Here is a 72,089-nt window from a genome sequence, read left to right on the forward strand (position 1 = left end):
CGACTACCTGGCCTTAAGTGTGGATGTAGACACCGTGAGCAGCGATGAACCCTTGGACTACTGGGTGCGCAGGCTTGACCTGTGGCCAGAGCTGTCCCAATTTGCCATCCAACTTCTGTCTTGCCCTGCCTCAAGTGTCCTGTCAGAAAGGACCTTCGGCGCAGCTGGAGGCATTGTCACTGAGAAGAGAAGTCACCTAAGTCACAAAAGTATTCAGTACCTGACCTTTATCAAAATGAATGAGGCCAGTATCCCGGAGGGCTACTGCCCGCCCGAAGACTAAGTCAGTCCCCACACACAGCATCTCTGCCTGCACGCCGTGTGACTGGCTGCCTGCCCCAAGACTAAGTCGCTCCCCACACAGCATCTCTACCTGCAGACCACTTGCCTTCTCCACCACCACCAACAGGGTCCAGGACTCCAGGTGGATTCCTGAATTTTTAAGGCCGCTGCTAGCAGCGGCCGCTATACTAATTTTTGTGTTGCGTGTACATGCTTGCCTAATTTTTCTGGCTGCACTGCAGCTGCAACAACAAAACAAAAGGCATGTACATGTGCCCATTCCCCTTCATGATCATTACCTTGCCGCGGTGAAGGGGCTTGCGTATCACAATGAAGCAATGATCGCCGGCTATATGGGTGTCTCTGGGGTGGCACACCAAAGATAATAAGGTCGTTGCTTCATTGTAGACAGACCAAATTTGATCAGGTGGACAGTCACTATTGTTCTATCATTGAGCTACCACAGCCCGGCGACCATATGGGCTTGAAAACCGCCACGGCTTGCACTCTCGCCATGGTGCGCACCAGTCCAGCACAGCCGTCACTACGCAAACAGCTGTTTGCGGTGCGTTACACAGTGAGTTTGGTGTGTCAGTGTAAAGCAGTACTCTAATTACACTCCCTGATTGATGTATACACATGCAAGATGTTTTAAAGCACTTTAGGCTTGCAATTTAGCATTCAATGTGATTTCTGCACTTAAAATGCTGCTTTGCGTCAAATCCAGATTTTTCCCCGGAACTTTTGGCATCTATCCCACTCATCTATGCAAAAACTCAGATGTTAGGCCCCTTGAAACATCTTTTCCATCAATTTTGTGGCCAGCATAATTTTTTTTAGTTTTCAAAGTTCGCCTCCCCATTGAAGTCTATTGCGGTTCGCGGAAGTTTGCGTCAACCAAACTTTTGCCGGAAGTTCGCGAACCCGGTTTGCGAACCGAAAATTGTAAGTTCGGGCCATCTCTAATTGGGAGCACTTGGGCTCCCGAAACCTTTAGAAGCCTCCGGTGGCTGTAGATTTGAATGTAGGCAGCAGTGCTGGGACAAGGGGACCGCGAGAGGGAAGCAGGAAAAAAGGGAGCATATGGCTAATGGACAAAAAGGGCGAACCATAGGCTGCAATGCAAAATATGAGCTATTGAGCGCTAAAGAAGTAATTAGGGCGCCTGACAAATAGCGGTTGCAGGGATCATGATAACAAAACTTTTTGTTTTTAGAATAAGTTTTATGACAAATATAAGTACATTTTTTGTTTTTACTTATTTTATCGTTTTAAAATTTGTTTTCATAAGAATAATGCTTAAATATCGTTTTCAAGCTTATTGTATTACAAATATATCATTTTTGGTATTCATTTTGTTTTCAGAATTATAATGCGTAAATGATAGCTTTCAGATATATCTTACTAATATATCTCTTTTAATATCACCATTATTTCAAGATTTGTAATGCGTACGTGCTTGTAAGGCTATTTACTCTATTATAAATATATAACTTTTTCTATGTATAATATTTTTAATGCGTATGTGTTTGTAAGGCTATTTATTCTATTATAAATATATACATTTTTCTATTTATAATATTTTTAATGCGTACGTAAATGTAAGCCTATTTATTCTATTTCAAATATATAACTTTTACTATTCATAATATTTTTAATCTGTACGTGATTGTAAGGCTATTAATTTTATTAAAAATATATAAATTATTCTATTCATGTTATTTGTAGTGAAGTATTTTACGGTATCAAATATATTATTGTTTCTATGAATGTAAGAGTGTTTGTGCAGTGGGGATGGTTAGGGTTAGGCACCACCAGGGGGATGGTAAGGTTTAAGCACCACCAGGTGGGTGGTTAGAGTTCGGTACCACCAGGGGGGTTTAGGGTTAAGCACCACCAGGGTTATTTTAGGGTTAGGAACCACCTGGGGTGTTTTAGGGTTAGGCACCACCAGGGGGGGGGGGGGTCTAGGGGTGAGGGATAGGTACAGGGAGGGTTCTGTGTGAGAGTAGGGTTAGGTGTAGTTTCAGTATAATATTTGTAATATATTCAATCAATTAAACTATGCTTACTGGGGGTGTTGAGATAGGTATAGGTAGAGTTCTGTGTGAGAGTACAGCTAGGTATAGTTGCAGCAAAATACCTGTAATACCTACAATTGTATTACTATGCTTAATGCAAGTGAAATGTTTTTTTTTTTTATTATAGACAGTATTTTTTCATTTCATTACCACTAATTCAACATATTTAGCACTTGATTTTCGTTTATAATATAGAATATTATAATATTGAAACGGAAAATATTGTTTTAGATAAAAACTTGTAATTTTGTCTATATCCGGCGCCCTTTTTTCCAGAAGCCCTTTTTGCATGTAAGCCCGTGAGAGGAAACTGGAAGGCTACCGGAGCCTTCCCTCTTCATAGGCGAGCACCATATTTTTTGGACTATAAGAAGCTCCTGACCATAAAGACGCACCTAAGTTTAGAGGACAAAAACCAGGGACAAATATATACTAAACCTGGTGCATCTCATGGTGAAGGGGCATCTTGTGGATTATGCCCCCTTTGGACTTCATGCCCTCTTGTACCTCTTTTGTCTCCCTGTGTCCTCCTCTGTCCCCCTTGTGTCTGGCATGTGTCTGCCTCTGTCCTTCTTGTGTTATCCTCTATGCCCCTTTGTGTCCCCCTTGTGTCCTACTCCATGCCCTTTTGTGTCTCCGTGTCCGCCTCTGCATGGGCACAGTAGAGGGAGTCCCCAACATTGCGGCAGGTTGGAGGTTAGTATTGGCAGTCGCTCACAAGTCAGGAACTCCCTGCATTTGGACTAAAAGACACAGTGTCTCTCCCCCCCCCCTCCCCCCAACACACACCCTTTTGGGGGGGGGAAAGTTAGTCTTATAGTCCAAAAAATACAGTATCTGTTTTTTCAATTTTACTTCTGATTCACTTTAAAAACTAACTAAATTACAAGTCATCAATGGACATGCACACAGCAGCAGGCCAAGCTTAGTGATGAGATTTAATGTCACTTGACAATACTTCCTATACAGAGCTGCTAATGCAAAACCAGAATTCTTTAAAGGGAACTTAAAGTGAGATGAATACGGTGGCTGCCATCTCTATTCTCCAGTTAACAATGCTAGTCGCCTGATTTCTGTGCTCATACTTTGCCTCTAATTCTTTAAGTCACTGGCCTAGAACAAGCATGCAGATCAGATGCTTTGACTCTACTGGCTGCATACTTGTTGCAGGTATGAGACTCAAAAACAACTAAAACCAAAAGCTCAGCATGACAGGCAGGCAACTGGCACTGGCAAGATGGCAGCCTCTATATTCCTCTAACTTCAATTTCCCTTTAAGTCAGGAAATTGCACAGGCATATGCTCCTCATCTCCCATGTGGCTTTACCTTGGTCTAGCTGTAGATATTCCACTGTAGGACCCTGCTCTGTATGTCTTCATACCGACAGAGGATATGATGTTGCAGAAGAAACACCAATAAAGTGGTGCCGGACCTGCTTTTTTCTTGATCAATCAACAATAAAGTAATGGAATAGCATTCTTTTCTCCAGATAAAGCTTTCTTCAACATAATGGAAGTTATGTTGGAGCTGCTAGAGGAATAATGCATCAGTCAATATCTGCTCCTTGAGTCATGCCACACTGCTATGTCGCAGGAGAAGTCATAAATTTAACAGGGCCTTGATGACCTACAACAGGAGCAGTCTTTGCTAATACCAACTAGACTTCAAATTCTAGTCTAGATTCCTCTCAAGCAACTTAAATAGAACCTAAGGCGAATTTTAGGTAAGATAACACATACTTACCTAAGAAGTTGGAAGCCTCTGAATACTGTAGAGGCTTCTCGTGTCCTCCAAGCCCCTGCCTGCCAGGACAATCTGGAACATGGGTGTCATGCTTCTCTTCTGTGACAAGCATGGAAAGAGAGGATCAGAGGAGGGTGTTCGAAGCCTCTAGAGATCTAGAGACTTCCCTCTTCTTAGGTAAGTATGTGTTTGTACCGGACATTTGCCTTGGATACACTTTAAAAATGAAAGAAAGAATCTTCCAGTCAATAAAGACATGTCCTCATTTATAAGCTTTGAAGAATTCTAATATATCTAAGAAAATATTTTTTTTTCCTACCAGGTATCATTTGAAAGAGAAGCTGGAAGGTGCTAAAACCAACTTTGATAAATTGGAAAAAGTCATTGAAGATTACGTTGATGAAGTCTGGAAGAAATATGACGAGAAGCTTACCCATAATTTCCCAGTTTTCAGGACAAAGGTTTATCCTCACTTTGATGAATTTGAAGATAAAGTGGAAGAAGAGATATCAAAAGCTTTCACTAGTGTAGTGCCAGTTACATCTGAACTTGCACACGGACTAAAAAAACAGTGGGATATATTTTGTGAGCATCTGAAAGAGATAGCAGAAAAAGCCCGAGACAAGCTCCGTGAAGATATGGATGACCTCCGTGGAAAGGTGCAGCCTCATGCTGAAGAGATGAAGGCAGAGTATAAAAAATATAAAGAAGGTATGAAGGAAGGGTTTGATGAAAAACTCCAGAAGTGGAAGCATGAGGTAGATAGGGAATACAAGAGAGTAAGGGGATTCTTGATGCCCTATGTAGAGAAAATTAGGTCTGAAGTGCTTGAACTTGAAAAAGACCTGTTCTAAAACCTTCAGAAACTTATGAAAGCTTATTTTGCAAAAGAAGAATCATAAATGTGATTATGTCATTTACCATTAATTTTGCTCTTTCTTTTCAATAAACTGTTTTTTTTATTAGTTTGATTGTTATTTTAAATTCTGCTTTGTTAAAAAATAAAATTGTTGCTTGAATTTTTTTTCTTTTTTCTTTTTTTCTATTTGCTATAACTGGTCACTTTTGAGGAAAAAGAACAAAAATTAAGTGTTGCAAAAGCATTTTTTCAAAGTTAATTTCTTAAAGAGGGACTTTACTGAAAATAAAATAATAATTGCCATTTTTACAATGTTACTTTATAAATGATTTGGTCAGCGTTTGCACATTAAAAATTTTTATCCTTCCTTGGTCTGCATCCATGGAACCCAGCAGTGTGTAGTGTCCATTGGATTGTCTGCCTTGAGACATTGCCACCATCAGAGCCCAGATTCGCCGGTAAGGCCTTGGTGGTGATCATTGGATTCTTTTTCACCTCTCTCACTATCCTACTGACCAGCACAGGTGTCACATTTGGCTTCCAACCACGTCCTCTGAGATTTTCCACAGTGCAGAACAGCTTGTATTTTTTAATAATACTTTGCATTGTAGCCACTGGAACTTGAAAACATTTAGAAATGGCCTTGAAGCTTATTCCTGACTTTTGAGCAGCCACAATGTGCAGCCGCAGGTCCTCACTCAGCTCCTTTGTCTTAGCCATGACTGTCCACAAACCAACTGCAGAGAACAGCTTTTCACCGGTTGAGTTGATTAAAACAGCTGTTTACAATTAATCAGGGTAATTAGAATGCTTTAGAACAGCTTGGATATTTGGATTTTCCCACAGACTGTGACAGTTTGTGAAGGGTATGAATAATTTTGGACTGGACACTTTTTGCTCAAATATAAATAAGAGCTGAGAAATGTTTTTTTCCCCACAATAATGCTTCTTGTACATCGTCGTATTATCTTTTGGGAGACAACTATGTTATTTCCCATCAAAAAAAAATTACTTGCTGGTTGAATAAAAGTTACAGGTAGTCCCCAGTAAACGAATGAGATAGGGATTGTAGGTTCGTTCTTAACTTGAATCTGTTCTTAAGTCGGAACATTGTGCTCTTCCCTGTACCTCCTCTGTGCCTCCAGTGTCCCCCTCTGTCCTCTCTGCCCTTTGTACCTGCTTGTACAAGTTTAAAAGCCATTTTTTCTTTGAATTTTTTTAAATCGATTTTCTCATAAACTACAAGTCCAATTTGAAAAAAATTGTTTTTGACTTGCTCCCATGAAAACAAAGAATACATGCCATTTGTATCGGCAGGTCGTTCGTAAGTCGGACGTTCGTAAGTCGGGGACTACCTGTGTAAGTCAAAATTTGCCATGAGTGTGAATAATTATGTATGGGTTTATGGTTGTTATCTTGTTGCATGACCAACTCTTGATATTCAGTTCATGGACAAATGTATTGACATTTTTCTTTAGAATTCTCTGGTATAGTTTAGAATACATTTTTTATCAGGTTATCATGCTGGAATGCAGTGGTTTTAGTTTTTATCCAACTATAACGCTCCACATTTAAGCCAAAATGTTCTACTTTTGCTTTATCCATCCATAAAACATTCTTTCAGTGTCTTTCAGGTTTGTTCACATGATTGTTAGCAAACTGTAGACAATAATATGTTCAGGGGGAGCAGCAGCGTTCTCCTTGCTATTGTTCAGTGTTCCATTGATGGTGGATCATTGAACATAAACTTATGCAAGTGTGAGACAGGCCTTCAGTTGCTTACAAGTCACTCCAGGTTCCTTTGTAACGTTTTGGTTTACTATATGCCTTGGAGTTGGAGGTAACTTTGATAGTTAACAACCTCTGGGTATGATATCAGCAGTGGAGTCCAAACTCTTTAGATACAGTGTTCCCCAACTCTGTCCTCAAGGCCCACCAACAGTGAATGTGTTGTGGAAATTCACAGAGGTGGTTAATCATCTCTGCTGGGACACTAATTACCACATCTTTGAACGTTTGTTGTTTTCTGATGAGCTGGAGCTGCTTGCCGCCCGTCTTCATTTCGTTTGCTCATGTGACCCGGCGCATCATATCATGTGCAAGATGCGCCGGGTCACACAGGAAGTGGAATGAAGACGTGTGGCAAGCAGCTCCAGCACAGCAATGGGGACAGTCAGGTTAAAATACAAATGCTGCTATCGTGCTGGAGCCCCGCTAGCAAGTATTGGTCTGACAGCACAGATCAATTGGGGGAAAGGTCAGGTTCTGGCAGCATGGGGGGCCCGGTGGCACAACCCCGCAACCACTCACTGTGATGTTGAGGTGGAGGTTGGCGGGCCCCAGCAGTGCTTGGGACTTTGGGGCAATTGCCCCCCTTGCCTTAATGCAAGCGCCAACCCTGCTGGCAGACATTTAAAAGAAAACAAAAAAAAACAAGCAGCACCAATATCTATTATCTATAACCACACCCCCTAACAATGTGATAGGCTAAAATGTTGTTTGTTTTTTTACAGATACATATGTATCCCAGTGGATTGCAAATGTTTACAATTTGTAATGATTCTATTGCATTGGTATGCAATGCAAGGGAATCGCAAGGAAGATTGTTCTGTCACTATGCAAGAAACACTGAAACTAAAGGAATGAATATAAAGATTTATTGTAAACAGTCTCAAGAGATAAACAGCATAAATGTTCTGCATTAAGCTCATGTACAGAGTCAAACAGCTTACACAAACAATCGGCATTAAGATCATGCATAGAATCATACAAACAGGACGCATAAACTTTTAGCATTAAGTTTATGCAGAGAATCATACAATCAGGACGCATAAACAATTAGCATTAAGTTTATGCAGAGAATCATACAATCAGGATGCATAAACAATTGACATTAGGTTTATGCAGAGAATCATACAATCAGGACGCATAAACAATTGACATTAAGTTTATGCATAGAATCACATAAACAATAGTACAACTGAAATACGCTAACATCGTAGCAGAGACTATCAGGGATTGCATATGCTATGGACCCCCTGCATATAGGAGAATATGCAAGGGAATCCTGAGCATAACAATAGTGTGCACACTGAGCCCCGAACCGGACTGATATATACACTTAGGAATTATATACACTATATACATAGGCAGAGCAACAGAATAATTGGCAGGCAACGGAACATCATACATGCAGGGTCAAACCAGAGGAACAATCAAGATACAATCGCTTAGGCAAAGGGTTAGTCTAAATACAGCAAACTGGTCAAACACGGTAAGAGCAGATACAAGGCTGAGCAAGACAGGAAGGCTAGAACTTAGGATCAGGAACTGACATTGATGAGCTAGCACAGAATGGCCTGTTAAAGCAGCTTATATAGTGTGCAAGAAAGTCAGATGACAAAGTTCAGGTGATCACAGACCTGCCCTCATTAAATCTGCAATAACAGTTTCTGTGAGTGAAACCTCTGCTGGTGGCAGAGAATATTTCCGGCTTCTGCAAACACTGAGGACACGGAGAACATCTGCTGGCGAAATGGAGGAAGTTCATCAATAGTTCAGGAAATTTGCCAGCAGATGCATTTTGTGACACAATTCCATTTGTTTGGATATTGACTTTGGATTTTGCCTGGTCATTCAGATTTGTCTATTGGACTTCTACCTGAGACAGTCTGATCAGTTGCTCTAGTGCTGTCTTCAAGTCCTAGTAGAACTGCAAATAGGGCTATTATAGGTTAAAACCACGCACAGCAATGTCAACCACTGGTGACCGATAACCTGAAATCACCTGTAAAAATAATGTCCTCAGTTGCTCTCTTTCCCTGTGAGAGTCTACCAGCAGCTTTCCCTTCACTAATTACTACAGGGACACGAACGACTATAATGGCCGGCGCTGCCTGCCTTATACAAGGGGTGGGGTGGCTCCAGGAGATAGTGTAGCCTGATTGGCTACAATGGGCCTGCTGAGTTGACCCTAATGGTGCACTATGGAGGCGACTCGAACTTCCGGGAAAGTTCGCGTTCGCATGCGAACGCGAAAAACCCAAAGTTTGCCTGGAACCATTTGCGCCGAACCGTTCGGGCCATCTCTACTCACAAGTCAGGGTTACCCTCCAGGTAACCACTATATAGGCAGGTGGTGAGTTTAGACCTGTCCCCACTCAGGATTAAGAAGTCGCTCTCTGTAGATCGGAAGAAAAAAGTGGCCAAATCCCCTCCACCAGGGGTGGACTCAAGTTTTAGAAAATGTTACAGAGGCGCCAGTAGTGTAAAAGAATGATAAAAGGTTTAAAAACCGGGGGGGGGGGGGGGGGGTCATTGGTGGACTTACCTTCCCAATGTAGACACAAGATAATGCCGATTTTTCAACAAAAAATATTTATTTACATACTCCAAATGATTGCAACGCGTTTCGTGAGCATATCCCACTTCATCAGGCTATAGACAGGAGTATGACAACTTGTGGTCAGGGTTAGTCAGCTTACAGAGGCGCTAAGCTGAATAACCCTGATCACAAGTTGTTAAACTCCTATAGCCTGATGAAGTGGGATACGCCCACAAAACGCGTTGCAATCATTTGGAGTATGCAAATAAATATTTTTTGTATCTTGTATCTTGTGTCTACATTGGGGAGGTAAGTCCACCAACGACCCCCCTGTTTTTAAACCTTTAATCATTCTTTTACACTACTGGCGCCTCTGTAACATTGTCTAAATGCAGCTAATCTTGTACTACAGCCAAAGATATCAGCAGGGCAGCCAGGCAACTGGCATTGTTTAAAAGGAAATAAATATGGCATCCTCTATATACTTCGTGTTTCAGAGGGTGAATTGCCCAGAGTTCATTTTTAAGTATAAGACACACACTTGAAACTTCTTTTGGTATTGCAAAAATAATTCCTCCTATGGCCAACAAGGGAGTTACCACTGTCAGTGCTGATTTCTGGGTAACTATAAAAAGAGCATACGCTGTGTTGTAAGACTAGCAGACTACTAGAAATTTGGTGTGTGGGTGCACAGGTTCTATGGCATACATGTCAAACTTCGGCCAGCGGGTCAAATCTGGTCCTCAGAGCCATTAAATTTGGACCTCAAGTGGTTTCCCCACTTTGCATTATGTTTGGCCCACTCCAAATGACCAGGGAAGCTATATTGGAGGTGAAGCCCTAGAACTCCAGGGAAGCCATATGGGGGAGGAAGGGGGGAAGCACTAAACACCAGGGGAAGGAGGGGGGCCACCTGAGAACTTTATATTGGAGGAAGGGGGCCAGTAGACATTGAAGGTTGGCCGGCAACTTGGTCCCTTTGTATAATTTTGGACCACTTTGTATAATTTCAGACCTTTGTATTTGAGTTTGACACACCTGCTCTACAGTATACCATTATGAGTGACATTTGAGCAGAGGAATAAGACTGTTACATAGCTATGTGCTAGTGAGACCCTTGTGCACATCACTGACTGGATTATTGCACATTTCTCGCTTTATGGTGTCTAGATTAAGGTTGAACAAATAAACTAAAGCAATCGGCCGTTTGTTATTGATTACCATTATTCAAAGCATATGCAGAAATGATCAATACCAGCATAGCACCATTGAAGAGGTAATACTGTAGTTGAGGGAGGCCCCTAGTGGGCCCCTCTGATCCAAGGGCCCCTAAGAAGTCGCAACCTCTGAAACCCCTATTTCTATGCCACTAGTGGTGTCCCACTAATAACTTAAGTTTAAGTTTGTGCATTCATCAATGCTATACTCTTGTGTGGGTAATGGGAATAGTATTCATTAGGGACGAGTGAGTGAAATTTTCTAGTTGGGTCTTGCCCACACATTGCATATATTCTATTTTCGTAAATTGCATTGAAGTCAAAGGCACCGAGGTTTGTGGTTCGCAGCAAAGCCCCCATACATGTTATCTTTACCAAATTTGCTAACTATTCTACAAAGTGGGTTTCAGAATTGCCCAAAAGGAGTGGTACCAAGATAAACACTGACTGCACCAAGCAGTATTAAAATTAGAAGAATTGGTATAAGGTTCAATTACACCATATCATATTCCTCAATCCAATGTATACAGAATATGACACTTCAAATTTTTGTCTAAAAATATGGTGTCATTGAATAACATAATGTATCCAATAGTGGGAACAAGAGGAAAGCGAATTTAAAAGCCATTCACTTTTTGTCCAAAAATGTTTTTAAATGTAAGATAGGATTTTTTTTTTTTTTAAATGCACTTAAATGACAGATTATACAGTATATCCTTACTTTTTGATATTGCAGCTGTACCTAGATACCTGGCAAAAGCAGATCATTTTCTAAAACCTGGGCTATGTTTCACTGCATTTGCCAGGGATTGCTGTACAGCATCAATACTACTGTATAGGAATGTATAGGGAGCTCTGGCAAATATACATACTACTATTTACTATCTTAAAAAAACCCAAATAACATAGTCATACCTTCCCAAGACTCTTAAACCTCATGTCACCCATGCAGGCTGGAATAGCCATAATTCAAAGGCCAGACCAAATGGGGCTCTGTGTCGTGAGCTATACCAGCCCACATGGTTCATGAAATGGAGGCTCTGGAGGCGGGAGGGGGGGTGGCTCTGGAAAGTAGGGGGCAGCAAAGCCTGCCCCTCTTCCCCAAAGCCCTTGTCTATATCATCGGAGAGGCTCGCGGTAGAATCCGGGAACTCCCTTTAAGGACCAATATCGTGAAAAAAATGTAAAATGTAAAATACATGTAAACACATACAAATAAGAAGTACTTTTCTTCCAGAGTAAAATGAGCCATAAAGGACTTTTCTCCTATTTTGCTGTCACTTAGAGTAGATAGTAGAAATCTGTCAGAACTGACCGATTTTGGGCTACTCCATCTCCTCATGGGGGATTCTAGGCACAGCCTTTATTCTTTTTAAATACACTACCTGAAAATAAATCATACAAAGATGCTTGTCAGCCTCCCTGCTTGCTGCTGTAACGATCGGTGTAACACAGAGAGAGTCTGATTATTGGTGATCTGCAGTATCACCAAAAATACAGATATATACCTGATTATTGATGATCTGCAGTATCACCGATAATCAGATATATTACTAACCTCTGGACACCTGAGTGATATGAGTGTTAGGTGCAACAGTAATACTTTGAGGACAATATCTGGAGAACTGGTACAAAGGCAGTAAGGAATACTGCACTAGAGAACAAGTACCTTTCAGTAGCCTGAGAATCTCCCGAAGGGAGGAGTCAGGCTGGGAGAAGGAAGGACTAGAGATGAGCGTAATGGAGTAATTACGATTTCGCAAAATTTCGCGTAATTAGTGTAATTACGTTTATGGCCGTAAGTACATAATCGTAATGAAGAAGGATTTCGCGAAATTTCGCGTAAGCGTAATTTTTCGCGTAATTTTCGCATTGCACCGGTTATTACGAAATTAATGCGTATGGTCATGCTCCCGAAGCGGAAAAGTTGACGCATGTATCAATGTTAGGTAGCCGCCGACTTTAAGGGTTAATAGCAAAGCCCCCTTAAATGCTAAGAGCCTCAAATTTGGAGAATATATTAAGGAGATCAGGAGGAATAAGAGGAAAAATTTTTTTTTCAAAAAGACCTTATAGTTTTTGAGAAACTCGATGTTAAAGTTTCAAAGGAAAAATGTAAACATTTAAAAACCCGCCGACTTTAACGGTTAATAGCAAAGCCTGCTTAAAGTTTAGGAACACCAAATTCCCAGGGTATATTAAGGGGAACAGTGGGAATAAGAGGAAAAAATTTTTTTTCAAAAAGACCTTATAGTTTTTGAGAAAATCGATTTTTAAGTTTCAAGGGCGAAAATGTCTTTTAAAGGCAGAAAATGTCAGTTTTTTTTGCACAGGTAACAATAGTGTATTATTTTCATAGATTCCCCCAAGTGGGAAGAGTTTTACTTACTTCGTTCTGAGTGTGGGAAATATAAAAAAAAAACGACTTGGGGTCCCCCCTCCCAGACCTCTTTAACCCCTTGTCCCCCATGCAGGCTGGGATAGCCAGAATGCGGAGCACCGGCCGCGTGGGGCTCCGCACCCTGACTATACCAGCCCGCATGGTCCATGGATTGGGGGGTCTCGGAAGGGGAGGGGCAGCCAAGCTTTCCAAGCTTTCCCTCAATGTAATAACTTTGTTACATTGTAACTGATAGAACATTTCCGAGGCTATTTCGAGGGATCATTTATTTAAAGGGACAGGTAAGTATTAATGGTTAATTAAGAATATTAAAGGACTTTTTTCGTGGTTATATTTTTCGTTCAATTAAAATACTTTTTCTAAGTGTTTGTGTGTTTATTTACTTTTAACTCTTAAAGGAAATGGGTAAGGGGTACAAGTACCTCTATACTAATTACTCCTGGGAGGGGGGGTGGGCATCTGGGGGACCCCTTTTTAAATTCCACCATGAACCTCCCCCCCAGGAAATCGCGGCCTCCACCTCCAGGTGGAGAAGAGCCCCTTGTCCTTGGATTGGACAAGGGCTCGGAGGGGGAGGGGAAAGCTTGGCTGCCCCTCCCCTTCCGAGACCCCCCAATCCATGGACCATGCGGGCTGGTATAGTCAGGGTGCGGAGCCCCACGCGGCCGGTGCTCCGCATTCTGGCTATCCCAGCCTGCATTAGGGACAAGGGGTTAAAGAGGTCTGGGAGGGGGGACCCCACGTCGTTTTTTTTTTATATTTCCCACACTCAGAACGAAGTAAGTAAAACTCTTCCCACTTGGGGGAATCTATGAAAATAATACACTATTGTTACCTGTGCAAAAAAAACTGACATTTTCCGCATTTAAAAGACATTTTTGCCCTTGAAACTTAAAAATCGATTTTCTCAAAAACTATAAGGTCTTTTTGAAAAAAAAATTTTTCCTCTTATTCCCACTGTTCCCCTTAATATACCCTAGGAATTTGGTGTTCCTAAACTTTAAGCAGGCTTTGCTATTAACCGTTAAAGTCGGCGGGTTTTTAAATGTATACATTTTTACTTTGAAACTTTAACATCGATTTTCTCAAAAACTATAAGGTCTTTTTGAAAAAAAAAAATTTCCTCTTATTCCTCCTGATCTCCTTAATATATTCTCCAAATTTGAGGCTCTTAGCATTTAAGGGGGCTTTGCTATTAACCCTTAAAGTCGGCGGCTTTTTTATATTATACAGAGCGTTACGGTTTAACGCGAAATTACGGTAGCGTTTAATGCGAAATTATGGCATGAACGAAACGCGAAATTTCGCGTTGAAAATTACGCTTACGGTATTTTCAATTACGATTTTAATGGCAATTTCGCTACGCTAATTTCGCATCGTAATCGCAAATTTCGCATGCGTAATTATAGTAATGCGAAATTACGAAAATTTCAGCTCAACTCTAGGAAGGACCAGAGCGTGAGTGACACCAATAGGAGGATGTCACTGACTGATCTGTGAACTATCTCTTAACTGGGGAGATAGTTCTCAAGGTCGGGCAAGCCAGGTCGGCAACACACGGACAGACAAAGTACAAAGACAGGAGGATGAGATTCGGTAATCCTAAGGCACGCAGGGTTTGGCAACAGAGAATCAGATATAGCGAAGTACCGAATCAGTGAACAGAAGAGTGGTCAGGAAAGCAGTAAGTCATAACAGATAATAAACAATGCCTAGTCTTGGGTGTGAGCTCTGTGATCATCAACACCCTGGAACTAGTCTGACATATAACAGAATGATAACACAAGTGCCTAGTCTTGGGTGTGAGGTCCGTGATCATCAACACCCTGGAACTAGTCTGAAGTATAACAGAATGGTAACACAAGTCCCTAATCTTGGGTTTGAGGTCCGTGATCATCAACACCCTGGAACTAGTCTGAAGTATAACAGAATGGTAACACAAGTCCCTAATCTTGGGTGTGAGGTCCGTGATCATCAACACCCTGGAACTAGTCTGAAGTATAACAGAATGGTAACACAGATTCTGACAAAAAGGTCTGAGTGCTTCCACGTAGTGATCGCAACGGAAGACAACCAGTGAATGACCAGCACCAGTATATATAGCACAGCGCTCTCCAGCGCCTCCCCTAAGTGCTGGACCAATGGGAACTGGTTGAATCGTCAGCTGACCGGCTTGGTCAGCAGACTCCCTTCTGGCTGTCATAAAAGTTCTGCCTCTCAGCGTGCGCGCGCGTCCTTCTGAACCTGTGTGGACTATCAGTCCCAGCCACACCAGACATGTGTTGTGTACCACCCGCCGCGCTGGACGCGGAACCAGCCGCACCACTATCAGGGCATGCGGCGGTTTCTCCGTGTTCAGCCATACTAGCAGATGTAGGCCTACGCGTGCAAACCGCCGCGTTAGATGCGGAATCAGCCGCCTTGTTTTGAGCACACACGGCGGCTTTTCCACGTTTTCTCACAGCTGCACATTTTTTGAGGTTTTTTCAGAACCACCCTTGAGGAGATGGGCCATTCCAAAACCTATTGGTTCTGTCAGATTTCTACTACTCACTGTAAGTGACAGCAACATGGGAGAATAGTAATTTATGGCTTATTTTACTCTGGAAGAAATGTATTTCTTATTTGAATGTGTTTACATGAATTTTTAATTTTCAGATTTTCACGATAGTGGTCCTTTAAGATCAAGAGGCCCCAGACGTCTGCATACCTGGGTGAAATGGATCTAGTGTAGTACTTATGTACCACTTACCCATTTCCACAGAGGGTTAAATAAAACAAACAAACAAAACAAAAAAAGACACCACCAGGTAAAAAATACTTTATTATTGTAAGTTAAACCTAACTACTTACCTATAATTCATGATCCCATGCCAATACCCTTTAGAAAAACTCAATGGAAATGCTAACCTCATTTACCGGGAGGCAGCCTTTCCCCATATATGGGCAGTGACATCATCAAGATCAACAGGGATCACTGATCAAGCTAGGATTAGCAAACCTAGAGTTATTTTTTTATTTATAAGGGTCCAGGGATAAGGGCATTAACTGCATATAAAAAACATTTCCTATAGTATAATATAATAATATTGTAAATAATACTGCAATTTTCTGCAATAAGTCTTTGAGCTTGCACAATTATGGTATGTACTCTTGGTAGCAGTAAGTGTTTAGCTTGACTCCTGGTAAAAGTACTAGTTCAGGAGCTTGGTACGCACATCCAATTTTGATTGGCCAATGATTGACCAATTTTTCAACCTCCATGCAGTATGATGGCCAACAGATTTTCAATACTATGAAGAGATTGTGCAGGTAAGCTCTCATACTGCCCAAGAGTGGCAAAATTGGCCATTGATTGGTCAATCAAAATTGGATGTGTGTACTTCTAATGCATACTGTGCAGAATATATAATTTGCCATGCACAAAGTTGTGTGAAATGCACATATACCATTATTACATTATTAATTCATTAGATGGCTGACAAACAAATAGATATGTTAGTTAGCTTCCTCCGCAAAAATGGCCTAACATTATAATGAGTTACCATCAAAGAGAGCAAGACCCAGGTTCTTGTTGAAGGTGACATAGAGATTGCCACGCCTGTTGTCAGTACTGCAGCTACTTATTACACTTCAGGAAAAGGTCAGTCATGGAAGAGTGGTGGTGCCACACATACGCGTCATGGCATCAATCCCATTATTAATTAGTGTACTTGTTAAGGGCACCGATTTTTCACAAGGGAGACCTGAGTTCGAATCCTGGCCAGTGTCAGTACCTATTCAGTCAGTAAGGAGTTCAAGGTACTGCAGGGTGGCCTCTTGAGCATGCCCTTGTGGCTGCAGCTCTTGTGCACTTTAAGTCTCTTGAGTATTATTAACCACTTGCCGACCGCACACTCATAACGTGCGTCGGCAAAGTGGCAGCTGCAGGACCAGCGACGCAGTACTGCGTCGCCAGCTGCAGCCTAATTAATCAGGAAGCAGCCGCTCATACGAGCGGCTGCTTCCTGTCAAATCACGGCGGGGGGCTCCGTGAATAGCCTGCGGGCCGCCGATGGCGGCTCGCAGGCTAGATGTAAACACAAGCGGAAATAATCCGCTTTGTTTACATTTGTACGGCGCTGCTGCGCAGCAGCGCCGTAAGGCAGATCGGCGATCCCCGGCCAATCAGCGGCCGGGGATCGCCGCCATGTGACAGGAGACAGCCTGTCACTGGCTGCACAGGACGGATAGCGTCCTGTGCAGCCCGGCTTACCAAAGGGGGCCAGGTAGGAGAGGGAGGGGGAGCATTTCGCCGCGGAGGGGGGCTTTGAGGTGCCCCCCCGCCAGCCACTCGCAGGCAGCAGAGATCAGACCCCCCCAGCACATCATCCCCATAGGGGGGAAAAAAGGGGGGCAATCTGATCTCCCTGCCTGCACCCTGATCTGTGCTGGGGGCTGCAGAGCCCACCCAGCACAGATCAATCAAACCAGCGCTGGTCCTTAAGGGGGGGTAAAGGGTGGGTCCTCAAGTGGTTAATTCTGCTGTTATCAAGATATTTGGGAAAGCACTACCTTTTCCAAAACTTAAAAAGTATGCTGTAGATTTTCATTAACATGGCCTTAAAGTGGTTCAAAATCTGAGACTTACCATTTAGAGCAGAGTTCCCCAACCCTGTAATAAAGGCCCTCCAATAGTACATGTTTTGCAGGAAACCACAAACATGCACAGGTGAGGTAATTAGTGTCTCAGCAGAGCTGATTAACTCCCTCTGTGCATTTCTACAAAACATGCACTGTTGGCGGGCCTTGAGGCATTTATGTGGCGTTTATGCTCCGTGCCACTGTGAATGCACCTTCTGGGGGGCCGCGCTCAGAAACAGGGGACCAATGAATAGCGAGGGAAGCCTCAATAGGATCCTGAGGATTCCCTCTCTTTAAGTATTTAAACATTTAAAAGGACTACTTAGTGACCGCTTCATTTCTGTGTACTTTATGAATTTGATTAAGTATTGGTTGATTTTCTCATTAGCAAAATGTTTAATATTACAGATAGAATTGAAAACTTATTTGAAGCTCCCTCTGCTGGCTTGACTGGCAAGCTTTGTAATTAAATGACCAGGATTGTTTTACTGCTGTGTAGTAAAGATGGGTTTCGGAGGGACTAACAGAAGTTAAAGGGATATTCTGCTTTTGTTTACAAAAAAAGTCAGAAATGTAGAGTGATCTGACAGAAGCCAATTCTGAAGTGTTATGTTATCAATAGATATATTTTCATTTCACTTTGCAAAAAGCTTAGTATTTACAAAACTGACAGCTAGATTTAACTGCACTTTTGTGCAACCATGACAACATGACAGCCTTTGCTACTCATTTTCAACACCTGTACTAATTTTGTAACTGGCTGTAGGGTTGCTCGTAATCAAAATTATGAGTAACATTTACTGGCTGTAGGAGAAGGGGGTTAACTTACCCATGCTGCCTATAGCCGATGCACTCCACTCATGTTCCATGTCAAATTCTACGTCTCTCCCAAGATTCATTGTTCTAGGTTGAAGATGGAAGCATGTGAGTGATGTGGAACACAATGTGAAATGAGAGTGGAGTGCATCGGCTATCGGCCACACGGGTAAGTTAACCCGCAGCCAGTAAGTGCTACTCATAAATTCAAAGACAACTCTAACTGGCAGCAAACTTTGACACTTATTTAACCTCCTTAGCGGTAACCCCGTGTGTGACACGGGGTAAGCCGCCGGAGGGTGCCGCTCAGGCCCTGCTGGGCCGATTTACTTAATTTTTTTTTTGCTGGACGCAGCTAGCACTTTGCTAGCTGCGCCAGCACCCCGATCGCCGACGCCGCGCGCCCGATCGCCGCTATCCGGTGCGGCGCGCGCTCCCCCTCCCCAGACCCCGAGCGCTGCCTGGCCAATCAGTGCCAGGCAGCGCCGAGGGGTGGATCGGGTCTCCCAATGACGTCCCGACGTCGCTGACGTCGGTGACGTCATTCCGCCCCGTCGCCATGGCGACGGGGGAAGCCCTCCAGGAAATCCCGTTCTTTGAACGGGATTTCCTGATCGCCTATCGCCGGAGGCGATCGGCGGGGCTGGGGGGATGCCGCTGAGCAGCGGCTATCATGTAGCGAGCCCTCGGCTCGCTACATGATTTAAAAAAAAAATAATTTAAAAAAAACTGCTGCGCTGCCCCCTGGCGGTATTTTTCATACCGCCAAGGGGGTTAAAAGTGTCAGTTCAGGGCACTGTGAAATGGCCATGTTTTTCATGGACAGTAAAACAAATTAAGCATACTGAAATAACATTTGGCATTAATCCTTGCAATTGTAAATTAGAGGCAGGTGATCTGACTGAGCGCTAACTGGGTGTGTCTGCAGATGAACTGCACAGACTCTGCAAAGGGAACTTTACATGTGCAATATACCAAGCAGCATGCGCAGTCATGGTTGTAAGTAAGAATATTTTGTATAATCGTCCATGCCTGTGTAAGTAAACCAGCCATGTCTCTCTTGAGTACTGAAAACAATATTTTGCTTTTGCAGGGGTACAAGGTCGCTCCTGGCAGAGTGATGAACCTCACCCAAAATCTGACCATGCTTTTTGGACTGTTTTGGAAAATGCACACTACATGATAAAAGTTGCAGCAGATGTGGATTATGGGGAGATTGCAAAAGAGTAAGTAATGGTAATCCCAATGAATTTACAATGTCATGCAAAGGAAGTGTTACATGTAAAGGTGTGTACACATGAATAATTACTGTTGTCTGCAGGGATCCACACTTGATTCTTTGGGTGACAGTACAGGACCTAGTTCTGAATAGATGTGCTGCTAATCTACAGGTATAGGCTAGTGATGTGTTCTGTTGTTATGTAGGGGAAGAAGTACTGATGGCACGGGACACGGTGGAGCAGCACAGAGTGGGCGGGGTAAGGAGGAAAACAATAGGGTCGGCCTGTTCATGGCCAAGATGATCCACCAGTCTGAATCCCTTGGTGACACATTGGGGAGGATTGCACATGGTAAATTCTCAACAGAGGCCATCCGACTAGCTGCCTTACTAGTATACAGGTATATAGAACATATATTGTGATATCAGTAACTGCTTGTTCTTGGCTCAGAATCTTCGAAATTTAAAAGCACAGATTTGTTGCCCCCCCCCCCCTTCCTCGGGGGCTTTTTCTGTCAGCAAATGCAGAGTTAAATATAGAGCGGTGGAAACAGAGCATTATACATTACCTGCTTCCATATAGTGGGACAGATCTTCTGTTACCTGGCTATAGGCAGCGTGGGTAAGTTAACCCCCCTCTCCCGCTCCCCTCTTTAGTGTAGCTCTGTGCTGTACAGCCAATCACCATGTGGCTCCCATCATGTGACAGATGCATTGTGAGCTGCATGGTGATTTGGTGAATGGATTCCAAGTGCGCGGTTAAACAGAGGGGGAGTCATGCTGCCAGAAGCAGGTAATATATAAAGCTCCGCTGCTGCTGCTCTGCATCTGAGGACAGGAGTGGGCCCCCTTAGCTGCCAGCCACCCTTCTCCCTCACTCCAAGATAGCCGGGGACAAGGCAGCTATGGTTACAGTCCTGGTCATCATTCATAACAACCATAAAAAAACAGCATTCTATAGCCTACATATCTTTCAATTCTTTAAATTTTTAGCAAGATTAAAAATACAAGTTACAGGATATTTCACAGGTGAGTGTGTCACTGTAATACGGGTCCTGCAATGCTTTGAACAGAGCGCAAGAAAAGTATATTACAATAAAGAATCACCCATAAGGCAAGATAAACATTTTAGAACAGAAGTGATCAAAACAGATTGATAACAACAAAACAAAAAATAATGCACATCCTCCACATAAATTTGCGCCAATATATAATAAGTTTCCTGGGATGAAATGTAAGCTATCTTGATAGCTAGGGGTGCTCACCACATTCCGCAGAATTCCGTTTTCCGCGATTCCGGTTGGAATTTGGTGATTCTGTTCCATCGCATCGGAACAAAATTGCTATAGCGCTAAGCGGAAATTCCGGAATTGCTATGCGGAATTCTGTCGGAATGCAAATTTTTATAAGCCAATAAGAAGGAAGACCTTAGACTGAAGCTTATAAGTGCTGACAACAGGATTTCTGCATGAAAATCGGACTTTCTGCACCAATTAAAGTCTTAAGAATAACCAACCAATCCTACGTTAGCAACCAGCCTCCTAGCTACCTATCAGCAGCTATGCCACCCATTTTTTATATATAAGAGAGCTGTGCAGTCACAAAGCTTGTGGGTTTCAGTCTGGTGTTGGAGAGAGAGGAGAGACAGACCCATAGTAGTTGTTTTAACCACCCTGGCGTTCTATTAAGATCGCCAGGGCGGCTGCGGGAGGGCGGCTGAAAGTTGGCTGCATGAAAGCCCACTAGAGGGCGCTCCGGAGGCGTTCTTCTGATCGCCTCCGGCAGCCAGAAGTAACACGGAAGGCCGCAATGAGCGGCCTTCCGTGTTTTGCTTACTTCGTCGCCATGGCGACGAGCGGAGTGACGTCATGGACGTCAGCCGACGTCCTGACGTCAGCCGCCTCCGATCCAGCCCTTAGCGCTGGCCGGAACTATTTGTTCCGGCTGCGCAGGGCTCAGGCGGCTGGGGGGACCCTCTTTCGCCGCTGCTAGCGGCGGATCACCGCAGAGCGGCGGCGATCAGGCAGCACACACGGCTGGCAAAGTGCCGGCTGCGTGTGCTGCTTTTTATTTCAACAAAATCGGCCCAGCAGGGCCTGAGCGGCAGCCATCGGCGGTGATGGACGAGCTGAGCTCGTCCATACCGCTAAGATTTTAACATAAAACAAAAGACTTTTTAAAGACTGTATATAAACCAAAAGACTTTTAAAAGACTCTGTGAGAGAGAGTTAGAGTGTGAGCTATATTAGTAGTAGTAAGCTAGGTGTATTTGTGAGAGAGTGACAGTAGATTGTTAGTTTGAGTGATAGATTGTAGTGTAGTGTGCTAGTATTTGCTGCAGAGCAAGCCAGGCCGCAGGCTTAGTGTTTGACAGAGTGAGAGTGAGTTAGGTGATTGATTAGTGATTGATTAGTTGAGTGAGTGTAGTCCAAGTTTTTCTTTTTGTTTTCTATATTTTTTTTTCTTTATTTTGTTTTTTTGATTTATTTTCTTTATTTTCTTTATTTCACCACCTTATTTTCTGATCTGTTCTGTCGGTCTTACCCCTTCCCCAATAAAGTTTGTGGCCCCAAAATAAAGGAGCGAGAGAAGCAGCAGCAATTTCCTGCCACTCCTAAAAGGAAATGGAGTGATGGTGGTGTTGATGGATCACGTCAAGTACGGGATCAGGTTGAGGGTGGCAGCAGCAGCAGGAAGCGTTCCCTCCTGGTCAGAGATGTCTTCCCTGTGTTCGCCGCACGCAGGAAAATTTTGACAGAGCAGGAGGCGAAGAGAGTTGTAGATTATTTAGATCAGGAACCCTCTACCCAGTCTGAGGAACTTGAAGCTAGTTGCAGCAGCACTGGCTGCCAGGTTCCTCATGACCAGAATCCGACCACAGCTGCTTCTCTTGACGAGGTTGTTTCCTCCCACTACTCCGCTCCAGAAGTAAAGAACACCTACATCGCTGAGAGAGATGTGGAGAAGGTTTGGGAGGAGGCATTGGAGGAGACCATGGGATCAAGCTCCCAAGAAGTGGTGGGTTCTGTGGTGAAAGAAATGGCCACTGTGTTTTCTTCATCCAGTGTCACCAGTCAACATCATCATCAACACCACGCAACTACAGAGGTGTTTGGTGGCCAGGTGGAGGGTCCAGAAGAGTAACTTATTGAACTGGATGATATTTTGGATGATGATGAGGTGGCTGATCGAACGTGGTTGCCACCTGTTGGTTTAGGCACTAGCAGGTGTGAGCAGCTTGTAGAAACAGAGCAGACGGTTGGCCAGCAGCCTGCAAGTGCTTTCCCGTCTGTCAGTATCCGCCACCAGTCCAATGCTGAGCATCGAGGTGCTAGAACAGGTCGTACCACTGCTGGACGTGCACGCACGTCCCCTGCATGGAATAATTTTACTGTTCTGGAAAAGGATAAATCCAGGGCAGTCTGTTCTGTGTGCCATAAATCGGTGAGCAGAGGCAAATCAGGCAACGGGTTCGGCACTTCAGGGCTGATAAGCCATCTGCGCAACCACCACAGATGGGAGTTTGAATATGTAAAAAATTACAATCAGATGGGTGGAGGAAAAGCAGCAGTAACAGGCCCCTCCTCTTTTTTTTCTACTCGTCCTGTCCCTATCCAACCTGCTCAGTCCCATTCTACTTCAAATCCCTCTGCATGCCAGGCTGGTAGAGGACTTCAGACCTCGGCAAGCACCTCATCATCACCCTTGTTGGTTTCCTCTGAATCACCAGTGTTCCAGCGTCAGGCCTCTGTGCCAGAAATGTTGCAGAGGAAGCGGATGCTCCCTGCAAGTGATCCTTTTGTTGTCAAAAACAATGCGCTCCTGGCAAGGCTGTTGGGCCACCAGCTGCTGCTCTACCAGTTTCTGACTGTTCCCCCTTCCGCAGACTGATGAACAGTTTTGCTCCACAATGGCGTATCCCCAGCTGCCATTATTTTGCCAGGAATGCTATCCCTGCCCTTCACCAGCACATTGTGGAGTGTGTCGGCCGGTCTATGGATCACGCTGTCAGTGGCAAGGTGCACTTCACTATGGATGGCTGGAGCACCAGGCATGGGCAAGGAAAGTATCTAACTTTTACCCCCCCCATGGTGCTGCTGATGAGGGTGCAAGATCTGGGGCATCTCAGCTGGTGGTGCCACCACGTGGGTTGAAGGGGAGGCCTGTTCCACTTCCCTCTGCTACCTTTTCTGTCCAAGGCCAGTCTGCCGTTGCTGAGCCTCCCAGCAAGTGGTCCTGACTGGTCTGCAGCACCATCGATGCCAAGCAGTGCTGAAACTGGAATCCATGGACGAGAACAGGCAAACCGGATCTGTAATCCTTGCAGCCTTACACGATTAGATTCGGCAGTGGCTGACCCCCCAAAAACTGGACACAGATGTAGTGGTGTCTGATAATGGTGCCAACATGCTGGCCGCCATTTTGGAAGGTGGCTACACTCACTTACCTTGCTTGGCCCACGTCTTCAACCTTGTAGTCCAGAAATTTCTACAAACTTTTGATGGGTTGAAGGATGCTGTGGCCTCAGCACGAAAAGTGTCAGTCCACATCCATCACTCTGCAACTGCCACCGCGGCCATGAAACTGCTGCAGCACCACCATAGCCTGCCGCTGCACAGGTTTATATCTGATTGTCCGACGCGGTGGAACTCCACCCTCCACATGCTGGAGAGGTTGTGGGAGCAGCGCATGGCGGTCAGGCTATACCGGTCTGAGACATCTTCCACCAGAACAGGGCCACTGGACTACATTACTGGGGACCAGTGGCAGCTGATTGGACAGGTGTGCAGTGTTAGAGCCATTTGAGCAGGCAACAAAAGTGGTCAGTGAGGAGCACTGCAGAATATCAGAGGTGCTCCCCCTTGTCTTCATGCTGGACAAGGCTGTTGACAAACTGCTCGAATAGGGGGAGGAAGCCCTACTGAACAGTGGTCAGTCAAGTTGGGGAGTGAGTGGGCATGCTCCAGTCCTGAATGGGGAGGCAGAGCTTGTGGAATGAAAGAGCCCATTGTCCGGTGTGGGAAGAAGATTCAGATGATGTGGAGCTGGAGCATGATGACAGTTCTGAGTCTGACAGCCAGGAAGAGGTGATAAATGGCAGACATCTCTTCCCTATGGCTACACATATGCTCCAGCGCCTCCATAAGGACCCCTGGATTAAAACTCTAAAATCAAGGCTTGACATGTGGGTGGCCACCATCTTAGATCCCCGGTGCAAGGGGAAAATGTGCCAGTTCATACCCCCCTCCCAAGCAGATGCCAGGATGAGCCAGATCCGGGATGCCCTTCTTCGTTGGGTAGAAGATGCGTTTGCCTGCACCTGTATCCCGGGTCCAAGCTACCACGACGGCGTCCTGGCTCTTCTCCTTCTCCCCGCTCCGGAATGGCTGACAGGCCGCAGCCCGGGCGACACTCGCCCGAGTGTCGGGCTGCTCCTTCCGCGTATGACGCGGATTACGTCACACGCCGGCCGCCTCGCGTCATCATGGCGGCCGGCGTGAAAGTACTGCGCATGCGCGATTAAAGCGCGCATGCGCTGTACTGCCACGCCGGCCGCCGTGATGACGCGAGGCGGCCGGCGTGTGACGTAATCCGCGTCATACGCAGAAGGATCAGCCCGACACTCGGGCGAGTGTCGCCCGGGCTGCGACCTGTCAGCCATTCCGAAGCGGGGAGAAGGAGAAGAGCCAGGACGCCGTCGTGGGACCTCCCGACCAGCACTGGGCTGGAGAAAGCCCCAGGTGAGTACAACTTTCATTTTTTTTATGAGCTCGAAGTCCCTTTTAAATGAGATTACTGAAATTGTACCGCCGGAACTCCGCAAAATTCCACCGGAATGTAACGGTTACGGAATTTCGTTCTGACGGAATTCCGAATTTCCGCGGAATCGGAAATTGGCCTTTCCGATCATCCCTATTGATAGCTTACATTTCATCCCAGAGTCCTCCACATAAATTTGCTCCAATATAATAATACGTTTCCTCCAGGCCTATATCTCAGTCGACAGCTTACATTTCATCCCACAACATGCTATCTTAAAGCAAAACTGAAGAGAAATTGAAATTTAAAAAACTGATACTTATGTATGGAGAGGGAAGGCTCTGGGTCCTATAGAGACTTCTCTTTCCTCTCACGGTCCCCTTGTTCTAGCGCAGTCATTCCTGTTTGAGGTATTCGACCCACTGGTTGAATATTGCGCGGTAAAGCTTCGGAAGGCTCTGGAAGCTCAAGTACTCCCAAAGACAGGCCGTTCCGTACTGCGCATGTGTGAGCGCCCTCTCTCGCACACTTACGCATGCGCAGTATGGAGTCGCCTCTCATCGGGAGCACTTGGGCTCCTGAAACCTTGAGAAGCCTCCTGTGGTGGCATATTTGAAGAAGGCAACAGCGCTGGGACTAGGAGACTGTGAGAGGAACGGGAAGGCTCTATAGGAGTCAGAGCCTTCCCTCTACATAGGTATCTGTTTTTTTTTGTTTTTTTTACTTTTGATTTACTTTAAAAACTAACTAAATTACAAGTCAATAATGGACATGCACACAGCAGCTGCTGGCCAAGCTTAGTGATGAGATTTAATGACGCTTGACAATATTCTCTATCCAGAATTGCAGATTTTTTTTTTAAAGGGAATCTGAAATGAGAGGAATACAGCAGCTCAGTGGCGTTCCTACCTAAGGGCGCAGGGGGGCGGGGCGCACCGGGTACCAGTCAGCCAGGGGGGTGTCGCCACGACCCCCCTACACCTGACTAAGGAGGGGAAGAGCAGCGCTAGGAGGAGGGGTGACAGCAGGGATAGCGGCGGGGAGGGGGAAATATCCCCCCCTCCCTCACCTGGGTCCCCTCCTTCTGCCTCTCTTCTCCCCCCAAAAATGCGGGCAGCGGGCCGGTGGCAGTGGGCAGCGAGCAGGCGAGCGCGGAGTATACTCACGTTACTTCCGCGTATCAGCCTGGAACGCTGCGTCACCGTCACGTGCCTCTTCTGCGCCTCCAATCATTGGAGGCGCAGTAGAGGCACGTGACGGCGACGCAGCGTTCCAGGCTGATACGCGGAAGTAACGTGAGTATACTCCGCGCTCGCCTGCTCGCTGCCCACTGCCACCGGCCCGCTGCCCGCATTTTTGGGGGAGAAGAGAGGCAGAAGGAGGGGACCCAGGTGAGGGAGGGGGGGATATTTCCCCCTCCCCGCCGCTATTCCTGCTGTCACCCCTCCTTCTAGCTACACGGGGGGGGGGGGGGAGGGGGGGAACTATACTACCTAAACTAGGGGCCACTATACTAGCTGGCAGCTGGGGGCCACTATACTGGAGGCAGCTAAACGGGGGGGGGGGGGGGCACAGGGCACTATACTAGCTACACTGGGGGCATCTATGGGGGCCACTATATTACCTATACTGGGGGGGGGGGGCACCATACCAGCTACAATGGAGGCAACTATACTATCTAAACTGTGGGCCACTATACTAGCTATACTGGGGCAACTATGGGGGCCACTATACTAGCTATACTGGAGGGAAGCTCTACGGGGGCCACTATACAAACTACACTGGGGGCAGCAACACTACCTACATTGGGGGCAGCAGCTATGCTGCCTATCCTGGGGGCAACTATACTAGCTATATTGGGGCAACTATACTACCTTCACTGGGGGCAACTAGCTACCTATACTGGGGGCAACTGCTAGCTACCTATACTGGGGGCAGTGGCGGGGGGGGGGGTGCTTAGGGTGCTGAAGCACCCCTTAAAATTCTCCAAGCACCCCCCAGCGTGAACTGACTTTCGGCATCTAATAGACGCCGTATCAGTTCACCGCAGCGGCAGAGCAGGGCTATAGTAAAATGTCCGAAGCCCTGCTCTGGAGACTTTGGGAGTTGCTGGCTGCAGAGGATCGTGGGAGCTGCGCACTGGACGGAGGCCGGAACAGGAGCTCTGCTGCAGGTGAGTAAATGGTTTTTTTTTTCTTTTTAATTTATATTAGCAGCCAGGGGTAGCATTTATGTTCTGGCCAGGTCTGCTACACGATTGAAGTGTTTTCTGGACAGGTCTGCCACACGATTGCATGTATTTTCTGGGCAAATCTGCCGACATGATTGAACGTATTCTCTGGGCAAATCTGCCGACATGATTGCATGTATTTTCTGGGCAAATCTGCCGACATGATTGCATGTATTTTCTGGGCAAATCTGCAGACATGATTGCATGTATTTTCTGGGCAAATCTGCAGACATGATTGAACGTATTCTCTGGGAAAATCTGCCGACATGATTGAACGTATTCTCTGGGCAAATCTGCCGACATGATTGAACGTATTCTCTGGGCAAATCTGCCGACATGATTGCATGCATTTTCTGGGCAAATCTGCCGACATGATTGCATGTATTTTCTGGGCAAATCTGCCGACATGATTGCATGTATTTTCTGGGCAAATCTGCAGACATGATTGAACGTATTCTCTGGGAAAATCTGCCGACATGATTGAACGTATTCTCTGGGCAAATCTGCCGACATGATTGAACGTATTCTCTGGGCAAATCTGCCGACATGATTGAACGTATTCTCTGGGCAAATCTGCCGACATGATTGAACGTATTCTCTGGGCAAATCTGCCGACATGATTGAACGTATTCTCTGGGCAAATCTGCCGACATGATTGCATGTATTTTCTGGGCAAATCTGCCGACATGATTGCATGTATTTTCTGGGCAAATCTGCAGACATGATTGAACGTATTCTCTGGGAAAATCTGCCGACATGATTGAACGTATTCTCTGGGCAAATCTGCCGACATGATTGAACGTATTCTCTGGGCAAATCTGCCGACATGATTGAACGTATTCTCTGGGCAAATCTGCCGACATGATTGAACGTATTCTCTGGGCAAATCTGCCGACATGATTGAACGTATTCTCTGGGCAAATCTGCCGACATGATTGAACGTATTCTCTGGGCAAATCTGCCGACATGATTGAACGTATTCTCTGGGCAAATCTGCCGACATGATTGAACGTATTCTCTGGGCAAATCTGCCGACATGATTGAACGTATTCTCTGGGCAAATCTGCCGACATGATTGAACGTATTCTCTGGGCAAATCTGCCGACATGATTGAACGTATTCTCTGGGCAAATCTGCCGACATGATTGAACGTATTCTCTGGGCAAATCTGCCGACATGATTGAACGTATTCTCTGGGCAAATCTGCCGACATGATTGAACGTATTCTCTGGGCAAATCTGCAGACATGATTGAATGTATTCTCTGGGCAAATCTGCAGACATGATTGAACGTATTCTCTGGGCAAATCTGCACACATTACGTGTATTTTCACCCGGGTTCACGTCAAATTACAGTTAGCTCCGCCCTCATCCGATCATGGCCACGCCCATTTTTTTTGCCGCGGCGCGCTTTGCGCGCCGCATGTTATAGCGCCTCCCATTTTTTGCCCCTTCACCTTTTTTTTTTTGGGGGGGGGGGGGGGGGGGGGTGTCTTATAATACCCAGCACCGGGTGTCAAATGCCCTAGGTACGCCACTGCAGCAGCTGCCATATTCCTTCTCCAGTTAACAATGCTAGTTGCCTGACTTCTGTGCTAATTCTGCCTCTAATACGTTTAGTCACTGGCTCAGAATAAGCATGCAGATCAAATGCTTTGACTCTACTGGCTGCATGCTTGTTACAGGTGTAACAGCAGGGTCGTTGCTAGCCCCAAAGATCAGTGGCACGTGCCCCTTATCTATTCTGAGCTGCCCCGGATGTCCCCCAGGCAGAGTACAGGCACCACAGCATGGCACCACACAGTACCCAGCAATACCCCACAGAGGCAACGCAGCACCCAGCATGGCACTACACAGCACCCAGCATAGCACAACAGCACCCAGCATGGCATTACAGCACCCAGAATGCCCCATAGAGGCACCATAGCACCCAGCATGGCACCACAGCAAACAGCACTGGGGGGTATGCTGGCTGCTATGGTGTCTCTAAGTGGGCATATTGGGTGCTATGATGCCTTAATGGGGCATTCAGGGAGCTGTGTTTGTTGTATTGGGGCATGCTAGTAGTTGTGGTGACTCAATGGGAGGTCCATGCATGGGAGGGGGTCCACTAGAAGGTCAGGGAATGATAAGGGGGGAATGGTAGCAGGTCAGCTCACCCCACAGACAGCCAGACCAGCCAGCACAGAAGCCAGGTAACTGAAGTGTTTTTTGCTTTTTTTCCTTTAATAAATGGAGATGGGGGCTTCATCCAACATTTTGCTGAGCAGGCCTACTTAGACCGCTGTTAAGTTCATGTAATTTTGACTCCACCCATAACCACACAAACATTTCAGTGTATGGCCACACCTATTTTTTGACTGGAGTGCCAAAAGTGCCCCGGATCTCTTAGGATCCTAGCAACGCCCCTGTGTGAGACTCAAAAACAACTTAAATGAAAAGCTCGACATGAAAGGCAGGCAACTGGCATTGTTTATAAAAGAAGATGGCAGCCTCTGTATTCCCCTAACTTGAGTTTCCCTTTAAGTCAGGTATTTTCACAGGCATATGCTCCCCATCTCCTTTGTAGCTTTGCCATGGTCTAGCTGTAGAAGATCATTCAAGACCAAATACTCCACAGTAGGACCCTGCTCTTTATATGCCTTCGTATCGACATAGGCTATGAATTATGTTGCAGCAAAAACACCAATAAAGTAATGGAATAGAATTATTTTCAGTGCTGCTCAACAGGATACCGGATATCCGAATAGACTCGGATATCCGACTTTTTTAGGCCTATCCGATCGGATCCGGATTCCGGATAGCTGGTCCAGTATCCGGATAGCTATCTGCGGATAGTTGGCTGGGCTATACGGATATCCGCAGATAGTACGGATATCCGCGGATATCTGGACCAGTGAAACACTGCATGAGGTCCAGACGTCATGGGAGCCAATCAGAGGGCTCCCAGCAGAAGCACCAGAAACCAATCACAGAGGGGAACCCTGGCCAGCCCCACCTGACCTCATTAAGCCAATCAGAGGCCTCCCAGCCTAAACCCTGGCTCCCAATCACAGAAAGGAACACTGGCCAGCCCCCCTGGTATAATAAGGAGGGCTGCCATGATGAGACAGATCGTCCTGGCTTGCTGAATGCTTCCTGAGAGACATGCTCCTGCTCCATTGCTGGTGCCCTACAAAGGGCTGTACATAGTTATAAACCTAAGCTGTTCAGTGATTAACCCCTTCACAATCACTACAGTATAGTTAAATCATTCATTTGCTTCATTGATGTCATAAATGTGACATTAAGAGTGTGTGCTGCAGTGCTGCTGCAGCTGCCTGCTATGTGATTGTGTGTGTGTTGTACACACACCAGGCCAGGTGCTGCCTGCCTGCCACGAGCAAACACGTGCAAAGTGCCACGTGCAAACACATGCACAGTGCAAACACGTGCAAAGTGCAAACACGTGCAAACTGCAAACACGTGCAAACTGCAAAAATGTGCAAACACGTGAAAACACGTGCAAAAATGTGCAAACACGTGCAAACACGTGCAAAGTGCCACTTTGCACATGGCACTTTGAACGTGTTTGCACGTGTTTGCACTTTCCACATTTTTGCACTTTGCACGTGTTTGCACTTTGCACATTTTTGCACGTGTTTGCACGTGTTTGCACATTTTTGCATGTGTTTGCACATTTTTGCATGTGTTTGCGCGTGTTTGCACATTTTTTGCATGTGTTTGCACATTTTTGCATGTGTTTGCGCGTGTTTGCACATTTTTGCATGTTTGCACGTGTTTGCACTTTGCACATTTTTGCATGTGTTTGCACATTTTTGCATGTTTGCGCGTGTTTGCACATTTTTGCATGTGTTTGCACATTTTTGCATGTGTTTGCACATTTTTGCATGTGTTTGCGCGTGTTTGCACATTTTTGCATGTGTTTGCACTTTGCACATTTTTGCATGTGTTTGCACATTTTTGCATGTTTGCGCGTGTTTGCACATTTTTGCATGTGTTTGCACATTTTTGCATGTGTTTGCGCGTGTTTGCACATTTTTGCATGTTTGCGCGTGTTTGCACATTTTTGCATGTGTTTGCACATTTTTGCATGTGTTTGCGCGTGTTTGCACATTTTTGCATGTGTTTGCACTTTGCACATTTTTGCATGTGTTTGCACATTTTTGCATGTTTGCGCGTGTTTGCACATTTTTGCATGTGTTTGCACATTTTTGCATGTGTTTGCGCGTGTTTGCACATTTTTGCATGTGTTTGCACATTTTTGCATGTGTTTGCACGTGTTTGCACTTTGCACATTTTTGCATGTGTTTGCACATTTTTGCACGTGTTTGCACATTTTTGCATGTGTTTGCGCGTGTTTGCACAATTTTGCATGTGTTTGCACGTGTTTGCACTTTGCACATTTTTGCACGTGTTTGCACATGTTGGCACTTGGCACTTTGCACATGGCACTTTGCCCTTGGCACTTGGCCCTTTGCACTTGACACTTGGCCCTTTGAACTTGGCCCTTTGCATTAGGCACTTGGCCCTTTGCACTTGACACTTGGCCCTTTAAACTTGGCACTTTGTATTAGGCACTTGGCCCTTTGCACTTGACACTTGGCCCTTTGAACTTGGCCCTTTGCATTAGGCACTTGGCCCTTTGCACTTGACACTTGGCCCTTTAAACTTGGCACTTTGCATTAGGCACTTGGCCCTTTGCACTTGGCCCTTTGAACTTGGCCCTTTGCATTTGGCACTTTGCACTTGGCCCTTTGCACTTGACACTTGGCCCTTTGCACTTGACACTTGGCCCTTTGCACTTGACACTTGGCCCTTAAAACTTGGCACTTTGCATTAGGCACTTGGCCCTTTGCACTTGACACTTGGCCCTTTAAACTTGGCACTTTGCATTAGGCACTTGGCCCTTTGCACTTGACACTTGGCCCTTTGCACTTGGCCCTTTGCACTTGACACTTGGCCCTTTGCACTTGGCCCTTTGCACTTGACACTTGGCCCTTTGAACTTGGCCCTTTGCATTTGGCACTTTGCACTTGGCCCTTTGACAGCCTTTTTTTGTGGGGGGGGATTTTAAGTCCCCACATCATCAATTAGTGTTCCCCTTTGAAAAAGAATGATGCTACATGCCTAATTGACCCTTACAAACCTTTTTAAAGCAATTTAAAGGCCACTTCCGGTTTTCAATCCGGATATCCGAATCCGGTCGGATACTGGGGTCGGATATCCGAATCGGATTCGGATAGGAAAATTTTGAATTCGGATATCCGACCCGGATCGGATAGCGGGGTATCCGGATCCGAATCGGATTCGGATTTTGAAAAGGGTTATCCGAGCAGCACTGATTATTTTCCCCAGATAAAGCTTTCTTCTTTCATAATGGAAGTCATGTTGGAGCTGCTAGAGGAATGTTACAATGGCCAATATCTTCTCCTTGAGCCATGCCACACTGCTATGTCCCAGGAGCAGTCCTTAACTTGACATGGCCCTAACTAATGACCTAAAACTGTCTGCTAAAGCCAACTAGCCCTCAAATTCTAGTTTTTATTCCTCCAGTGCAACTTAAAGACAACCTGAGAAGAACCTCAGGTAGGATAACACATACTTACCTAAGAAGAGGGGAGCCTCTGGATACTTGGCCCCCGGGCTGTCATGTGGACCACTGTTTGTGATTTTAAATTTATTTTTTGCAGCTTCTAGGATGCGGTTGACAGGTGAGTGGTTAGGGAGGGGACCGTGTGGGAGATGTGCCTACACGGGGCGTCCCTGTAAACGATGCAATTCACGATTGCGTCCAACCAAAGCCTCCCACCTGAATGCTAATTTATGTAATTCCTGCTAGATTTGGTACAGCAGGCAAAGGGTGTATGACAGTACACCTGATTGGCTGACTGGCGTCTGCTGGCCAGATAGAGGCAGGATATTGCTCTAGCTGGAAGTTAGCAATTGTGTTTGTTGCAGTTGGCATTCAGTTTAGAGGTGGTGGGGTGAGTTCCCTGGAGGTGAGAGGTCCAGGGCTTGCCCACAGTTCCCTCTAGGTGTCGCATGGTGGTTTGGGGGCCCCAGCGAGTGAGAGAGACCTGGGGCCCCCGGGCTGTCATGTGGACCAGTGTTTGTACTGTAGAGGCTTACCAAGTCCTCCTTGCCACTGCTTGCCGGGACCCTCCGGAACATTGATGTCACGCTTCTCTTCTGCGATGAGCATGGCAACAGGGGATCAGAGGAGGGTGTGGAATCTATAGCATCTAGAGCAGAGCCAGGACAAGGTCCTCCAGCAGCACCCAAGGCTGAGACACCAAAGTGCGCGCCCCTCCATCCCTCCCACCCCAGCCGTCACCCACTGATTGCTATTAGACTAAGACTTAGACTCAGGGTCCCCAACACCTTAAAGTCTAATTATCTGGCTTGCAGTCACTTTATTTCTCTCTGCTTCAAACACAATAAGGGAATGATAGTTACATAGTTATTTGGGTTGAAAAAAGTCTTACGTCCATCGAGTTCAACCAGAGAACAAAGTACAACACCAGCCTGCTCCCTCACATATCCCTGTTAATCCAGAGGAAGGCAAAAAACCTTCACAAGACATGGTCCAAATAGCCCTAAAAGGAAAAAAATCCTTCCCGACACCAGATGACAATCATATATAATCCGTGGATCAACATCACTGGGCATTACCTAGTAATTGCAGCCATGGATGTCTTTCAATGCAAGGAAAGCATCTAAGCCCCCTTTAAATGCAGGTATAGAATTTGCCATAACTACTTCCTGTGGCAATGCATTCCACTCTTACTGTAAAGAACCCTTTCCTAAATAAATTGCTAAAACATTTCTCCTCCATGCGCAGATCATGTCCTCTAGTCCTTTGAGAAGGCCTAGGGACAAAAAGCTCATCCGCCAAGCTTATCCGATAGCTGAGTGCAGCGCCCCCCCCCCCCCACTGCGTCCTGAGGCTGGAGCCTCTCTCGCTTCTGCCTTGGCCCGGCCCTGATCTAGAGGCTTCCTTCTTCTTAGGTAAGTAAGTGTTCGAGGTTTGCTTAACCACTTGAGGACCCACCCTTTACCCCCCCTTAAGGACCAGCGCTGTTGTAGCTGTATGTGTCTTTTGCTCAATAAACAAACGCAAGTTTGAAGCCTGTGGAGTGCCTTTCTCAAATCATTGGAGTTCACTATTCACGGAGCCCCCCTCCGTGAATTGACAGGAAGCAGCCGCTCGCACGAGCGGCTGCTTCCTGATTAATCAGCCTGCAGCTGGCGACGCAATACTGCGTCGCTGGTCCTGCAGCTGCCACTTTGCCGACGCGTGTTATGAGTGCGCGGTCGGCAAGTGGTTAAAGTGGTCTGAAAGTCAGCATTTCTACTTTTCTGTAAAAGATTCCTCACAGCTTGAAAGCTACTATCTTTTTTTTAGCAGAACATCACTGAACTGGTTAAACAAAGCACTTTGTCCTGCTATTCAGCTTCAAAATCCACTCCAAACTGGAAATAACAGTATCTTTGTTTGCATTCCAATGTTGATACATTTGTGTAAACACTGCGTAACAAGTGAAAATGAGCTCTCTGTTAAGCTCTCTGTGCTTCAAGCACACACACAGCTCAGAACAGCTAATTAGAAGATGTTAATATATAATAAAAAGCAGTTTGAATAAAATGCAATGGCAGGTTTCAGGGCAAGATAAACTACACTTTGGAAACTTGTAATTTGTAAACAGACAATATTACTTATGCACAAAAGCAAAGATGATAATTGTATGAGTAATAAAAAGTAGGAAAAAACATTTTTATTGAATGTTATGTCGGCGTTTCAGACCACTTTAAGGTACACTTTAAAAAAAAAAGAGGGAGAAAAACTAGCTTGAGCTTCCAGTCAATAAAGAAATTTCCTAATTTATAAGCTTTGATGAATGGGGTCTAATATCTGATTGCATTTTTTTATTTTTCCTACCAGGTATCATTTGAAAGAGAAGCTGGAAGGTGCTAAAACCAACTTTGATATATTGGAAAAAGTCGTTGAAGATTTTGTTGATGAAGCCTGGAAGAGATATGATGAGAAGCTTACCCAAAATCTCCTAGCTTTCAGGGCAAAGGTTTATCCACACTTGGATGATTTTCAAGAAAAAGTAGGAGAAGAGATATCAAAAGCTATCATTAGTGTGGTGCCCGTTACATCTGAACTTGCACATGATATGAAAAAACAGTGGGATGTATTTAGTGAGCATCTGAAAGAGATAGCAGAAAAAGCCAGAGACAAGCTCCGTGAAGATATGGATGACCTCTGCGGAAAGGTGCAGCCTCATGCGGAAGAGATGAAGGCAGAGTATGAAAAATATAAAGAAGGTGTGAAGGAAGGGTTTGATGAAAAACTCCAGAAGTGGAAGCATGAGGTAGATAAGGAATACGAGAAAGTAAGGGAACACGTGAAGCCCTATGCAGAGAGAGTTCAGTCTGAAGTGTCTCCACGTGCCAAAGAGCTGTACGACAACCTCCAGAAACTGCTGAAAGCTTATTCTGCAAAAGAGGAATCATAAATGTGATTATGTCATTTACTATTAATTTTGCTTTCTATAATAAATGATTCAAACATTCTTTATTTATTTTTTTTTAATTATTTTGATTGTTACTTCAAATTCTACTTTGTTAAAAATAACATTTTTGCTTGAATATTTTTTTATTTGATATAGCTTGTCACTTTGAAAGGAAAGGAACAAAAATTAAGTATTGCAAAACCTGTTTTTTTTCAGTTCATTCTTAATGAAGAACTATGCTGAAAATAACATAATGAATGAAATTGCTTATTTTTTACAATGTTACTTTATAAATGATTTAGTCAGTGTTTGCTCATTGTAAAATGTTTTTTCACCCTTTCATCGCCTTGATTTACATTCTGAAATATTTTGAATCTGCTTTACCATTCTTTGTTGGGATCATGTATGTGTTTATGGCCATTTTCTTGCTGCATGACCAACTGTCCCTTGATATTCAGTTCATGGACAGATGTATTCACATTTTCCTTTAGAATTCTCTTGTATAGTTTAGAATACATTCTTCCATCTGGTTATTATGCTGGAATGCAGTGTTTTTTTTATCCAACTATAAGGCTCCACATTTAAGCCAAAATGTTCTACTTCCATACAGGGCCGGTTCCAGACTTTTTGCTGCCTGAGGCAAACTTGTGAGGATGCACCCCCCCATCCCCCGATTTAGAGTGATCGCACAGCACCCGACAATTTACTCTGCTTCATTTAATGTTCTCACATGACATGCTGCAGCTCAACATAATAGCACACTGGCTGCCTGTGAGTCTGTGACAAACAGACTGCTCACCCTCAGCCACTCCATTCCTCCTCAGGAAGGGACACACAGTACAAAAATGCTGTCCCTGAAATCGCTGCGCCTGATGCAAATGCTTCACATTCTTCATGAGAGAACCAGCCCTGCACCCCTAAAACATTCTTTTGAGTGTCTTTCGGGTTTGTTCACATGATTGGTAGCAAACTGTAGACAATAATATGTTTTTTTTTGGGGGGGGGAGGGAGGGGAGCAGCAGCATTCTCCTTGTTACGGTTCAGTGTTCTTTTGAAAGTGTATACATGAACATGAACATTTGCCAGTGTGAGACAGGCCCTCAGTTGCTTACAAGTTACTCCAGGTTCCGTTGTAACCTCTCGATTTACTACATTACTTGGAGTTGGAGGTAACTTTGATAGTTAACTACCTCTGGGTAGGATAACAGCAGTGTTGAATTTCCTCTTTTTCTACAAATGACTGTTGATTGGTGGAGTCCAAACTCTTTAGAAAATTGTTCCCAACCCTGTCCTCAAGGCCCACCAACAGTGAATGTTTTGTGGAACTTCACAGAGGTACTTACTTATCTCTGCTTAGACACTAATTACCACATCTGTGAATGTTTGTTGTTTTCTGCAAAACATGAACTGTGGATCGGTCTTGAGGGCAGGGCTGGGGAACTCTGCTTTAGGGGTGGTCTTGTAATCTATTTCAGCCTTATGTGGATCAACAACTTTTTCTGATTCTCAGACAACGACCATAATACACATCCACAAGTATTTTTTTTTTTTTTTGCATGTGATCAGTTTTGCTAGATTCCTGCTCCTTTATATAAAACAGGGCCTCACTCACACCTGATTGTTATCCCATTGATTGAAAACACCAATGTGATCTCATCTGCAAACTTTGCAGTTACAGTTCACAAAGGATCATGGCCGGATTTCAGGCAAGGCCACAAAGGCCATGGCCTAGGGCACCAGGAAAGCAAGGGGAGGGCTGTGGGCAGCAGGGTGGAAGTAGCAGTTAGCATGCCAAACATTCATCCTGCTACACAGAGTTTGCACATAGTGGTGGGCGGCTTCCAACAGCTGGATCTGGCACTCCGGGGATGAAGGGGCAGCGAATGGGCACTTACAGTGATCTCTGAGCTGCCTGTCAATCACAGAATGTGCTACTTGCCAATGAGCTTACAATCTAATCATGTCTCTAACTGTACTCAGAGGATCTTACAAAGTAATCCCTGCCATATCGTCACTAACTGCCCTCAGAGAAGCCTACAATCTAATCCTTGCAATCATGTCACTAACTGTCCTCAGAGAAGTTTATAATGTAATCTCTGCCATCACTTCACTAACTGTACTCAGAGGAGCCTATAATGTAATCTGTGCCACCACTACACTAACTGTCCTTAGAGGATCTTACAATCTAATCCCTGCCATCACGTCACTAACTGTCCTCAGAGGATCTTATAATGTAATCTGTGCCACCACTTCACTAACTGTCCTCAGAGGAGTTTATAATGTAATCTCTTCCATCACTTCACTAACTGTTCTCAGAGGTGCTTGTAATGTAATCTCTACCATCACTTTACTAACTGTCCTCAGAGGAGCCTATAATGTAATCTGTGCCACCACGTCACTAAAGGTGCGTACACACATGCGACTATAGTCGTTTGAAACGATCGTTCCCCGATCGTTTCAAACGACGATCGTTTAGTAAAAAGCAGCCAACGACCATTAAGTCTAACGACAAACGAGCTAGATCATTAAAAACAAACGATCTAGCTTGGCGGATTTTTTCCAACGACGATCGTTTGCAAAAGTAGTACATCGTTGGAAACGGTCGTTCGTACTAGGCTTGACATGTGCATTTCGCTATTTCTCCGTGGAACTTTTCATTTTTATGCGCAAGCGCAATAGTTGCTTTATGTGATGTAACGTTCATTCTAACGATCAGATCGTTACATACATTTAAAAACTAACTTTACTTAGGTCGTTCTTTCGTCAATTAAAAGTTTGTTCGTCGTTCACTACGAACGATCGTTGTCGCATGTGTGTACGTAGCTTTACTGTCCTCAGAGGATCTTACAATCCCTGCCATCACATCACTAACTGTCCTCAGAGGAGCTTATAATGTAATCTCTGCCAACACGTCACTAACTGTCCTCAGAGGAGTTTATAATGTAATCTCTGCCATCATGTCACTAACTGTCCTCAGAGGAATTTATAATCTAATCCCTGCCAACACTTCCCTAACTGTCCTCAGAGGAGCTTATAATGTAATTCCTGTCATTATGTCACTAACTGTCCTCAGAGTAGCCTACAATCTAATCCCTGTGAGGGGGCCGGGGGGGAGGGGGGGGTTAGGATGCTGTCGGTCCAGGGGCAGTTGGTGATAGTGGGCCTTGGGTGGTAAAAAGTAAAAATCCGGCCCAGCAAAGGATTGGTGTCTAGAAGAAACCTTCAAAGCTTCATGCTAGTGCTAGCCATCAACTGGGGTATGGGAGTGACCAGAACACCAGAAACTCTAGGAATAATAGACCAATCCACTGCAAGGTTAGGGTGCTGTACCCACACACTGACTGGAATGAGAGAATGGCACGTGCACACACTGTATTAAGTGTGGTGAGTGAAGACACAAATCTCACTTGGAGGTTGTTCAGATGTTCTGTGCTGTGGGGGTATTGCTGAAGTTTTTGAACGTTACAGCGCTCACTACCTTTATTGCTTAATGTTCATGTCCAGCTTGCTGCTTACTGCCAACAGTCAGATGGGTGCCCTTCTCACATACAAATTTATGTCAATCACAGCTGCGCGCCTGGTACTCTCTTAGAACTCCATACACAGGATCAATCCAAATTCCTAAGGATTCATTCTTATCTCTGCTTGTAAACAAGGATTCATTTCTATAAGGGAGAATGCAGATACATAGCGGGTAACTTCTAGCAACAGTACACCCTGTGAATAACAACACACTGTGCGGGAGAAGCTTCTACCACATGCAGGATAGGGGCCAACCCCCCTTAAAGTGGATCCGAGGTGAACTTTTACTCATTGTATAATTGTGTTCCTTTCCTATTGTTTATAGGGCATTCCTCAAGCCAAATACTTTCTGTTTTGTTTTAATACTCTAATTCCCTATAAACTAAAAAAACCACGCCCACAGGTTTTCAGAGAGCCTTGGCAGTAGCAAGGGCTCATGGGAGCTCAGTCTGGGCAGGAGGAGGAGGAGGTGTTACTAGCCATTGATTTCAGAGGCAGAGGGGAGGAGGAGGTGGGATTAGGTTTGTTTGATCAAGATACAGATAAGCCTGCCTCTGTAATGTTTACAAACAACATGGCTGCTGTCATTGTATCACAGGAAGAAATAATATTTTTTCTATTAAAACTGTTTGCAGCTAGATTTGCTGTGTAAACTATCTAAACTTTAGATAAGATATATAGGCAAGTTACTTGTTATAGTTAGTTTTTCATCTCGGATCCGCTTTAAAGCGAACCTGAACTGCAAATAAAAAGTCCAAATAAACATACACAGGTCATACTCACCTCCTGTGTAGTCTACGCCTCAATCTCTTTCTCCTCTCCTGCGTCCCATTTGTCCACTGTGATCAATGGAATTCTCCGTCCTCCATTTTAAAAATGGCCATTAACCCATAACAGCTTCCTGGTCAGCACACTGTTAAACTGTAATATCACCCACTTGAGCCCTAGGAAAACATGGACATTACCTTGCACATTCAGTTGTAACTGAAAGCTGCTGATCTATAACTGACAGCAACTGGCATATTTCAGTTCTAACAAAATATTGTTAGAACTTGAAGGGATCACTGTAAGAAGAAAATGGCGAGCTTCTGAGAGTGACTGACGGTAAGGTTAGTATGTAATATTCATTTGCAGCTACGTCGTGTGTTTATTTTAAATAATTTTACTCGCTTCAGGTTCCCTTTAAGGTCCCAGCTCACCAGCTGCATTTCTTGCAAACAGGCATATCAACAATACTCTTTTAATCCACCTTCTAAAAATAAAGCATAAGAGTACTCCTCATAGCGTAAACAAGTTTATTTAATATGGCCAAAGAGCCCCTAATAAAATTATGCGTACCAAATAACAATATAAAAACAGCATATCTCACAAATTCCAATAGGTGGCGGCATCAGAGCCGGCGTCCTCGGTGTAGTTTGGATCAGGTAGCATGCGTGTATAGGCTCCGCTATTGCTGACTTGCACTGCTATTAGTCCAAATAACAAGAGGAGCAAAAAAAAATGACACTCTGCAACATAGCAATTTCATGGTAGAAAAAATACCCCTCCTGAATTACGAAATGCATTTATTTTGGTGGCATGTTGTCTTATGATGTGTTTTGAGTACAATAAAGGATTTTCAATGAAGAAGCCAAGGTAGTTGGTTTTGACCACATTCTTTTCCTCTTACAACTTAAAGGGAACCAGAAGCGATAGGGATATGGAGGATTCCATATTTTTTTACTTTTAAACTTTGCCAGTTGCCTGGCAGCCCTGCTGATCATTCTGGCATCAGTAGTGTCTGAATCTCTCACCTGATCCAAGCGTGCAGCTAATCTTGCCATTTTTTTTGTCAGAAACTTCTGATCTACATGTTTGCTTAGGGTCTGTGACTAAAAGTACTATAGACAGAACAGCAGCAGAACTGGCAGGCAACTAGTATTGTTTAAAATTAAATAAAAATGTCAGCCTCCAAATCAAGCACGAGCTTAATGACATCAACACAAATTAAATACTGGGCCACACGCTACGCGCGGTAGTTCTGCGTAGCGTTCGCTCCTAAATAAAGCGTGCTCCCTTTAAAGTATCGGCCACTCCTAGCCCAAGATATGAGGTTGCTTTAATTCACCTTGATTGGGCCAAAATGCTGCCTGTCCCACAGCGCATACAACGTAGTGGCTTTCTGTAAGCCCGTCTGAACCACCTTCAGAGCCAATAGCAGCCCTGTACTAGCACATTGGCGGTTCTGGACTGGGCAATGGTCCTGTCACTTATATGCACACTGAATGTTTGCCCAATCCAGAACCGCCAGTATGCTAGTACAGCGCTGCTATTGGCGCCAAAAGTGGTTACTGCAAGGCCCTACATTGTATGCGCTGTGTGACAAGCAGCATTTTGGCCCAATCAAGGTGAATTAAAGCAACCTCACATCTCGCACTAGGAGCGTCCGTTACCTTAAAGGGAGCGCCCATTATTTAGGAGCGCACGCTACGCAGCACTATCGCGCATAGCGTGCAGCCCTGTATTTAGCTTGTGTTGTTGTCATTAAGCTAGCGCTGCTTAATGAATCAGGCCCATGGACAGCTGTTCAGGCATAACTTTTATTACTGTGTGAAGCACATATGTATTCCATTACTTTCGCAAGCTGTGCAAGGCTAGAACAGGCTACTGTATTATACAGCATTCTTCTTGAAATAATTAGTTAACTTAGATATTTTTGTGTTATTTGGACTTTTGTTGCCGCCTGTTTGACTTTGGATTGCAAATGTTTACACTTCCATTTGTTTGGATATTGACCTTCGATTTTGCCTGGTCATGCAGATTTGTTTATTGGACTTCTACCTGAGACTCAAGGTAGCTATACATCTATCGATGATGGGCAGATTCGATCAAGAGACAAATCTCTCTCTAATCAAATCTGATTAGAGAGAGATTTGCTGGCTGCCCATACACCGCAGGCTGATTCCGATCAATTTTATGCTGAAATCGATACGGAATCAGCCTTGTGTGGCCGCATCCCCCCCGTCCCCCTAATGTGTAATGTGCCCCCACCCCGTCACACACACATGCCCCTGTTGCTCCGACAACTACGTGGGGATCGTGTATAGAGCAAGGAGTGTGGCCAGAGCCAGTGGACACCAAGCAGAGGACAAGCAGCGGCCATGGACAGGTAATGTATAGTGCACTGGGTATCTGGAGGGCACAATACACATTAGGTGGGGCAGCAACGGGGTTTTTTTCGCATTAGACGCTCGTCCCGATATCTCTCGCCTTTACCCCCACACACCAGATTCAGCAAGTCGGCCCTACATCTTGCAAAATGTCTGACCAATTAATGCGACCAATTTTGCCCCGAAATGGGTTGCATTGTCGATCAGGTATGCACTTGGTGGCACAGATGTTCATCTGATTCTGACTATAATAATCTAATCGGATGGTCGATCGCTTGCCAAGTCGCCTAATGTATGGCTACCTTCAGTCTTATCACTTACTGTAGTGCTGTCTCCAAGCCCTAGTAGAAACAGCAAATAGGACTATTACAGGTTGAAACCACGCACAGCAATGTCAACCACGGGTGACTGATAACCTGAAATGACCTATAAAAATAATGTCCTCAGGTGCTCTCATCTCTCAGAACAAAACAACGGAATCCCTTGTCCTCTCTTCTCCTCTAGGGATAGGAATGGAAATGAAAAATGTAGGTGCTCCATCATCTGCTTCTGTTCTGTTCTGTACAAGGGTGCCTCAAACAGGGGAGGTTTTTTTTTTGTTTCTGAGTTGGAGAGCCTTCTATTGTCTTTGGTGCCTAGATGTTTCTCAGGAATGTACTGAGATGAACCAGGCATAGCAAGCATACAGTGCAGTTTGAGGCCTCTTGCATACTACATACGATTCCGATTTTTTATACGATCCAACTTTTGAATAAAAACATAGCAGCATGCAGTTCTTTTTTTAATCGAAATAAAAAATCGGATCGTATTAAAAAATCAGAATCGCATGTAGAGTGAAAGAGGCCTCAAGGTGCATACATACCTTTGGTGGATGTCCCCCGTCGGGAATGGGGACCTGATCCCCTTGGGCAAAATTGCTGAGCCAGGCTGCACAGATGCATATTATCTGTGAAGCTGATGATGCGCTGTGTTGCTATGCGGTAAGGCAGCCAGACAACATAGCATCACATGCGCGACGTCACACAGCGAGCGGGAGAGTGGCGTGAACAATGGGATTGGCTGTCGCTGGGGGTGAGTTTATCTGCTGGGCGAATAGCCTGTGGATTGGTGATTTCGAGCCTGTATACACACGTCTGATTATCGGCTGAGGCCGTCGTTATCAGCTGTCTCAGGCGACTTTAGTCAGGTGTGTGTACGAGCCTTAAGAGGCAAGACAGAAACGTACAATTACGGCATAACCTGGGTGGAGCGCATCAGCAATGCTACCCACAAGTGTACGTGCCTAATAGCATCAATGGAGTACAGAAAGGTGGCAGCAGCAGTAAAAGGAGGTGGGCCTGAGATGGAGCGTGGAGTTCCAAAGGGCAATTGAACCATCAGCCTGTAGCCACCTTGCAATAAGTTCAAATGTTTTCTCTGCCAACAGTGATGACCCCTGCAAAGCTGGCCAGTCACCACCAGTCGGGGCTGCTCATGTGCTGTAGCCGCTGACTGGCAGCAACCGGCCAGCTTTGCGGGGGTGACTGGCTGCTGCTGGCCAGAGAGGATCAGGAGGATGTCGTGGGCACAGTACAGGTCCAGGAGGCTGGAAAAGGCCCCAGGTAAGTTAAAATCATTTTTTTAGACTTAAAGTGAACCTGAGATGAGAACCTGTTCTATACTTACCTGGGGCTTACTTAAGCCCCCTTGAGTGACAAACACACCTCGGCCAGGTTTCAGGCAGTGGGTGACAGGAGCCACCCGGGGAAACAGCAAGGGACTGAGCGGCCTTAAGGAAGCCCCAGGTAAATATGGTACCTGAGATGGCTTTCATCTCATCTACACTTTAAGAACTACTTTAAGTGACAAGTTAACACACAACAGCCAAATAACTAACTGATATAAAGTAAAGCCCTTTGTATCAAATCTCCCCGTGGTGCTTTGTGGGTTTGAGTACAGCCAAACTGACAACAGTTTTGACCTTAGTATGCATTTTTTTTAATCTGGCTGTCTGTCTGCCAACAGTGGGTGGCTGAGAAATATATATAAGAGATCAAACTCAATCAGTTCACAACACCTGAGAGTTTACTGAGCTGTGAGTATTTATGTTTGTCTTATTTGTGTGTAGTTATCCGATTGTTGTCATAGTCCTATTTTATAAAACTGCTGTTCCCATTTTAAGAGCTACATGTTGAAGAATTTTGGTAAAAGAAAATAAATACAGACCACAACTAAAATAATGTTAGCTTTAGAAGCATGGGGTTTTCTTGTCTGTTGTTTTCCATTTGAAATAGTATTGTTCATCATAAACCAAAAAGCCTTTATAATATATTAGACTACAAAAAAAAAAAAAAAACAATCACAAAAAAGTAATGTGGAAAAGCAAGGCAAAAAAAAAAAAAAAAAAAGATTAAGTGTGGAAAAGCAAGGCAATAAAATGATATCAATAACATAATTATATTTTACTACCTTGTTTGAGTTTGAAGTATGTTTGTGTTGCAGATCAGGGTAAACATGAAGGTTCTCTTACTGTGTGCGGTGCTGCTCCTCTGCACAGGTAGGAACGCCCATTGTTGCATATTTGTATATACAGTAGAATCACGTTATAGTAAACTTTGATATAGTAAACCTCTGAATATAGTAAACTTATTCCTAAGATCCCAGCAAGTGTATCTGTATAAATGTATAATGTGTGACCAGTTCTGATATAGTAAACTTCTGATATAGTAAACTACTTTTCCTGGTCCCTTGGAGTTTTAGAAACGATTATTTGTTAAAAATTGGGTTATTGAAATTATAAATTTGGTATGAAACTGAAAGTTAAAGATAACAAGCGATATATTGTATTTGTTTTATATTTTTACAGTGGCCTTTTACAAACTATATAATTGTTTTATATCAACCTTTTTTATAACCTGGCGCCCATAGAGAAAAGATTTGTATTGATGTGAATGAGGTGCCTTTTTAATACGTGGCATTATTGCTTGATACCATGCATAGCGACTAGGGATGCTGATTCGGATTCCGCAGAAATGCAATTTCCGTAATTCCGATCGGAAATTGCATTTCCGCATCGGAATGCGGAAATCGGTAATGCAAGTGCCGTAGGCGGATTTCTGCTGGAAATCGAAGAAATTTCCGCCGGAAATCGTGGAAATTCCGCCCGAATTTAACATTGATTTTCTCAGAAACTATAAGGTCTTTTTGAAAACTTTTTGGTTTTTCTAGGACTTAAGGGGGCTTTGCTATTAACCGCTAAAGTCGGCGGATTTTTACTGTAATGAAAAATGCAGAAAGCCTGCATCTGCCTATTTTCTGCATTTTACATTACAGTAAAAATCTGTTAATCCGTAAAAATCAGTAAAAAAGTTTTTGAGAAAATCGATGTTAAAGTTGGGCGGAATTTCCGCGATTTCCGGCGGAAATTCCGCATTGGAATGCGGAAATTGGTAGCGGAAAGCGGAATCGGTAATTGGTACATGACGGGATGCGGATTTACCGCGGAATCGGAAATTGGCATTCCGACCATCCCTAATAGCGACTTCTTCATTTCTATGTTTTTTATGATTAAATAGAAATTTCAATTTTGTTTTTATTATCATTAGGAAAATGTTTAATATTACAGATAGAAATGTATACTTATTTAGAGCTCCCTCTGCTGGCTTGACTGGCAAGCTTTGTAATTACAGGTAACCTCTTTAGCGGTATGCCCGGCACTGTGTCGGGCACACCGCCGGCTGTCCCCAGGAGTCCCCCATTAAAATTTTCAGCGATCGGATAGTTCTAATATCTTCAGCTAGCACTAGGCTAGCTAGCAGTGGTGGTCTGCATCCTTAGATTACGTTTGACCCCCCCGATCGCCGCTAAATACATTACCCCCCCTGGATCCAGCGATTGCGCAGCCTCCCGGCACATCTCCGGTCCTCTCTATGGGGTGGATCGGGTCCGTGCATGACGTCATGTTCGATCCTCCCCATAGAGAAGAGCGGAGCTGTCCGGAAAGGCTGCAGCGATCGCTGGATCCAGGGGGGTAATGTATTTAGCGGCGATCAGGGGGGGGATCAAACGTAATCTAAGGATGCCAACCACCACTGCTAGCTAGCCTAGTGCTAGCTGAAGATATTAGAACTATCCGATCGCTCAAAATTATAATGGGGGACTCCTGGCTGCAAACCCTTCGGCGTGCGTAACGCCCAGGAGGTTAACCACTTGGCGAGCGCCCACAGCCGATGGGCGGCGGGAAGGACTTGGCCTAAACGACCGCAATATGCCCATCGGCGGTGGCGGCGGGCGTGGTTATGCGGCTATCGCGTCATTCGTGACGCGATCAGCCGCCGGCGACAGGCTAGCTGTCGGATCGCCGCTACAAAGTGTATAATACGCTTTGTAATGTATACAAAGCGTATTATACAGGCTGCCTCCTGCCCTGGTGGTCCCAGTGATCGAGGGACCACCAGGGCAGGCTGCAGCCACCCTATGTCGCACCCAATCACACTGATCTCCCCCCCTTCCCTCTGATCGCCCACAGCACCCCTCAGACCCCCCCCCCTGCCCACCCCCCAGACCCATGTTTACACCCAATCACCCCCCTAATCACCCATCAATCACCCCCTGTCACTATCTGTCGGCACTATTTTTTTTAATAGGTCCCTAACTGCATCCTGGGGGCTCCTGATCACCCCCCCCCCACACCCTCAGATCCTCTCCAGACCCCCCCAGACCCCCCCCCCCGTGTACTGTATACATCTATTCTCCCCACCAATCACCTGTCAATCAACCGTCAATCACCTGTCAATCACCCATCAATCACCCCCTGTCACTAACACTTCCCCCTGGGGGCTCCTAATCACCCCCCTCACACTCTCAGATCCTCCCCAGACCCCTCCCCCCGTGTACTGTATACATCTATTCTCCCCACTAATCACCTGTTAATCACCCATCAATCACCTGTCAATCACCCATCAATCACCCCCTGTCACTAACACTGCCCCCTGGGGGCTCCTGATCACCTCCCCCACACACTTTCAGATCCTCCACAGACCTCCCCAGACCCCACCCCCATGTACTGTATACATCTATTCTCCCCACTAATCACCCGTCAATCACCCGTCAATCACCCGTCAATCACCCATCAATCACCCCCTGTCACTAACACTGCCCCCTGGGGGCTCCTGATCACCCCCCCACACACTCTCAGATCCTCCCCAGACCCCCCCCCCCCCCGTGTACTGTATACATCTATTCTCCCCACTAAGCACCTGTCAATCACCCATCAATCACCTGTCAATCACCCATCAATCACCCCCTGTCACTAACACTGCCCCCTGGGGGCTCCTGATCACCCCCCCACACTCTCAGATCCTCCCCAGCCCCCCCCCCTGTGTACTGTATCCATCTATTCTCCCCCCACTAATCACCTGTCAATCACCTGTCAATCACCCGTCAATCACCCGTCAATCACCTGTGTCAATCACCCATCAATCACCCCCTGTCACTAACACTTCCCCCTGGGGGCTCCTAATCACCCCCCCTCACACTCTCAGATCCTCCCCAGACCCCTCCCCCCGTGTACTGTATACATCTATTCTCCCCACTAATCACCTGTCAATCACCCATCAATCACCTGTCAATCACCCATCAATCACCCCCTGTCACTAACACTGCCCCCTGGGGGCTCCTGATCACCTCCCCCACACACTTTCAGATCCTCCACAGACCTCCCCAGACCCCACCCCCGTGTACTGTATACATCTATTCTCCCCACTAATCACCCGTCAATCACCCGTCAATCACCCGTCAATCACCCATCAATCACCCCCTGTCACTAACACTGCCCCCTGGGGGCTCCTGATCACCCCCCCCCCACACACTCTCAGATCCTCCCCAGACCCCCCCCCCTGTGTACTGTATACATCTATTCTCGCCACTAAGCACCTGTCAATCACCCATCAATCACCTGTCAATCACCCATCAATCACCCCCTGTCACTAACACTGCCCCCTGGGGGCTCCTGATCACCCCCCCACACTCTCAGATCCTCCCCAGCCCCCCCCCCCCCCCCCTGTGTACTGTATCCATCTATTCTCCCCACTAATCACCTGTCAATCACCTGTCAATCACCCATCAATCACCCATCAATCACCCGTCAATCACCCGTCAATCACCTGTCAATCACCCATCAATCACCCCCTGTCACTAACACTTCCCCCTGGGGGCTCCTAATCACCCCCCCTCACACTCTCAGATCCTCCCCAGACCCCTCCCCCCGTGTACTGTATACATCTATTCTCCCCACTAATCACCTGTCAATCACCCATCAATCACCTGTCAATCACCCATCAATCACCCCCTGTCACTAACACTGCCCCCTGGGGGCTCCTGATCACCTCCCCCACACACTTTCAGATCCTCCACAGACCTCCCCAGACCCCACCCCCGTGTACTGTATACATCTATTCTCCCCACTAATCACCCGTCAATCACCCGTCAATCACCCATCAATCACCCCCTGTCACTAACACTGCCCCCTGGGGGCTCCTGATCACCCCCCCCCCCACACACTCTCAGATCCTCCCCAGACCCCCCCCCCCCTGTGTACTGTATACATCTATTCTCCCCACTAAGCACCTGTCAATCACCCATCAATCACCTGTAAATCACCCATCAATCACCCCCTGTCACTAACACTGCCCCCTGGGGGCTCCTGATCACCCCCCCCCACACACTCTCAGATCCTCCCCAGCCCCCCCCCCCCTGTGTACTGTATCCATCTATTCTCCCCACTAATCACCTGTCAATCACCCATCAATCACCCGTCAATCACCTGTCAATCACCCATCAATCACCCCCTGTCACTAACACTGCCCCCAGGGGCTCCTGATCACCCCCCCCCCACACACACACTCTCAGATCCTCCCCAGACTTCCCCCCCTGTGTACTGTATACATCTATCCTCCCCTGTAATCACCTGTCAATCACACGTTAATCACCCATCAATCACCCATAAATCACCCCCTGTCACTGCTACCCATCAGATCAGACCCCTATCTGCCCCTAGGACACCCAATCACCCGCCCACTACCTCAGAATGCCCTCAGACCCCAGCCCTGACCACCTCGCCAGTGCATTGCTTGCATCTATTCCCCCTTCTAATCACACCTTGAGACACCCATCAATCACCTCCTGTCACCACCTGTCACCCACTAGCATACCTACCCATCAGATCAGGCCCTAATTTACCCCATGTGGGCTCCTGCTCACTTGGCCAAACCCTCAGATCCCCCTCAGACCCCCTTCCGATCACCTCCCCAGTGCACTGAGTGCATCTATTTTCCCCTCTAATCACCCCCTGAGACACCCATCAATCAACTCCTGTCACCCCCCTAGAACTCTTATCCATCAGATCAGGCTCAATACAACCTGTCATCTAAGAGGCCACCCTGCTTATGACTGGTTCCACAAAATTCGCCCCCTCATAGTCCACCTGTCATCAAAATTTGCAGATGCTTATACCCCTGAACAGTTATTTTGAGGCATTTGGTTTCCATAATACTCCTCACGGTTTTGGGGCCCTAAAATGCCAGGGCAGTATAGGAACCCCACAAGCGACCCCATTTTAGAAAAAAAGACACCCCAAGGTATTCCGTTAGGTGTATGACGAGTTCATAGAAGATTTAACTTTTTGTCAAAAGTTAGCAGAAATTGTATTGTTTTTTTCACAAAGTGTCACTTTCCACTTGTGACAAAAAATTAAATCGTCTATGAACTCACCATACACCTAACGGAATACCTTGGGGTGTCTTCTTTCTAAAATGGGGTCACTTGTGGGGTTCCTATACGGCCCTGGCATTTTAGGGGCCCTAAACCGTGAGGAGTAGTCTAGATACCAAATGCCTCAAAATGACCTGTTGGGCCCCTTAGCGTACCTAGGCTGCAAAAAAGTGTCACACATGTGGTATCGCCGTACTCAGGAGAAGTAGTATAATGTGTTTTGGGGTGTATTTTTACACATACCGATGCTGGGTGGGAGAAATATCTCTGTAATTGACAATTTTTAATTTTTTTTTTACACACAATTGTCCATTTACAGAGATATTTCTCCCACCCAGCATGGGTATGTGTAAAAATACACCCCAAAAAACATTATACTACTTCTCCTGAGTACGGTGATACCACATGTGTGACACTTTTTTGCAGCCTAGGTGCGCTAAGGGGCCCAACGTCCTATTCACAGGTCATTTTGAGGCATTTGGTATCTAGACTACTCATCACGGTTTAGGGCGCCTAAAATGCCAGGGCAGTATAGGAACCCCACAAGTGACCCCATTTTAGAAAGAAGACCCCCCAAGGTATTCCATTAGTAGTATGGTGATTTCATAGAAGATTTTATTTTTTGTCACAAGTTAGCGGAAAATGACACTTTGTGAAAAAAAAAACAATAAAAATCAATTTCCGCTAACTTGTGACAAAAAATAAAATCTTCTATGAACTCACCATACTCCTAACGGAATACCTTGGGGTGTCTTCTTTCTAAAATGGGGCCATTTGTGGGGTTCCTATACTGCCCTGGCATTTTAGGGGCCCTAAACCGTGAGGAGTAGTCTTGAAACCAAATGTCTGAAAATGACCTGTGAAATCATAAAGGTACTCATTGGACTTTGGGCCCCTTAGCGCAGTTAGGGTGCAAAAAAGTGCCACACATGTGGTATTTCCGTAATCAGGAGAAGTAGTATAATGCGTTTTGGGGTGTATTTTTACACATACCCATGCTGGGTGAGAGAAATATCTCTGTAAATGGACAATTGTGTGTAACAAAAATAAAAAAATTGTCATTTACAGAGATATTTCTCCCACCCAGCATGGGTATATGTAAAAATACACCACAAAACACATTATACTACTTCTCCTGAGTACGGCAATACCACGTGTGGCACTTTTTTGCTGCCTAACTGCGCTAAGGGGCCCAAAGTCCAATGAGCACCTTTAGGCTTTAAAGGGGTGCTTACAATTTAGCACCCCCCAAAATGCCAGGGCAGTAAACACACCCCACAAATGACCCCATTTTGGAAAGTAGACACTTCAAGGTATTCAGAGAGGGGCATGGTGAGTCCGTGGCAGATTTAATTTTTTTCTTTTGTCACAAGTTAGCAGAAATGGAAACTTTTTTTTTTTGTTTTGTCTCAAAGTGTCATTTTCTGCTAACTTTTGACAAAAAATAAAATCTTCTATGAACTCACCATGCCTCTCAGTGAATACTTTGTCTTCTTTCCAAAATGGGGTCATTTGGGGGGTATTTATACTATCCTGGAATTTTAGCACCTCATGAAACATGACAGGTGCTCAGGAAAGTCAGAGATGCTTTGAAATGGGAGAATTCACTTTTTGCACCATAACTTTTACCCAAACCAATAAATATACACTGAATTGTTTTTTTTTTTCATGTAGACATGTAGCACAATAAATTTGGACAAAAATGTATACAGAAATGTTACTTTATTTAAAAAAAATCATTTTTTTTGTTGACAAAATTCATGTCTTTTTTGATGAATATAATAAAAACTAAAAATCGCAGCAGCAATCAAATAGCACCAAAAGAAAGCTGCATTAGTGACAAGAAAAGGAGGGAAAATTCATTTAGATAGTAGGTTGTATGACCGAGCAATAAACCGTGAAAGCTGCAGTGGTCTGAAGGGAAAAAAAGGCTCTGGTCCTTAAGGGGCGAAAAGACTGTGGTCCTCAAGTGGTTAATGAACAGGATTGTTTTACTGCTGTGTAGTAAAGATAGGTTTCAGAGGGACTAATAGAAGTTATATGGATATCCTGCTTTTGTTTAGAAATTGTCAAAAACATAGAGTGATCTGATAGAAACCTATCTGAAGTTTTATGTTATCAATGAATATATTTTCATTTCAATTTGCACGAATTTACAAAATTGATTGCTAGAATAACAGTAAGAGCCTTTGCTACTCATTCTCAACACCTGCACTCATTTTATGACTGGCAGCAAACTTTGACACTCCCATTTAAAAGTGTCACTTTGGAGCACTCTGGAATGGCCATGTTTTTCATGGACATAAAAAGCAAACTAAGCAAACTAAAATGAATTTGCATTAATCCTTGCAATGTAAACTAGAGGCAGGAGATCTGACTGAGCGCTAGCAGGGAGTATCTGCAGATGAACTGCACAGACTCTGCAAAGGGAGATTTAGATGTGCAATGTACAAAGCAGTGCATGCAGCCATCATTTTGTATAATCGTCAATGCCTGTGCAAGTAAACCAACCATGTCTCTCTTGAGTACTGAAAACAATATTTTGCTTTTGCAGGGGTACAAGGTCGCTCCTTCTGGCAGAGTGATGAACCTCACCCAAAATCTGACAATGCTTTTTGGACTGTTTTGGAAAATGCATACTCCATGATAAAAGTTGCAGCAGATGTGGATTATGGGGAGATTGCAAAAGAGTGAGTAATGGTAATTCCAATGAATTTGCAATGTCATGCAAATGAAGTGTTACACGTAAAGGTGTGTACACATGAATAATTACTGTTGCCTGCAGGGATCTAGACTTGGTACTTTGGGCCACAGTTCAGGCTCCTCTGGCATTTATGCTGTAAAGGGGGGTACAATTGGGGGGGCTTATACGTGGGTCAATCACTTTTTCCTGGTTTATACGTGAAAAGTGGGTACCTCGGCTTATACGTGGGTCAGCTTATACATGAGTATATGTGGTAGATTGTAAGATTTTATAATGGTTGGATTCCAGACATTTTACTGCTGTTTACCGCATTTCATGCAAACGCTGTGTTTTATCCTTATTTTTTACGTCACCTGCTTGATACTCCTGGGAGCAACATTTGAGGGAGACACCATAGCAGTTTCAGTCAGATGCCTGTCTAGACTGGCATCTAAACATCAAAAGTCAACTCAGTCTTTGCACTGGCAGACAAATCTTCCACTAGGGACAGTTAACTGGACATGTTTGAGATCTTATTCACCCAGGAATGACATTGAGATGTCATACTTTCTCCAGTCCCTTTGTACCTTCCTAAAGAGTGTTCACTCTTTAAATCCTAGTCTTTAATCCTAGTAATGTTGTGAACATTTATGGTCATGTTTTAATAAGTTAAAGACAGTTTGCAGAAATCACGAATTTGTTATTGTTTAGTATGCACTTGTTTAAAGTAGAGCAGTGCTAAGAGAAACATAAAAGCTTCTACTGATGAAACTGCCTTGGGTGCCCTTTAAAAATGAAAGAAAGACTCTGCCTTGAACCTCTGGTTAATATTATTTATTTATTGTATTTATAAAGCGCCAACATATTACGCAGTGCTGTACATTAGAGTGGGGCCGAACCTCCGATTTTAGGTTCGCGAACCGGGTTCGCGAACTTCCGCGTAAGGTTCGGTTCGCGTAAAAGTTCGCGAACCGCAATAGACTTCAATGGGGATGCGAACTTTGAAAAAAAAAAAATTATGCTGGCCACAAAAGTGATGGAAAAGATGTTTCAAGGGGTCTAACACCTGGACCCCCAGGTGGCGGAGTGGGATAAATGCCAAAAGTCCCCGGGAAAAATCTGGATTTGACGCAAAGCAGCGTTTTAAGGGCAGAAATCACATTGAATGCTAAATGACAGGCCTAAAGTACTTTAAAACATCTTGCATGTGTATACATCAATCAGGTAGTGTAATTAAGGTACTGCTTCACACTGACACACCAAACTCACCGTGTAACGCACCGCCAACAGCTGTTTGTGTAGTGACGGCCGTGCTGGACTGGTGCGCACCATGGCGAGAGTGCAGGTTTTGGTGGCTTTACAGCCCATATGGTCGCCTGGCTGGTGAACAGAACAGGTATGCAGTGGCGGGTTCACTGAACAGAACAGGTATGCAGTGGTGGGTTCACAGAACAGGTATGCAGTGGCAGGTTCACTGAACAGGTATACAGTGGCGGGTTCACTGAACACAACAGGTATGCAGTGGCGGGTTCACTGAACAGGTATGCAGTGGTGGGTTCACAGAACAGGTATGCAGTGGTGGGTTCACTGAACAGGTATGCAGTGGCAGGTTCACTGAACAGGTATGCAGTGGTGGGTTCACTGAACAGGTATGCAGTGGTGGGTTCACTGTACAGGTATGCAGTGGTGGGTTCACTGAACAGGTATGCAGTGGTGGGTTCACAGAACAGGCATGCAGTGGTGGGTTCACAGAACAGGTATGCAGTGGCAGGTTCACTGAACAGGTATGCAGTGGTGGGTTCACTGAACAGGTATGCAGTGGTGGGTTCACAGAACAGGTATGCAGTGGTGGGTTCACTGAACAGGTATGCAGTGGTGGGTTCACTGAACAGGTATGCAGTGGTGGGTTCACAGAACAGGTATGCAGTGGTGGGTTCACAGAACAGGTATGCAGTGGCAGGGTCACTGTACAGGTATGCAGTGGTGGGTTCACTGAACAGGTATGCAGTGGTGGGTTCACAGAACAGGTATGCAGTGGTGGGTTCACAGAACAGGTATGCAGTGGTGAGTTCACAGTACAGGTATGCAGTGGTGGGTTCACAGAACAGGTATGCAGTGGCAGGTTCACTGAACAGGTATACAGTGGCGGGTTCACTGAACACAACAGGTATGCAGTGGCGGGTTCACTGAACAGGTATGCAGTGGTGGGTTCACAGAACAGGTATGCAGTGGTGGGTTCACAGAACAGGTATGCAGTGGCACTGGCAGGTTCACTGAACAGGTATGCAGTGGTGGGTTCACTGAACAGGTATGCAGTGGTGGGTTCACTGAACAGGTATGCAGTGGTGGGTTCACTGAACAGGTATGCAGTGGTGGGTTCACAGAACAGGTATGCAGTGGTGTGTTCACTGAACAGGTATGCAGTGGTGGGTTCACAGAACAGGTATGCAGTGGTGGGTTTACAGAACAGGTATGCAGTGGCAGGTTAACTGAACAGGTATGCAGTGGTGGGTTCACTGAACAGGTATGCAGTGGTGGGTTCACAGAACAGGTATGCAGTGGTGGGTTCACAGTACAGGTATGCAGTGGTGGGTTCACAGAACAGGTATACAGTGGCAGGTTCACTGAACAGGTATGCAGGTATCCAGTGGGCTCACTGAACAGAACAGGTATGGTGGGCTCACTGAACAGAACAGGTATGCAGCCAGGAACAAGCTAAGCCTAACTAATCTTTCCCTATGAGAGACAGTCTGCAGCAGCTCGCCCTACTCTCACTAACGCAGGCACACGAGTGAGCGTAATGGCCGCCGCTGCCTGCCTTTTATTAGGGGGGAGTGGCTCCAGGGGCTAGTGTAGCCTAATTGGCTACACTGGGCCTGCTGACTGTGATGTAGAGGGTCAAAGTTGACCCTCATGGTGCATTATGGGGCGAACCGAACTTCCGCAAAAGTTCGCCTGCGGGACGCGAACGCGAACCACTGAAGTTCGCATGGAACAGTTCGCAGGCGAACCGTTCGGCCCAACTCTACTGTACATTAGTTAAGGTTACAGACAATATTGAGGGGTGACATACAGCAATAAGACTATACAGGAATACATGCAAACCAGATCCCGCAGCACAGTATGAGTACAAGGTAATGCTTAGTCAGTCACTGGATGGGAGCATGGAGATCAGGCAAGTCGAGTTCACTCAGATCCATAGGATGGGTGTACAGTAATGGAGGTACGTGATCAGGTAGGAGACATTAGGAGGAGGGCCCTACCCGAAGGCTTACAATCTAGAGGGAGAAGTGGGGACATGAAAGGTGGGGGACCAGAGTTCAGCTGTGGGTTTGGAGCACTAGTGAGGGGGGTAGGCCAGGGTGAAAAGGTGAGTTTTGAGGATCTTATTGAAGATGTTACATAGTTACATAGTTATTTGGGTTGAAAAAAGACATCCATCCATCGAGTTCAACCAGAGAACAAAGTACAACCCCAGCCTGCTCCCTCACATATCCCTGTTGATCCAGAGGAAGGCGAAAAACCCTTACAAGGCATAGTCCAATTAGCCCCAAAAGGGAAAAAAATTCCTTCCCGACTCCAGATAGCAATCAGATAAAATCAGATAAAATTCCTGGATCAACATCATTGGGCATTACCTAGTAATTGTAGCCATGGATGTCTTTCAACGCAAGGAAAGAATCTAAGCCCCCTTTAAATGCAGGTATAGAGTTTGCCATAACTACTTCCTGTGGCAATGTATTCCACATCTTAATCACTCTTACTGTAAAGAACCCTTTCCTAAATAAATGGCTAAAATGTTTTTCCTCCATGCGCAGATCATGTCCTCTAGTCCTTTGAGAAGGCCTAGGGAAAAACAGCTCATCCGCCAAGCTGTTATATTGCCCTCTGATGTATTTATACATGTTAATTATATCCCCTCTAAGGAGTCTTTTCTCTAGACTAAATAAACCCAGTTTATCTAACTTTTCTTGGTAAGTGAGACCTTCCATCCCACATATCAATTTTGTTGCTCGTCTCTGGACCTGCTCTAAAACTGCAATATCTTTCCTGTAATTTGGTGCCCAAAACTGAATTCCATATTCCAGATGTGGCCTTAGAGTTAAACAGGGGCAATATTATGCTAGCATCTCGAGTTTTTATTTCCCTTTTAATGCATCCCAAAATGTTGTGAGCTTTAGCTGCAGCGGCTTGGCATTGAGTGCGATTATTTAACTTGTTGTCGATGAGTACTCCTAAGTCCTTCTCCAAGTTTGATGTCCCCAAATGTATCCCATTTATTTTGTATGGTGCTAGACCATTGGTATGACCAAAATGCATGACTTTACATTTTTCAACATTGAATTTCATCTGCCATTTATGTACCCATATAGCCATCCTATCCAGATCCTGTTGCAATATGTCCCTATCTTCCTGAGAGTTGATGATTCTGCACAATTTTGTATCATCTGCAAAAATAGCAACATTGCTCACTATTGAATCTACTAGGTCATTCATAAATAAATTGAAGAGCACTGGACCCAGTACAGACCCCCGTGGGACCCCACTGCTAACAGTCTCCCATTTTGAGTATGATCCATGACCACAACTCTTTGTTTTCTGTCCATTAGCCAGTTCCCTATCCATGCACACAAACTCTTCCCCAGTCCTTGCATCCTCAACTTTTGCACCAGACTTTTGTGGGGAACAGTGTCGAAGGCCTTTGCAAAGTCCAAGTATATCACATCTACAGCATTCCCAATATCCATATTAGCATTCACTACCTCATAAAAGCTGAGCATGTTAGTCAAACAGGACCTGTCTTTAGTAAACCCATGTTCATGCTGAGAAATAAGATTGTTTTCTACTATGAAGTCATGTATAGTATCTCTTACTAACCCCTCAAATAGTTTGCATACAACTGATGTTAAGCTTACAGGTCTATAATTTCCTGGATCTGATTTTTTCCCCCTTCTTAAATAATGGGGAAACGTGCGCTGTACGCCAATCCACTGGGACTCTGCCAGTTGAAAGAGAGTCACAAAGGATAAGATAAAGGGGTTTATCTATAACTGAACTTAATTCCCTTAGGACCCGAGGATGCATGCCATCCGGGCCAGGTGTCTTGTATATTTTTAATTTATTTAGTCTTGCCTTCACTTCTTCCTGCGTTAAGTATTTAATATTACAGTTGGAAGATTGAGACTCTTCTGCCTCTGTAATTTGCAACAGTGATGTTTCCCTTGTGAAGACAGAAGCAAAGAAAGCATTTAATAACTGCCTTACCTTGGTCATCCACCATTGAGTTCCCCCCATCATCCTTTAGGAGTCCAATACAGTCAACCTTTCTTTTTTTAGAGTTGATGTACTTGTAAAACGCAGCCTGGGTCCCCTCCTGTTTTAGGACCTTATAGGCATTCTTTTTCCTCTTCATTTTATCTCTAACCTTTCTATTCATCCATAGAGGCCTTTTTTTATTCCTAGATATTTTGTTTCCATATGGGATATACATACTACAATATTGAGAGTAAGTTTAAAAGCTTGCCATGTTCCTTTAGTGTCCTGCCCTTGTAGTACATTATCCAGTTCACCAAACTTAGTGCCTGCCTGAGTTGATTGAACTTTGCTTTTCTAAAATTCATAGTTTTAGTTGTCCCGCTGCCCCGTGGCCTATCAGTCACCAGATCAAACGTTATCATGTTGTGATCACTATTTCCTAAATGTTCTTGAACCTACACATTTGATACATTATCTGGTCTATATACATTATCTGGTCTATAAAGGATGGGGAAACCCTAATGGGGGAGGTAGGGAGTTCCATAGTTTTGGAGAAGCTCTTCAGAAGTCTTGGAGGTGTGCATGGGAATGGGTGATGCGGGGGGCAGTCAGGCGAAGTTCATTGCAGGAGCGGAGTGAGCGGTTAGGTGTTTACCTCTGGGTAAGATTGGAAATGTAGGTTGGGCAGGTTTTGTGGACAGATTTGTAGGCCAGACACAGTATCTTGAATCTGATTCTGGACTGGATAGGAAGTCAGTGGAGGGATTTACAGAGGGGAGCCGTTGTGGTGGTATTAAAGACATTTCCTCCTTTATAAGCTTTGATGAATGGAGTCCAATATCTAAGAAAATATTTTTATTTTTTTAACCAGGTATCATTTGAAAGAGAAACTTGAAGATGCTAAAACCAACTTTGATAAATTGGAAAGAGTAGTTGACAATTACATTTATGAAGTCAGGAAGAAATATGATGAGAAACTTACAGAGAATTTCCCAGTTTTCAAGGAAAAGGTTTATCCTCACTTGGATGAGTTTGGAGGTAAAGTGGAAAAAGTGGTAACAAAAGTTTTTACTGGTGTGGTGCCTGTTACATCTGAACTTGCACACGGACTAAAAAAACAGTGGGATGTATTTTGTGAGCATCTGAAAGAGATAGCAGAAAAAGCCCGAGACAAGCTCCGTGAAGATATGGATGACCTCCGCGGAAAGGTGCAGCCTCATGCTGAAGAGATGAAGGCAGAGTATGAAAAATATAAAGAAGGTGTAAAGGAAGAGTTTGATGACAAACTCCAGAAGTGGAAGCATGAGGTAGATAAGGAATACGAGAAAGTAAGGGAACACTTGAAGCCCTATGCAGAGAGAGTTCAGTCTGAAGTGTCTCCACGTGCCAAAGAGCTGTACGACAACCTACAGAAACTGCTGAAAGCGTATTCTGCAAATGAAGAATCATAAATGTGATTATGTCATTTACTATTAATTTTGCTCTTTCTTTTGAATAAACAAGTTAAACTTTCTTTATTTGTTTTAATTAATTCAATTGTTACTTCAAATTGTACTTTGTTAAAAAATAAAATTGTTGCTCGAATTTTTTTTTTTGGGGGGGGGGGGGGGGGGCAAACACTAACTACATTTTTAAAAAATGACTATTGTAAACAATAAGCAATTGTATGCATTGTGTCATTTTCACTACAGGTTCTCTTTAACTGTTGCAAAAGCTTTTTTTTTCAGTTCATTTTTCAAGAGTACGTGTAGTCAAAATAACATAATGAATACAATTGCTTATTTTTTACAATGTTTCTTTATAAATGATTTAGTCAGTGTTTGCCCACTGTAAAATCTTTTCTCACCCTTTCATCACCTTAATTTACATTCTAAATGTTTTTTACTAGAGAATTCTGAAGCCAGTGAAAGTAATTCCTGGTCTCCCAGAATGCTCTGGGAAGAGAATTTCGCTTAGCTAAAAAGCCCAGGCTGTGACATGACTTGGAGGGCAGGGCTATATACCAATATACAGCAATATATATATATATACTGCAGGAAGTATTGAAATGTTGAATCAATATAAGCGTAAGTATCTTGAATTATTAAATACACTAGGCCTAAGGCCCGTTTAAAAACAGGCGCTAGGCTCTAGCCATGACACCTGCACTACACTTCTTCAAAAGCCGCACCCACACGCACATGCCACCCCCCCCGGCTTCGTCCTCTTCCTGTCTCAACAGCTGCCCCATGCACACATGCACAGTACCGCAAAAGCACGGACACAGGGACAGGAGGGAACACAGGGACACAGGGGTTTTATAGTATAGGATTACACTTTATGTCACTATGGTGCCTCTTTAACCATTTCATGGGTATTTTTAAACTTCTGCATCAGAGCAGTTTTCACCTCCCATTCATTCACCAATAACTTTATCACTAATTATCACAATGAATTGATCTATATCTTATTTTTTCCGCCACCAATTAGGCTTTCTTTGGGTGGTGCATTTTGCTAAGAATTATTTTTTCTAAATGCAATCTAAGCGGAATATTAAGAAAAAAAATGGAAAAAAATAATTATTTCTCGGATTTCGGCCATTATAGCTTTCAAATAATACATGCTACCATAACTAAAACCTGTTTATTTTTTGTGCCCATTTGTCCTGGTTATTACACAATTTAAATTATGTCCCGTTTACAATGTATGGCGCCAATATTTTATTAGGAAATAAAGGTGCATGTTTTCAGTTTTGCATCAATCACTATTTACAAGCCTATAATTTAAATTTTTTTCGTAATATACCCTCTTCACATGCATATTAAAAAAAAGTTCAGAACCTTAGGTAACTATTTATGTTTATTTTTTTAATTGTAATTTTTTTTTATATTAAAAATTTTATTTAGGTAATTTTTGGTGTGGGAGGTAAACAGTTAATTTTAAATGTAATAATGTGTGTTTATTTTTGTAAAAAATGTATGTAGATGCAGTTTTATTATTTGGCCACAAGATGGCCACAGTGAGATTTTTTTAAAGCCTTGGAAGCGAAGCGCTCGCTTCCAGGAAGCATATAGATGACAGGAAACTTTTTTTCTCAGAAAGACGGCGGTTTCTGATAAGAAGCCGTCGGTCTTTCTACTGGGGACTTAGATCAATGAATGGGAACTATATTCCCATTCATTGATCTCTGGGATAATGGGGGCAACTCACGCGCGCGATCACACAGCAGCGCTGGATCAGCCGCCTGGACATAACAATCACGTCCAGGCGGCATAAATGGTTAAATAAACTGTGTCTTACAATGCTGTGTATCTACTATTGGATGGTAAAATATACGTACGCAGATAGTGCATGTAAATTTTACTGGTCATACGCATTACGTAAAAGCATGTTACGCAATTTGCAGAATGCGCGTTATGCACACAATGTGCACTTTTCTATGCAAGTAACACAAAGTGCATTACACAAGTAACACACATTGTGTGTATAACACATGTTGTGCATACTGTGTTTTGCGCATTACGTAGTCTTTATAGAGCAAAGTAAAATTTACATTTGCTGTCTGAGTACATAAATTGTACTGTCAACTAGTTAACTACTTAAGGACCGCCCCACGCCAATGGTCGTGGTCGCGGCGGCAGCCCCAGGACCGCCTAACGCCAATTGGCGTCAAGTCCTGGGGCTGGGATTTGCAGCAGATCGCGCGCAGGCTGCGTGCGCATCTCGTGCTTGAGGGGCGGAGCTCCGCCCCAACTTCAGTCTCCTAGCGGCGATTGCCCCTCGAGAGACTGCTAGACTGCAAAACCGCCGTCTTTACACAGTGTACAGTGATGCGATCAGCAGCAGCGCTGTACTGGGGACAGCCGTGTGACACGGCTGTCCCCCTGGGGGACTCAGAAGCGATCCGCTGTGATAGGCTGAAGCCGATCGCAGTGATAGGCAGACGGGGGGAGGGAGGGAGGGAGGGTAATTGTCATAAACAAAACACATTTTTTTTACAAAAAATGACACAACAAATGTTTGTTTATAAACAAACAAACAAACCTGGGGGTAATCAGACCTCACCAACAGAGAACTCTGTTGGTGTGGGGAAAGGGGGGGGGGGGGGGAATCACTTGTGTGCTGTGTTGTGCGGCCCTGCAGCTTGGCCTTAAAGCTGCAGTGGCCATTTTCACAATAAAAGGCCTGGTCTTTAGGGGGTTAATCACTGTGGTCCTCAAGTGGTTAATATAACCGAATATGTGATAGAGAAAGGAATAACACAGGCCAAACTAGGGTCAAAGCAGTGGCGTAGCTAGAAATTACGAGGCCCCATACCAAAATTTTCATGGGGCCCTCAGAACTAGGCACTCTTGAGCAATGCCACCTGCCCCACCCTATGGATATGAGTTACTTGGGCAGATTATATTATCATGCAATGTACACTGTGTATAGTCCTTGGACTAAGAGACACAGTCAGAGGGTGGAGAAACAAAGGACTCAGAAGCGAGAGTTAATAGTGAACACATCAAGGACTACATGCAAGAGTTAATAGTAAACACATTAAGTGCAACCTGCGTCCCCTCTGCTCTAGAGCCCCATAGCAGTTGCTTTGGCTATCGCTACGCCCCTGGGTCAAAGCTAAGCAGAAGTATTAACAACAGTAAGAATACTTATGCTCACAGTATAAAAAACATTTCCAGTTTATCCCACGGGAAATAATGTAAGGAACACAGCCATGTGTTCCATTATTTATACAGTAGATAGTGGCTGGATAGAGTGCTGGTTGAGGGCTCTGCCTCTAACACAGTAAGCGAGGGTTCAGATCTAGTAGCCATTCAGTACAGAGTCCTTGGGCAAGAGGAGTCATTGGGCAAAACTCCCTAACAATGCAGGGTGGCCTATTGAGCAGCATGCCCTTAATGGCTATAGCTCTCAAGTGCTTTGAGTCCGACAGGGGAAAAGCATTATACAAATTCCCTGTGTTCTGGTTGAACTCGATGGACGTATGTCTTTTTTCAACCAAAAAAAAAAAACTATATGCAAATGTCCAAAAACATATCTGGATGTGCCAAAGGTAAGTGAATTGTGTGATCAATGTTTGGTATGACAATAACTGACTAAACCTTGGCCTGTACCATCCTGTGATCAGTCCTACACATCAATTTGGAGGCCCGGGCCTTTGTGGCCTTTCCAGAAATCCGACCCTGGGTGGAAGAAGAGTCCTTGATTCAGCACCTGAAATAGCGACACTGTATGCACACATCCTCCTTCAGGTCCCAATCACATGTCGCACTGCTTTGTCTGTGCTCCCTGTTTTCATCCCCGCTGCCTGACTCTTCTCCATGACCCGTCATATGCCATTCAGAGATGGCCCGAACTTCCAATTTTCGGTTCGCGAACTTCCGCAAAAAGTTCGGTTCGTGCAAACTTCCGCAAACCGCAATAGACTTCAATGGGGAGGCGAACTTTGAAAACTAGAAACACTTATGCTGGCCAGAAAAGTGATGGAAAAGATGTTTCAAGGTGTCTAACACCTGGAGGGGGGCATGGCAGAGTGGGATACATGCCAAAAGTCCTGTGGAAAAATCTGGATTTGGCGCAAAGCAGCGTTCTAAGGGCAGAAATCACATTGAATGCTAAATTGCAGGCCTAAAGTGCTTTCAAACATCTTGCATGTGTATACATCAATCAGGGAGTGTACTTAGAGTACTGCTTCACACTGACACACCAAACTCACTGTGTAACGCACCGCAAACAGCTGTTTGTGTAGTGAGGGCCATGCTGGACTGGTGCGCACCATGACGAGAGTGCGGGTGATGGCGGCTTTCCAGCCCATATGGTCGCCGGGCTGTGGTAGCTGAATGATAGAACAGTGACTGTCCAGCTGATCAAATTTGGTCTGTCCACAATGAAGCAACGACCTTAGTATCGTGGGTGTGCCCCCCCCCCCCGACACTCATATAGCCGGCGGTCATTGCTTCATTGTGATACGCAAGCCCCTTCACCCCGGCAAGGTAATGATCATGAAGGGGAATGGGCACGTGTACATGCCTTTTGTTTTGTTGTTGCAGGCTTGCAGCTGCAGTGCAGCCAGAAAAATTTGGCAGCCATGTACACGCACCAGAAAAATTATTATAGTGGCCGCTGCTAGCAGCCTTAAAAATTCAGGAATCCACCTAGAGTCCTGGACCCTGTTGGTGGTGGTGGAAAAGGCAGTCAAGTGGCCTGCGGGCAGAGATGCTGTGCGGGGATCGACTTAGTCTTGGGGCAGGCAGTCACAGGGCGTGCAGGCAGAGATACTGTGTGTGGGGACTGACTTAGTCTTGGGGCGGGCAGTAGCCCTCCGGGATCCATGCCTCATTCATTTTGATAAAGGTGAGGTACTGACCACTTTTGTGACTTAGGCGACTTCTCTTCTCAGTGACAATGCCTCCAGCTGCACTGAAGGTCCTTTCTGAAAGGACGCTTGAGGCAGGGCAAGACAGAAGTTGGATGGCAAATTGGGATAGCTCTGGCCACAGGTCAAGCCTGCGCACCCAGTAGTCCAAGGGTTCATCGCTGCTCACAGTGTCTACATCCACACTTAAGGCCAGGTAGTCAGCTACCTGCCGGTCCAGGCGTTGGCGGAGGGTGGATCCGGAAAGGCTAAGGCGAGGAGTTGGACTAAAGAATGTCTGCATGTCCGACATCACCATGAGATCGCTGGAGCGTCCTGTCCTTGCATGTGTGGACATGGGAGAAGGATTACTGGCAGTGGTACCTTTACTGCGTTGTGCTGTGACATCACCCTTATACGCATTATAAAGCATACTTGCCAGCTTGTTCTGCATGTGCTGCATCCTTTCTGCCTTCAGGTATGTTGGTAACATGTCCGCCACTTTGTGCCTATACCGAGGGTCTAGTAGCGTGGCCACCCAGTACAGGTCATTCCCCTTGAGTTTTTTTATACGGGGGTCCCTCAACAGGCTGGACAGCATGAAAGACGCCATCTGCACAAAGTTGGATCCAGACGTACTATCCATCTGCTCTTGCTTTTCCTCAGTGATGTCAGGTAAGTCCTCCTCCGCCCCCAGCCACAAACAATACCACGGGAACGTTGAGCAGCACAAGCCCCCTGTGACGCCTGCTGTGGTTGTTCTTCTGCCGCCACCTCCTCCTCCTCCAAAGAAACACCTAAGTCAGCCGACCCGCGGCGTAGCATACGCCGCATGAGAGGGTAGAGGGCAGAAAGGGGGTATTGGGCACAGTGGCGGGGAGGGGGGTTGGACCCCCCCTCAACTGGGTCCCCCATGTGTGCTCTACCTCTAGCTTAAGCTCAGCAGGAACCTCCCCACTCACCTGGGTCCCCCATGTGCGCTCTACCTCCAGCTTAAGCTCAGCAGGAACACCCCTCCTGACCTGGGTCCCCCATGTGCACTCCCCCTCCAGCTTAAACTCAGCAGGAACCCCCCCCTCACCTGGGTCCCCCATGTGTGCTCCCTCTTGCTTAAGCACAGTAGCAGCCGCCACTATTAGTAAGAGGCAGCGGGTGGGTATGACTCACCTCTTCCGTGTTCCATCGTGCGTTCCACTGTCGTCACTTCCTGCAATGCCGCACACTGTATTGGTGTAATTTGCCTTTTTAAAACAGAAGGAAATCTGCATTAATTCAGCTATAAGTGAACATTTGTGGTTACCCACAATGCACTGCTACTAAATATGCAAATTACCCCTTTTCCCCCTTGGTAAGCCAAGCAAGCATCCAGAGCCACTGGTGTATAGCAAGCATATAGCTTTAAATTTTACACAGTCATATCAAACCCACATGTAGACAGCCTGTTTCAGACTTTTGGTCCTCATCAGTACATGGCAGGGATTGATACAGCTGTATGAGATAGGGCTTGGACCAGTACAACAGAATAACCAAGCAGCTCAGGGTGACCCAAACCACTCGGAATGTATAGGGGGATAAAAGGGACCAAAAAGACCTCCTACTAAAAAAAGCAAAGCTTGGTGTAATTTGCCTTCCTAAAACAGAAGAAAATCTGCAATAATTCAGCTATAAGTGAACATTTGTGGTTACCCACAGTGCACTGCTACTAAATATGCAAATAATTCCTTTTCACCCTTAGTAAGCCAAGCAAGCATCCAGAACCACTGGTGTATAGCAAGACTATAGTTTTACATTTTACACAGACATATCAAACCCACATGTGACAGCCTGTTTCCGACTTTTGGTCCTCATCTGTACATGGCAAGGATTGATATGGCTGTATGAGATAGGGCTTGGACCAGTACAACAGAAAGCAGCTCAGGGTGACCCAAACCACTCGGAATATATAGGTGGATAAAAGGGACCAAAAAGACTTTATACTTAAAAAAATCAAAGCTTGGTGTAATTTGCCTTTCTTAAAACAGAAAAAATTTTGCAATAATTCAGCTATAAGTGAATTTGTGATTACCCACAATGCACCGCTACTAAATATGCAAATTGTTCCTTTTCACCCTTGGTAAGTCAAGCAAGCTTTAAAGATAACCTAAAGTAAAAAAAAAATGAGATTAACTCACCTGGGGCTTCCCTCAGCCCCCTGCAGACAATCGGTGCCCTCGCAGCTCCACTCCGATGGCCCAGGACCCGCCGTTGAACACTTCCAGTTTGGCCATCACCGGCCGACAGGCATGGGAACGCGAGTGATTCTTCGCGGCCAGGAGGCCGCAATAGCAGCATAGGTGCCGATATACAGGCTGGGAACGCGAAGAATCACTTGCGTTCCCATGCCTGTCGGCCGGTGACGGCCAAAAGGGAAGTCGTCGTCGTCGCCGGCGGGTCCAGAAACATCGGACCAGAGCTGCGAGGGAAGCCCCAGGTGAGTTAATCTCATTTTTTTTGGTTGCCTTTAGGTTCACTTTAAGTTTTACACAGTCATATCAAACCCACATGTGACAGTCTATTTCAGACGTTTGGTTCTCATCAGTACATAGCAGGGATTGATATGGCTGTATGAGATAGGGCTTGGACCAGTACAACAGAGTAACCAACCAGCTCAGGGTGACCCAAACTACTAAGAATGTATAGGAGGATAAAAGAGACCAAAAAGCCCTCCTACTAAAAAAAGCAAAGCTTGGTGTAATTTTCCTTCTTAAAAGAGAAGCAAATCTGCAATAATTCAGCTATAAGTGAACATTTGTGGTTACCCACAATGCACTGCTACTGAATATGCAAATAACCCCTCTTTGCCCTTGGTTTGATATGACACTACTTCTTCTTCTTGCTTGGATCAGCCCCTTCTTCTTGCTTGGACCGGCCCTGGGGGCAGGGCACTACTTCTTCTTCTTTCTTGAAGGGTGAGGCACTTACTCTATTATATATATAGATAATTGCGGCCTGGCATCTTCCACTGCGGTGTCCCAATGGCCACAAATTTACGGAAGGCCTCAGAGTTCACCAGCTGGTAACAGCTGGCGAGCTAACAGTTCCGCCACACCAGCTGTCAGACGCCGGGCAAGGGGGTGACTGGCAGAAATTGTCTTCTTCCGCTCAAAGATTTCCTTCATGGACACCTGGCTGCTGTGGGCAGAGGAGCAGGAACCGCTCAAGGGCAGAAGCGGAGTGGAGGAGGGTGGCTGTGAAGGAGAAAGGGAGAAAGCGGCTGAAGATGCTGCACCTGAAGGAGGAAGAGGATAAGGGGGTGGCTTTTCTTTTGTGTGCTGCTTTTTCTCAGGTGCTCTTCCCATTGCAGTTTGTGCCTTTTCTCCATGTGCCTATGTAAGGCACTTGTCCCTACGTGAGTGTTGGCCTTTCCACGGCTCAATTTTTGGAGGCAGAGACAACAGATGGCATTGCTCCGATCTGAGGCAGACACATTAAAACATTTCTAAACCGTTGAGCCCCCCTGGGGTGATGGCACTATGGTGGCATAAGCAGCTGACGTTGAAGGGCACGTTGGCTGGCTGTACATAGGTGGTGATACATGGCGACAGACACTGCCACCAGCTGTTTCTGACGACGAGCTACCCCTGCTTTTTTTCAGGAACTCGTCTCCTCTTACTCCTCTCTGACTCCCCCTCTGAACTGTCCCCTTTGTCATCTTGTCTCTTAGGAACCCATGTGGGATCTGTATCATCATAATCATCCTGACCAGCTTTGCTTGCCACAGAAAACTGCCAGAACTGCACCAACAGCAGGTACTTCATCATCCTCCTCCTCACACATTACGTCCATAGTGTCGCCTAACTCACACATATGAGGTGGTGTAACTTGCTTAGCGTCTTCATCTGGTTGTAGCAGTAGTGGCTGTGAATCAGTGATTTCCATACCAAATAACTCCTGCGAAGTGTCAAATGCAGCGGATGTGGTGCTTGTAGTAGCGCTGGTGGCTGCGGAAGATGAGGTGTTCTGCGTTAAATAGTCAACCACGTCTTGACAATCTTGGGAGTTGATGGCACGTGCCTTCTTCTGAGCACTGTACTTTGGGCCCGGGCTGCACGAAATCACATCAACACGACCTCGCACAGACCTGCCAGGTGGCCTTCCTCTGGGTCTGCCTCCAGCTCTTCCTCTACCTGTTTTGTCCGTTTTGTCCATATCGGGGGGGGGGGGGGGGTGTGTGAAGTGAAAGGTATGCACTGACTTGACTAATACAATGTACAGTCACACAGGTGCAGTTAACAGGTATGCACGGAGTGGTATATCACACTGTGTGCACTCATGTAGGTAGGTGGGTGTACTGAACACAACAGATAGGTATATGCAGTGATGAAGTGGATGCACTCAACACAACAGGTAGGTATATGCAGTGATGAGGTGGGTGTACTCAACACAACAGGTAGGTATATGCAGTGATGAGGTGGGTGCACTCAACACAACAGGTAGGTATATGCAGTGATGAGGTGGATGCACTCAACACAACAGGTAGGTATATGCAGTGATGAGGTGGGTGCACTGAACACAACAGGTATGTATATGCAGTGATGAGGTGGGTGCACTCAACACAACAGGTAGGTATATGCAGTGATGAGGTGGGTGTACTCAACACAACAGGTAGGTATATGCAGTGATGAGGTGGGTGCACTCAACACAACAGGTAGGTATATGCAGTGATGAGGTGGATGCACTCAACACAACAGGTAGGTATATGCAGTGATGAGGTGGGTGCACTCAACACAACAGGTAGGTATATGCAGTGATGAGGTGGGTGCACTAAACACAACAGGTAGGTATATGCAGTGATGAGGTGGGTGCACTGAACACAACAGGTAGGTATATGCAGTGATGAGGTGGGTGCACTCAACACAACAGGTAGGTATATGCAGTGATGAGGTGGGTGCACTCAACACAACAGGTAGATATATGCAGTGATGAGGTGGTTGCACTGAACACAACAGGTAGGTATATGCAGTGATGAGGTGGGTGCACTCAACACAAAAGGTAGGTATATTGTAAGGATCAGCTCTGTTGGCCTGCGCAAGCAGGCAGTTTTTTGTCATTTCCAGGGTTGCATTCTGCAGGTCTCTAGAAAGGAGACCTTTTGTCAGCTTGCAACTTGCTGCAGTGGTGATTTGCATCTACTTGTCATGCAAATTGCTTATCTGCTTCCTTTTAAGGTTTCTAGTATAAATGTCATTTCCTCCCAGAATTCCTTGCTCGACATAGTTCCTCTGTAGGGAAACTTACCTTAGAGCCTCAGCATCTTATTACTTTATTCTAGTGTAGGTAATTCTTGGGGAGTGCTCCTTGCTTTCCTATTTAGTGCAGTCAGGTTTGTGTTATAATTTGTACTGCCTATTCTGTCTTGTCTGTGCGATTGCACTATCGTCAGCGGTGGCTGATAGTGAATCGTTCTGTCCTCTTCTTAGATCGCATTCGCCCTAGCGTTAGAGGTGGTGGATCTTTCTTGTCTGAACCTTGGAGTATACCCTTAGCTGCGGTTGCTACTGGTTACTTCTTCTGTCTGCCTTGTCTGGAACGAACGCTTGCTGTTGCCTGGTGTGAGGTAACCGATTAGCAAGTGTTCCTCTCTTGTCTGAACCTTGGAGTATAACCTTAGCTGCGGTTGCTACTGGTTATTCCTTCTGTCTGTTTTGTTTTGTCCATGCGATTGTACTGTCACCAGCGGTGGCTGATAGGGAATCGTTCTGTCCTGTTCTTAGATCGCATTCGCCCTAGCGTTAGAGACGGTGGATCTTTCTTGTCTGAACCTTGGAGTATAACCTTAGCTGCGGTTGCTACTGGTTACTCCTTCTGTCTGTCTTGTCTGGAACGAACGATTGCTGTTGTCTGGTGTGAGGCAACCGATTAGCAAGCGTTCACATTTTATGTGTTTGTTTTCTTTCTCCGTGTTCTTTCGTTAGTCAGGGTTGGTACGTTTTGCCACTGTTGCGCTTAACGTGCGGTGGCCGTACCGTTAACGCGTTTTGTCTCTGTTGCGCATATCATGCGGGCACTGCGTTTAGCTAGTTCATTTGTTATTTTCATTGGCGTTCAGATTGTGGTGATTTGCTGTGTCAATAAACGTCAGTGTGAAGCAAGCACCCAAGGAGAGGAAATAATAGATGTGCTTAAGCTTGCAGCGTCTCTGCACTCCAGACGTTTCAACAGCTCCTCCACAGTCAAGCCAGCACCATCCGTAATGTATTAGCTCTTTTATTGGTTAAAATAGCATGACAGCAATCTTTACAGCAACAGCAGCGCTGTTTCGATCCTCAGATCTTTATCAAGCTGTTTAAAGCATTGTCACACCAAACAGACAAAAAACTTGCCCTTAAATACCCCTCTGAAAACTCCTCCACCTATCAGAGTCAGGCATCAACAGCCTATCAGAGCGCAGAGGCAGCAAGACGGACCACAAAGAAAACTGCAGTCTCTAACATTCAAATTTACCTATCCCATAATAATGCCCGCAGAGTACTCAACCATCCGCGTCATACCAGCGGACGCAAAGGGAAACCACTCATAACTTATGTAAATGCTATGCGCAGTTGCGCATTCACTCTCACCTGGCCACCCCGCCATCGTATTGGCATGTAAGTCCCATAGCGGCCACTTCCTCAATAGGCAGCGTCTACATGACGTATAGTCATGTGACCCTCGTTGTCAGGGGGCGTTTACAACGCTCACCACCTAACACCCAATGCTGCCTCAAACAGTGTCACCGTGACAAATAGTCACGTGACCTATGTTGCGGTGAACCGTTCAGGCCATCTCTAATGCCATTATGCCTAACAGGCACCTGGTCACTGAGGAGAGTCAAGCACCGGCAATGAAGTTGGGGAGCATAGATGGAGCAGCACGCTGGGGGCCCTGGGTGGCAATTTTTCTGGGGGCGGCAGTTACCTTTGCCCCTGGGCCCTTGAATCCTTGCACTCTTGCAGTTCCAGTATTTATACTTCTTTGAGCTCACATACATTCATCTTCACCAATCAATAAGTAGTAGAACATTCTGTGTTTTAATCTAAAAAGTTTTTCTACATCGCACAACATGGAAAACATAGCATCTGTCATATTATAAAATGCAATAATGCGGCTTGGAAGTGTAACTTATCAAGCATCAGTGATTGCTCCTTTTAAGAAAGATATTTTAGCAGCATGACATCCTGTAAGGACCTTGACCAGCTTACACGACTCATAGGTGTGTGGCAACAATAAGATAAGTGCCATATAATGTCATAATAAGTCTTTGTGATAACACAAAGTACTTAGTACACAATCGATAT

General features: G+C 45.2%; 3 protein-coding genes across 4 annotated transcripts in view; all 3 read left to right on the forward strand.

Annotated features, from left to right (window-relative positions):
- Positions 1-5,126, forward strand: part of LOC137522748 (apolipoprotein A-I-like) — a 21,966-nt gene extending 16,840 nt beyond the window's left edge. For both annotated transcript variants that reach the window (XM_068242812.1, XM_068242811.1), the window contains exon 4: positions 4,430-5,126. In XM_068242812.1, the coding sequence (XP_068098913.1) occupies positions 4,430-4,961 (532 nt within the window). In that variant the 3' untranslated portion in view covers positions 4,962-5,126. The remainder of the gene's footprint in view (positions 1-4,429) is intronic.
- Positions 5,127-19,444: 14,318 nt separating this feature from the next.
- LOC137522749 (apolipoprotein A-IV-like) lies at positions 19,445-36,137 on the forward strand. Its single transcript, XM_068242813.1, has 2 exons — positions 19,445-19,573; positions 35,501-36,137. Exons 1-2 carry the CDS (start codon positions 19,527-19,529, stop codon positions 36,078-36,080), a joined length of 627 nt encoding a protein of 208 aa, XP_068098914.1. The 5' UTR covers positions 19,445-19,526; the 3' UTR covers positions 36,081-36,137.
- An 8,643-nt stretch (positions 36,138-44,780) lies between these two features.
- On the forward strand, positions 44,781-59,948 carry LOC137522750 (apolipoprotein A-I-like). The gene is made up of 4 exons (XM_068242814.1): positions 44,781-44,822; positions 45,230-45,284; positions 53,052-53,187; positions 59,308-59,948. The coding sequence occupies exons 2-4, from the start codon at positions 45,242-45,244 to the stop codon at positions 59,885-59,887; spliced, it is 759 nt and encodes a 252-aa protein (XP_068098915.1). The 5' UTR covers positions 44,781-44,822; positions 45,230-45,241; the 3' UTR covers positions 59,888-59,948.
- Positions 59,949-72,089: the final 12,141 nt, after the last annotated feature.

This window comes from Hyperolius riggenbachi, chromosome 6, assembly GCF_040937935.1.
Source record: "Hyperolius riggenbachi isolate aHypRig1 chromosome 6, aHypRig1.pri, whole genome shotgun sequence".
NCBI classification, from domain to species: Eukaryota; Metazoa; Chordata; class Amphibia; order Anura; family Hyperoliidae; genus Hyperolius; species Hyperolius riggenbachi.

Coding starts and splice junctions, on each gene's coding strand:
- LOC137522749 (XM_068242813.1), top strand. CDS start 19,527: ATGATAAAAGTTGCAGCAGATGTGGATTATGGGGAGATTGCAAAAGA. Junction 19,574..35,500: donor TATGGGGAGATTGCAAAAGA/GTAAGTAATGGT, acceptor TTTTCCTACCAG/GTATCATTTGAAAGAGAAGC.
- LOC137522750 (XM_068242814.1), top strand. CDS start 45,242: ATGAAGGTTCTCTTACTGTGTGCGGTGCTGCTCCTCTGCACAG. Junction 45,285..53,051: donor GGTGCTGCTCCTCTGCACAG/GTAGGAACGCCC, acceptor TTGCTTTTGCAG/GGGTACAAGGTCGCTCCTTC. Junction 53,188..59,307: donor TATGGGGAGATTGCAAAAGA/GTGAGTAATGGT, acceptor TTTTTTAACCAG/GTATCATTTGAAAGAGAAAC.